The sequence below is a fragment of the Nerophis ophidion genome, linkage group LG27 (assembly GCF_033978795.1).
Source record: "Nerophis ophidion isolate RoL-2023_Sa linkage group LG27, RoL_Noph_v1.0, whole genome shotgun sequence".
Lineage (NCBI taxonomy): Eukaryota > Metazoa > Chordata > Actinopteri > Syngnathiformes > Syngnathidae > Nerophis > Nerophis ophidion.
In genome coordinates, this window is record NC_084637.1 from 15,987,854 (window position 1) to 16,059,942 (window position 72,089).

Below are 72,089 nucleotides of genomic sequence, written 5' to 3' on the forward strand. Positions count from 1 at the left end.
GATGTTGATCATAATTGTTCTTCTTTGTACTTTGTGAACACTTGTAGTTGGAACAGTCACTTAAACGGAATCAAATCGGTGCTTTGTTTGGTTTCTTTGGTTAATCCACTCCATAATTTAATTACACACATGAATATGCTAAGGGTTTTAAGTGTTGTTTGGCAGGTAGAGAAATGCAAAACGGTGCTGATGGCACGGAAGGCTACGATAAAACATTAGCCAAAAACAGGAACCAGAAGCGGGTAAAACCAACATAAATTAATAGCCAGGCAGAGGGTGGCGAGAGGCAGGAATAAGTAGCTCTCTGATTAGTGACCGGGAGCAGGTGAGAGTCCCGACCACTAATCAGAGGCAGGTGATAATAATCGGCAACCATGGCAAAAAAGAAACCAACCAGAGTTCTGAAACCGAACTAAATCAAGGACGAAGGAAATACTAAAACTAAGCAAAACATGATCCGGGCAATGGGTCATAATAGTTAACCCCTATGTTTTCCCCAATAAACTCACATATTTTGCCCTTCTTTCCTGGGGCCCTCCTGTTATTATATATTTGCTGTGAATTTTCTATTTAAAAAAGTTTTTCATCATTTTCCCCCTTATCTTTAAAGGAATGATGAAGTATGATGCGAGCCAATAAGTAGTATTTTCAATTTTGTTTTTGTTTGTGTTTTGCACTATTGTCTTTATTTTGCCTAATTGTAAGTAAGCGCCCCGACCACTAATCAGAGGCAGGTGATAATAGTCAGCTACCATGGTAACAAAGAAACCAACCAGTGTGCTGAAACCGAAGTAAATCAATGGATGGCCATGATCATGACATGAATGGCAGTTATAATAGTTAACCCTATGTTTTCCCCAATAAACTCCCATATTTTCTCCTTTTTTTCCTACCGCTCTCCCGTTATAAAATATTTGCTGTAAATTTTTTATTTAAAAAAAAGTTTTTCATCATTTTCCCCTTATCTTTAAAGGAATGATGAGGTATGGTGAGAGCCAATAGCATTTTCAATGTTGTTGTTGTTTGTGTTTTGCACTGTTGTCTTTATTTTGCCTAATTTTAAGTAAGAGTCCCAACCACTAATCAGAGGCTGGTGATTATAATCAGCAGCCCTGGCAAGAAAGAAACCAACCAGGGTGCTGAAACTGAACTAAATCACTAACTAAGGAAATACTAAAACTAAGCAAAACATGATTCAGGCAATGGGTGATAATAGGTAACCCAATGTTTTCCCCAATAAACTCACATATTTTGCCCTTCTTTCCTGGCGCCCTCCCATTATATTATATTTACTGTAAATTTTCTATTTAAAAACTTTTTTATTTCATCATTTCCCCCTTATCTTTAAAGGAACAATGAGGTATGATGAGAGCTAATAGTATTTTTTAATTTTGTTGTGGTTTGTGTTTTGCACTATTGTCTTTATTTTGCCTAATTGTAAGTAAGCGCCCCGACCCCTAATCAGAGGCAGGTGATAATAATCAGCAACCATGGCAACAAAGAAACCAACCAGGGTGCTGAAAGCGAACTAAATCACGAACTAAGGAAATACTAAAACTAAACAAAACATGATCCAGGCAATGGGTCATAATGTCCGTCCTTGGTTGTCAGCAGGCATGGTCTGGAAACAAACTGCTGACACGAGACAACTCGCAAAGCAAGATTACCCGTTGTGTGCCTTTGCACAGATAGAAAAGTACAACTTCAGCACGATTGATGATAACTATAGCAAGGGCCTTTATCTATCTATCTATACATCTATCCATCTATCTATCTATCTATCTATACTGTGGGACATCTTTTAGAGGAAATCTTTTCATGTACTATTTGCACCAAATCTTCTGCAAACATTCCGTGAGAGAAGATCACACGTTAACACATCAAACCTTATCCGCCCACAAAGACGCCTACACTCCTGAAAGATTGCAAGTCAGGACCTGTGGGTTAAAGCAATCTTTGGTTTTGTCATGGACAACCTGTTTTTTTACTATGGTTGACGATATATTAGGTTAGGACAAAACTATGTTGAGCCAGAACACTGCTGCGTAAACATTTTGGCATTGTTGAAAAAGTTGTATTGACACTGGAACAATTTGTTGTGTTTTTAGTGTTTTCCTGCCTTCCCCTTTGTCTGCACCTGTGCTTTTAGTGATTCGTCCTCGGCCAGGAGCGGACCTTGAGGCACACCTGCATGCAATTAGCACACCGGTTTTTAGGCTCGTCACTGTCAGCTTGGCCTCGCCGGTTATTGTCTCCAGTACTCCTGCCGTGCATGCACCTGCTTCACCAGACCGGCTATGTTTTTGCTCCTTTGTCCTGAATTCCCTAACCTCCTGTGTGTTTAAATCTCTTAGTCCCCCTGAAGTAAAAAGGATAACTTTTGTTGGACTCTTGCCCTGCTCAGTGTGCCCTGGCCCTTTCTCCTGCCGACCGCTGAGGAAGCTTTTTTGTCCAGATTTCATGGTGTGCGTTTCTGTCCCATCGCGCTTAGTTATCCCTTTTTGTCTAATTACATTTTTTTATTTTTGTAATTCTTGCACCTGGGGATAGGTTGATTGGCAACACTAAATTGGCCCTAGTGTGTGAATGTGAGTGTGAATGTTGTCTGTCTATCTGTGTTGGCCCTGCGGTGAGGTGGCGACTTGTCCAGGGTGTACCCCGCCTTCCGCCCGATTGTAGCTGAGATAGGCGCCAGCGCCCCCCGCGACCCCAAAAGGGAATAAGCGGTAGGAAATGGATGGATGGATAATTCCACCCTGTCTCCCATCTCTGCATCCCGGGGTCGCCCCCACTTTACCAAGACCTTAACACAATCATTGGTATAGTCCAATGTTAAACTGGAAAATAACACACACACGTTCAAAAAACTATATTTTTTGTGAATATTTTTTTTGTGCAATACGTTTTTTGTTTTTTTTTCAATGCAAATAGTCAAATTTTTTTTTACACTGTTATTCTTTCCATTTGTTTCAGGTTCAGTTGTCTTCTGTGGATTAGTAAAGGCAGATCTTCCTGTTGACTAATCCGAGGAAATGAAAGTGCCCTATTTTGTTTTTATATTCAGTTGTTCAATATATAAAAAAAAACAAAACAATGCCAGGAAATGAAAGTTGCTTATTCTTTTTTTATATTAAGTTGCTCAATAAAAAAACTTTTGACGAAACTTTATAAAGTCATTTATGCACACACACACGCTCATATTTGGGATACAAATATGCATAACTATTGGCGTCTAGACATATATTGGTTCTGTCCAATAATTAAAAAAGAAAAAAAAAAAAGATTAATCCCACCTTAGTGATGATTAATCACATGTTATTAGTCGCTTGCATAATCTAAACTAACTTTAAAAAAGTGCTCAACATTCAGACACAAATGCACTGTTATCATCAGAATGTCACAAAGGAAAATGTTTTAAAAATGCTTCATTTTAAGGCTTGTTTTTTATTTGCTCAAAACTTGGCAACCGTTTATTCCAAGTCCGGTCAGGGCGTATTTTGAAAGGAAATGAAATGAAAGTCTCTTTGACTTATGCAATGACCCGATTACTGATAGTATGACAAGCCGTGCCAACATAACCTTCCGTGGTTAAGATAACGGAGCATGTACAGTCAAAATAAACTGTGTATATTCATGATTAATGCCATATTTTTTGGGGATCAGCAGCATGGCTCAGGTGCTAGAGTGGTTTGCCCCCAATCCTCAGTTCACCTGTGACCGTGTCGAAGATACATAAACCCCCCAGTTGGTCCTGATGCTGTGTCATCAGTAGGTAAATGTGGTAATAAGGTGATACAAGTATCATCAATTAGTCACATGACTTAACGCCACGGTCCTAAAATAATACAAATAAAACATAATATGCAGTATTATTTATATTGGGTTGAAAAAATATTTTTCCTGTGTTTTTATTCTGGTCACAATCATCGCTCATTTATTATGAGAAAGTGAATGGTTTTTAATACAAACCCTGTTTCCATATGAGTTGGGAAATTGTGTTAGATATAAATATAAACGGAATACAATGATTTGCAAATCATTTTCAACCCAAATTCAATTGAATGCGCTACAAAGACAACATATTTGATGTTCAATCTGATAAACTTTTTTTTTTTGTTTCAAATAATCTGTTACGGCTACTCTGTCAATCCAAAAAGGTTTCGAAAACATAAAAATAAAGTTTGCAGAGTAGCCTTGAGGAGGAGGTTTTATGACGCACTAAATTCCTAATAAGCACTCGCGGAGATACTTCCAGATTCAAAATGTTAACTTATTTTCACAAACAAAAAATATTCACCGTGGTTGACTTTCTATATAATAGAAATGAACTTATTTAGTGGTAAACAAACAATATCACTCCTCACTCCTTCAATATGACAGACAGACAAAGGCAGTGCCCAGCTGTGCTGAGGAGGAAGTTGCCCACCAGGAGGAGCGTGAGCAGCTGAAAACAATCAGTCAATCAATCATAGTTCATTTAAAACATCCAATAAATAATCAACAACTTCATTGGCATTATTGAATTAGATTGTCAAAAACAATTAATAAATAAATAATATAAATAGGCTCCAACATAATCATTAAGTTTACAATTTGATGCCAGCAACACGTGACACAGAAGTTGGGAAAGGGGGCAATAAATACTGATAAAGTTGAGGAATGCTCATCAAACACTTATTTAGAACATCCCACAGGTGTGCAGGCTAATTGGGAACAGGTGGGTGCCATAATTGGGTATAAAAGCAGCTTCCATGAAACTCTAAGTAATTCACAAACAAGGATGGGGCGAGGGTCACCACTTTGTAAGCAAATTGTCAAACAGTTTTAGAACAACATTTCTCAACGAACTATTGCAAGGAATTTCGGTATTTTACCATCTACGGTCCGTAAAATCATCAAAAGGTTCAGAGAATCTGGAGAAATCACTGCACGTAAGTGATGATATTACGGACCTTCAATCCCTCAGGCGGTACTGCATCAAAAACCGACATCAGTGTGTAAAGGATATCACCACATGGGCTCAGGAACACTTCATAAAACCACTGTCAGTAACTACAGTTGGTCGCTAGATCTGTAAGTGCAAGTTAAGACTCTACTATGCAAAGCCAAACCCATTTATCAACAAAATCCTGAAACGCCGCCGGCTTCGCTGGGCCCAAGCTAATCTGAAATGGACTGATGTAAAGTGGAAAATTGTTCTGTAGTCTGACGAGTCCACATTTCAAATTATATTTGGAAACAGAGGACGTGGTGTCCTCCAGAACAAACAGGAAAATAACCATTCAGATTGTTATAGGCGCAAAGTTCAAAAGCCAGTATCTGGGATGGTATGGGGGTGTATTAGTGCCCAAAGCATGGGTAACTTACACATCTGTGAAGGCACCATTAATGCTGAAAGGTCCATCCAGGTTTTGGAGCAACATATGTTGTCATCCAAGCAACGTTATCATGGACGCCCCTGTTTATTTTAGCGTGGCTTCATAGTAAAAGAGTGCGGGTACTTTCCTGGCTCGCCTGCAGTCCAGACCTGTCTCCCGTCGAAAATGCGTGGCGCATTATGAAGCGTAAAATACGACAGCGGAGACCCCGGACTGTTGAACGACTGAAGCTCTACATAAAACAAGAATGGGAAAGAATTCCACTTTCAAAGCTTCAACAATTATTTTCCTTTAGTTCCCAATCGTTTGAGTGTTGTTAAAAGAAAAGGTGATGTAACACAGTGGTGAACATGCCCTTTCCCAACTACTTTGGCACGTGTTGCAGCAATGAAATTCTAAGTTAATTATTATTTTTGAGTTTGAGTTTGAACATCGAATATCTTGTCTCTGTAGTGCATTCAACTGAATATGGGTTGAAAAGTATTTGCAAATCATTGTATTCCGTTTATATTTACATCTAACACAATTTCCCAACTCATATGGAAACAGAGTTTGTACAATCAAGGCATACAACAGGGGAGGGATATATAAATATAAATCAAGCGTGCATTCAGCGAAATAAATATTTTTGTACATGTTCATTGAAATATTATACATGCACCTTTATTTGCATTTATTGACATTTGGTTGTTTATTTAACCAAAAACCATCATAAAAATAACCTTGAGAAATGTCAAGCAAAAATCTGCATCAGTACTGGCAAATGCTGGAGTTAAGTCTCTCCCTTTCTTCAAAAACTAGTGATGCCTTTGTTTTTAACTTTAATGGAGGGTCCTTGAACGCATCACTGTTATGGCCAATGAGATGCAAAAGTGAAACTTGCACATAACTTTCTCCTATGTGATCATGGATTCGTTATATTTTTACCTTTAGTCCGTCACTTCATCCTTCTTCCAAAATGCTGGTGCTGTGTGTGAATGCTTTAAAGGTGAACTTTGATGACATTACGATGTCTGTGCTGAGTGAAGAGCTTGAAGTCAGGTCCGCCTGTTCAAATGGAACAAATAATTTTGCACTTTTGATAGGTGATACAGAAGTGTTAGACCAGGGGTCAGCAACCCACCGCTCAAGAGCCGCATGCGACTCTTTAGAGACGCCCTAGTGGCTCCCTGGACCCTTTTCAGAAATGTGTGAAATTAGAAAAAGATGAAGAAAAAATATACCTCTCAAGGCCCAAGCTGTTTGTTTACATGCGTTTTTATATCCCTTTGCTATTTGGGCTTATTAGAATAAAAACTAAGCATCATCTTTTGATATGATGTACTTAGTCCATAAGTAACAAACATATACTTCATGCTAATTCTTATTTTTACACTTTTTCCCCCCAAAATTCCATTGTATGTTATACTCTTCTGAAACCACCAGATGGCAGTATAAGTTTCCACAAAAGCGGCCATAAGACCCCAATTCAGTAGTGTACACAATTTTGGAAATAAGAACTATAAGGGGCTGTCCACGTATGTGGCCACTAAGCCTTTAGATGTTTTAAAATACTTTTTGTAGGAGAACCAACATGACACAAACCTTTCTAATTGTTAGAAATCCCAATGTTTGTATTAAACATACTTCACTGATGAGAGTATTTGACAAGCATGGTTTTGTCCTACCAAATTCAGCGATCCTTGAACTCATCGTAGTTTGTTTAGATATACAACTTTCTCCGATGCTGCCACAAAATGACATGTTTTATGCCACTTCTACTTTGTCCACCAAACAATGTATGCTGTGTGTTAATGCATAAACGTCAGCTTCGTTGATTGTATTGATTTGCTGGAGTGCTTATCAGGCATATTTGGTCAATCCATGACTGCAGGCTAATCGATGCTAACATGCTATTTAGGCGATTGCACCATTATGCCTCTTTTGTAGGTATATTTGAGCTCATTTAATTTCCTTTACTTATGTCTTCTTTATATTGGTATATTTGTATGACATGTTATCTATGTAATGTTGGATGGATTTCTCATAGTTGTTTGTGTGCCATGTTGTTCCAGACCACAGCAAACGTTACCCAGCTTGCAAAGATTGTAATAAATCCATTAGAAGTGTCAGGGGGTGTGGTTGACGGACCCCAAGATACAGAGAAGGCGGGAGGCATTGTGCGGGAAAACAGGATTTAATTTAACACTAAAACAAGAACAAACTAAAGGGTACAAACAAACGGCGCGCACAAGGCGGAGAACAAACTTGGCTATGAACAAAAACTAGCAAAAAGGCTAACTGTGGACTAGAAACAAAAACACTTACTGTGACACGAAGGAACTATGGCATGAGCAGAGTGAACAAGAGTAGACACAGCTTCAACGATAAGTATTAATGACATTGACAGGTAGTGGTGACAACAATGCAGCACTGACTGGAGGGAAAGGCAGCTTTAAATAGTATCTGGTTGATTGACACCAGGTGTGGCCAGGTGCCAATCAGCCACAGCTGGGGAGACACAGCACTCAGGGAGACAAACAGGAAACGGACAAAATAAGAGCGCTGACAGGAAACAAAGACAAACACAGAGGAAAAACTAAAACATGGCCAAACTGTCAGGGACAAGCCTGACAAGAAGAAGACAGCCTGCCCTTTCCTTTAACACGGACACACACATCTATACCTTTGGCCATACTGTGTAGTAGCCTTCATTATAACACTTACATAAGGCTTTTAATTTTTTGCGGCTACAGACAGATTTTTATTTTTTTTGTATTTTTGGTCCAATATGACTCTTTCAACATTTTGGGTTGCCGACTCCTGTGTTAGACTAAACCCGAGTCAGAGGTATTCTGGGAAGTTTTACAAGCATTAATTAAAACAGGTCACAGGTAAATGTTAAAGCGTTGGTCTCACTCCCACAAAAGTATTGACAACTGTGTCCATAAGCGCCGCGAGTGGGTGCCTTCACAAGCAAGCTTCTGCACTTTACAGAAAAAGAGCCAATAAGTCCAATTGGTCAACGAGTCCAGGATCAACAAGTATTTGAGTGTGGGGGCCAGTCCAAGGAAAAAGAGATGATGAAGAGGGAGACGCTTGAATGGTCCTGTCCATCAAAAAGGGGATTATTTTCTTTTGTTATAAAAATATATGTAGCAAATTAAAATCATTATAATCTAAAAATATCAAAATTGTAACCTTTGTACCATTCTTTAGCTATTGAAGACAGCTTGAAGTTGAGGTTAAATTCTGAGACATATTATCTTTACAAGAGAGTATACCTACCAAAACACACATCAATGTCTCCAAAACAACAGTTGGGCAGGCCAAAAGGTCAAATAGATCTTATAATTAATTAATAATTATAATTTTTAGGGTAGAACATGGTCCCGAGATGAGGAGACAGGAACCAACGTGCAGGTAAGAAGAGTATGCGATACACAAATAAACACAAACAAGAGTGCAGCAGGGAGTGCACAGAAAGCACGGGGAAAGCTGTACACAAAGAGCAAGTGTTTAACAAAGCACGAAACAACGCCGCAACATATTGATGCACAGGAACTACCGATACATCAGCAAGAGGCAAGTAAAGCTGGCGTATAAACCCACTTGATTATCGATCAGGGACAGGTGAGTCCACTGATCACCAATCGAGAGCAGGTGAGGGAACACAGCGCTCCGAGGCAGGGAGTAAAGGCACAGCAAGGCAACACACACAAAAAAGGAAATCAAAACTAGAATAAAAGCGCAAGACAGGAACTAAAACACCAAAATACGTAACAAAACCAAAATAATTTATTACCTGTGTGAACAGGTTATTACAATAACAACATTTATGACATTGTTTCCCCTCCACTGGTGCTGGTCCACTCATGTCAGCTTACAAACAATGTATTCTATTCTATTCTATTCTATTCTATTCTATTCTAAATACTACATAAAATCTGCTATTGTGTGTTGGTGGAGAACCAACAACCTGGTCCAGAATGCCGAGAAGACCAAGGAGACGATCATCGACTTCAGGAGTGGAGATCATAAGCAGCACCAACTTCCTGGGGGTTCAGATAACTGAACAATATGACTTGGTACGTACACACCGGAGCTCTTGCAAAAAGAGCTCAGCAGCGCATGCACTTTTTGCGCCGGATGAAAAGAGCACAGCTCCCTGCCACCATTCTCACCACATTCTACAGAGGCACTGTAGAGAGCTTACTGACCAACTGCATCTCTGTCTGGACTGGACCCTGCAGTGCCTCAGACTGCAAGTCTCTGCAGAGAGTGGTGAGGACGGCGGAAAAGATCATGAGGACTCCTCTTCCTCCTATCCAGGAGATCGCAAAAAAAGCCGCTGCCTGACCAGGGCTCAGAAAGTCTGCAGAGACTCCTCCCACCCCCACCAAGGACTGTTTTCACTGCTGGACTCTGGAAAGATGTTCTGCCGTCTCCGTAGCAGAACCTCCAGGTTTTGTAACAGCTTCTTCCCTCAGGCCGTAAGACTCTTGAACGCATCATAGTTATCCCCTCAATTACCCCCCCAAAATTGATTAACTCGCTGGAATATAAAGAGAATATAACATACATCCATAAACCTGGATACATATGCAAAAGTGCAATATTTTTTATCTGTACAGTAATCTTTTTAATTATATCTGCACCTGATTGCTCTTTTGTCCTGCACCACAACGAGCTAATGCAACGAAATGTTGTTCTTATCTGTTGGCAGGCCTGCTCAAAAATGGTACTCAGGCGCAGAGTAGGGAACAATCTGGCAGGCTTTTATTTTGAAAGTTTCTTTTCACCTCCAAAGTCAGGGAAAATCAACATAGGCTATAACCTGACTAGTCGGCGAAAAAAGGTTCCACAAAAAGGAACAACAAAAATCACTCCGAAAGGAGAAAACACAAAAACAATAACGGACTAAACTTATTGTTTATCTATGAAACTTATCATAAACAAAAAACACTCCAAAAGGAGGAAGAAATAATGGCTATAAAACTTCTACGCTGTGTCTTATCTATAAAAGGTTAACAAAAAGGTGTCACTCAAAAAAATTAAGAAAAAGGAAGAACTGTAAGAAAAATCTGAAAACCCACCACTTCGGCTGCAAAACTAATTTACAAAAGTCACCCTGCTGAGGAAGAGAAAAAGAAAACTCAAAATATCAACAAGGGGAATTCAGGATCAAAAGATTTTCAAACTAGAGACGAGGCAAGGCTTGAACAGGAAGCTAGATGGGCACGAACAAACGAGACAATCTGGCACAGAACAAAGGGAGGCATGGGCTTATAAGACACATGAGGAAAACAGGGAACAGGTTGAAACAATCAGGGATCAGGGATGACGACACAAAAGGTGTCAGGCTTGCCTCTGACAGTTTGACTATGTTTTATTTTTTTCCTATGCATTTGTCTTTGTTTCCTCTGTGTGTCTAGTGTTTCCTGTCAGCGCTCTATTTTGTTGGTTTCCTGTCTTTCTCCCTGAGTGCTGTGTTCCCCCTCAGCTGCGGCTGATTGGCACCTGGCCACACCTGGTGTCAATCAGTCCGCTCCTATTTAGACCTGTCCTTCCATCCAGTCACGGCTGGATTATTGTATTGCATGTCGCTTCTGTATTGTGGCTCCTGATGTGTCGTTGCAGCGTAGCGGTAAGCTATCTTTGGTGGCTTTGTGTAGCTTACTGCTTTTTGATCCCTGCTTACAGTTTTTGTTTGTTCATAGCCTAGTTTGTTATCCGCCCACGTGCGGCCTTTTTGTTTGTACCCTTTATTTGTTTTTGTTCTAGTATTTTATATTAAAACCATGTTTCCTTATTCAATGCCTGCCTCCGTCTCTGCATCTTGGGGTTCATCAACAACAAACCTTGACAAAAGGAAGGGCAAGTGACCTGAAAAGAGGGGAGGGTTTCTTTCCAAACTAAAACATGCAATTCACAAGACAGAAAAAAACCAAGACAAGACATCCCTCACCGCGGTGTGACAGCTGTAAAGTTCAAATTTGAATGACAATAAAAGGAAGTCTGAGCATACTTGCCAACCCTCCCGGATTTTCTGGGAGACTCCCGAAATTCAGCGCCTCTCCTGAAATTCAGGCAGAGCTGGAGGCCACGCCCCCTCCAGCTCCATACGGACCTGAGTGAAGACAGCCTGTTTTCACGTCCGCTTTCCCACATTATAAACAGTGTGTCTGCCCAAAGACGTTTTGACTGTGGAATGATCGAGGGCGAGTTCTTGGTTTCTTATGTGGGTTGATTGTTAGGCAGTTTCATTAATGTCCTCCCAGCGCAGTAACAACACACAACAACAGCAGTCACGTTTACGTCTACCGTAAGGCACTTCATCTGCCGTAAACAGCATGTGACACTCTTAAACAGGACAATACTGCCATCTACTGTACATGACGTACCACAACACCTCCAGGCAACTTCAACCCTTTAATCCTCCTCCATTCACATCCCATCTCCCCAGATTGTAAATAACATAATGTAAATAATCGAATGTATTTCTAATGTATATACTTGATCTTATGCTATCTGAACTCACTATGTTCTCTGCTGGCTGTACATATCCTACTAAGTAAGACCTACACTGTTTCAATGTCCATTTCTCTGTTGATGCAAATGTTGATGACTGAAGTACTGATATCAACCAAAGCCCCTCATCCCACCCCCCAAATTGTAAATAATTCAATGTATATACTATGATGATTAACTTGTGTGATGACTGTCTTATGCTGATAATATATATTTGTACTGTAAATATACTCCTCCCCTCTTAACCACGCCCCCAACCACGTCCAGATCCACCCACGACCACGCCCCCCCCACCCGCCACCTCCCGAAATCGGAGGTCTCAAGGTTGGCAAGTATGAGTCTGAGTCTAATTGAATAACTTCCAAGCATTGTTTTTGTTTATTGGATTTTATTGGGTCTTGCTACAGTAGCGCAAGCCTCTTACATCAGTGCCCTCACAAGCATCTGCTTGAACTTCTCCAAGTCCACTGTTTTCATGATGACGACCTTGTGTTTCTTCTTCAGGTGTTCCATGTAGTCCAGCACCATCATGCCCCGGGTATAGGCCCCTTGCAACTCCACCGTCACTGCCACCTGAGGGGCCGGCCCCACATTATATAAAAAAACCCCAAAAAAACCAACAACCACGTTTGCCTCGAATGAACAAATCAGGGGGTTACCAACCTTTTTGAAACCAAGAGCTACTTCTTGGGTACTGATTAATGCGAAGGGCTACCAGTTTGATACACACTTAAATAAATTGCCAGAAATAGCCAATTTGCTCAATTTACCTTTAATGAATAAATCTATATATATAAAAAATTGGGTATTTCTGTCTGTCATTCCGTCGTAGATTTTTTTTCCTTTTACGGAAGGTTTTTTGAAGAGAATAAATGATGAAAAAGTACTTAATTGAACGATTTAAAAGAGGAGAAAAAACGAAAAAAATGAATTTGATTTTGAAACATGGTTTATCTTCAATTTCGACTCTTTAGAATTCGAAATTCAACCGAAAAAAAATGAAAAGAAAAACTAGCTAATTGTAATCTTTTTGAAAAAAATAAAAAAAGAATTTGTGGGAAATCATTAGTCATTTTTCCTGTTTAAGATTTTAGAATTTTGATGACATGTTTTAAATAGGTTAAAATCCAATCTGCAGATTCTAAATTTGATTCTACAGATTTTCTAGATTTGCCAGAAATTTTTGGGGGAATTTTAATCATAATAAGTTTGAAGAAATATTTAACAAATATTGTTAGTCGAAAAAACAGAAGCTAAAATGAAGAATTAAAAATAAAATGCATTTATTATTCTTTACAATAAAAATTTAAAAAATTATGAGCATTGATTTTAATTTTTTGAATAGAATAAATGTTGGAAAAAACACTTAATTGAACGATTTAAAAGAGGAAAAAAAATAAATAAATACAAATTAAATTTTGAAACAGTTTGTCTTCAATTTCTACTCTTTAAAATTTGAAATTCAACCGAAAAAAAATGAAAAGAAAAACTAACTAATTGGAATCTTTTTGAAAGAAAGAAAAAAAAATATGGAAAATCATTAGTCTTTTTTCCTGATTAAGATTAATTTTAGATTTTTTTTAGGTTAAAATCCAATCTGCACTTTGTTAAAATATATAACAAATTGGACCAAGCTATATGTCTAACAAAGACAAATAATTTCTTCTAGATTTTCCAGAATAAAAATTTTAAAAGAAATTCAAAAGACTTTGAAATAAGATTCTAAATGTGATTCTACAGATTTTCTAGATTTGCCAGAAATTTTGGGGGGAATTTTAATCATAATAAGTTTGAAGAAATATTTAACAAATATTGTTCGTCGAAAAAACAGAAGCTAAAATGAAGAATTAAAATAAAATGCATTTATTATTCTTTACAATAAAAATTAAAAAAAATATGAGCATTGATTTACATTTTTTGGAATAGAATAAATGATGGAAAAAACACTTAATTGAACAATTTAAAAGAGGGAAAAGAATAAATAAATAAAAATTAAATTTTGAAACAGTTTATCTTCAATTTCGACTCTTTAAAATTTGAAATTCAACTGAAAAAAAATGAAAAGAAAAACTAGCTAATTGGAATCTTTTTGAAAAAAAAATAAAATTATGGAACATCATTAGTCATTTTTCCTGATTAAGATTAATTTTAGATTTTTTTTAGGTTAAAATCCAATCTGCACTTTGTTAGAATATATAACAAATTGGACCAAACTATATGTCTAACAAAGACAAATCATTATTTCTTCTAGATTTTCCAGAACAAAAATGTTAAAAGAAATTCAAAAGACTTTGAAATAAGATTTAAATTTGATTCTACAGATTTTCTAGATTTGCCAGAATATATATTTTTTAATTTTAATCATAATAAGTTTGAAGAAATATTTTACAAATATTCTATGTCGTAAAAACAGAAGCTAAAATGAAGAATTAAGTTAAAATGTATTTATTATTCTTTACAATAAAAAAATAAATACTTGATTATTGATTTAAATTGTCAGGAAAGAAGAGGAAGGAATTTAAAAGGTAAAAAGGTATGTGTTTAAAAATCCTAAAATCTTTTTTAAGGTTGTATTTTTTCTCTAAAATTGTCTTTCTGAAAGTTATAAGAAGCAAAGTAAAAAAAAAAAAAGAATTTATTTAAACAAGTGAAGACCAAGTCTTTAAAATATTTTCTTGGATTTTCAAATTCTATTTGAGTTTCGTCTCTCTTGGAATTAAAAATGTCGAGCAAAGTGAGACCAGCTTGCCAGTAAATAAATACAATTTAAAAAATAGAGGCAGCTCACTGGTAAGTGCTGCTATTTGAGCTATTTTTAGAACAGGCCAGCGGGCGACTCATCTGGTCCTTACGGGCTACCTGGTGCCCGCGGGCACCGCGTTGGTGACCCCTGGAACAAATGAACCTCCGTGGTTTACCTCCTCGCTGTCTGTGATGTACGTGTCATCGATGGCGGCGGCCAAAGCGTAGGCGTCGCAAGCATTGAACCCTTTTCCCGTGGTGATTTCTTTCTGGTAGTCTGCCGACTTGGCTTTCTGTGATTGCAGGGGGAGACATTTTTGTTACGTGTTGGGACATACCTTAGACACTTAAAGTTCAAAGCAAATTATAACCACGTGTTAGGAAACGGCCCTCTGGCGACGCTTACCTCCATTGACAAGCTTGAAATACTTCTCATGAAGGCAGCTTTCGGAGTCTGAGCGGCCAGCCACTCGTCACAAAAAGCCTGGAGGAGGAAAGATAGAGATCATGAGACATGAGAAAAAAAATTTAGTCCAAGTTTAGTTTAGTTTATTAAGGATCCCCATTAGTCTACAAACCCTGTTGCCATATGAGTTGGGAAATCGTGTTAGATGTAAATATAAACGGAATACAATGATTTGCAAATCATTTTCAAACCATATTCAATTGAATGCACTACAAAGACAAGATATTTGATGTTCAAACTCATAATTTTCTATTTTTTTTTGCTAATAATAATTAACTTAACAAAGTAGTTGGGAAAGGGCATATTCACCACTGTGTTACATCACTTTTTCTTTTAACAACACTCAGAGGTGGGTAGTAACGCGCTACATTTACTACGTTACATCTACTTGAGTAACTTTTGGGATAAATTGTACTTCTAAGAGTAGTTTTTATACAATATACTTTTACTTTTACTTGAGTATATTTATAGAGAAGAAACGCTACTTTTACTCCGCTCCATTTATCTACATTCAGCTCGCTACTCGCTACTTTTTTTTTTATCGTTATGTTAATGTTTGTTTTGGTTTATGACAGAGCTTCAAAGTAGGAACTACGCATGCCTGCGTTTCACCAATCACATGCACTCACTGGTGACGTTGGACCAATCAAACAGAGCCAGGTGGTCACATGACCGTCAAAAATGGAGCCCAACTTTAAACAAGTTGAAAAACTTATTGGGGTGTTACCATTTAGTGGTCAATTGTACAGAATATGTACTGTACTGTGCAATCCACTAATAAAAGTTTCAATCAATCAATCAAAAGTGTAAAGGAAAAAAGACACTTGTTATTTCAACAGTACTTCCCGTCAAAAGCCAAAAGACTGATCGCACAGTTCCTGTTTTCACAATAAAAGGGCCGCTCCATCGCACCTGCGTTAACAAAATAAGAGTCTCCAAAAGCCAGCGCAAACAAGCTAGCAAACTATGGGGTTTGCCGCCAACGTATTTCTTGTAAAGTGTATAAAAACGAAAGTGGAAGCTGGAAAAATAAGATGCCAAAAATCAACGACTTTCATGGAGGACTTTTTTTCTCCTCCATTTGAAACCGTGGACGTTATCAGCACTATACTGTCTGATTCCAATCAATCAAGTCATCAGAATCAGGTAATACACCAACTTATATTCTTGTCTTCATGAAAGATAGGAATCTTTATCTTAAACATGCATGTATATTCATTAAAACACCTTTAACATGTCAACAAAAATGGCAAAATAAAGAAATATAAATGATATACTGTATGTATGTATACATATATATATATATATATATATATATGTATATATATATATATATATATATATATATATGTGTGTGTGTGTGTGTATGTATACGTATATGTATATGTATATATGAGGTAGATCACCTCGACTTGGTCATTTATTAAGTAATTGATTAACGTTGAAAAACTTATTGGGGTGTTACCATTTAGTGGTCAATTGTACAGAATATGTACTGTACTGTGCAATCTACTAATACAAGTTTCAATCAATCAATCAATCAATCAATCAATTAATGCCTACTGAGTCTATGGTGCTGTTATTGTGGCTCAATTTGCCTTATTTTTTTTTATTGTAATGTATTATTATTTAATATATATTATTGTTTTAGTTGCTTAAGAGATATTCCTGGCTCTGAATTTGCTCATTGATATTTTTATGTTTTTGTGCATTATTTGTCGCCGCAATCAGGTTACTCATCAGTTACTCAGTACTTGAGTAGTTTTTTCACAACATACTTTTTACTTTTACTCAAGTAAATATTTGGGTGACTACTCCTTACTTTTACTTGAGTAACAAATCTCTAAAGTAACAGTACTCTTACTTGAGTACAATTTCTGGCTACTCTACCCACCTCTGACAACACTCAATAAACATTTGGGAACTGAGGAAATTAATTGTTGAAGCTTTGAAAGTGGAATTTTCCCATGCCTTGGGCACTAATGCACCCCCATACCATCACAGATGCTGGCTTTTGAACTTTGCGTCGATAACAGTCTGGATGGTTCGCTTCCCCTTTGGTCCGGATGACACAATGTCGAATATTTCCCCCCAAAATTTGAAATGTGGACTCGTCAGACCCACAGAACACTTTTCCACTTTGCATCAGTCCATCTTAGATGATCTCGGTCCCAGAGAAGCCGGCGGCGTTTCTGGATGTTGTTGATAAATGGCTTTCTCTTTGCATAGTAGAGCTTTAACTTGCACTTACAGATGTAGCCATCCATCCATCCATCCATTTTCTACCGCCTATTCCCTTTTGGGGTCGCGGGGGGTCCTGGCGCCTATCTCAGCTACAATCGGGCGGAAGGCGGGGTACACCCTGGACAAGTCGCCACCTCATCGCAGGGCCAACACAGATAGACAGACAACATTCACACTCACATTCACACACTAGGGCCAATTTAGTGTTGCCAATCAACCTATCCCCAGGTGCATGTCTTTGGAAGTGGGAGGAAGCCGGAGTACCCGGAGGGAACCCACGCATTCATGGGGAGAACATGCAAACTCCACACAGAAAGATCCTGAGCCTGGATTTGAACCCAGGACTGCAGGAACTTCGTATTGTGAGGCAGATGCACTAACCCCTCTGCCACCGTGAAGCCCAGATGTAGCGACAAACTGTATTTAGTGACAGTGGTTTTCTGAAGTGTTCCTGAGCCCATGTGGTGGTATCCTTTAGAGATTGATGTCAGTTTTTGATACAGTGCCGTCTGAAGGATAGAAGGTCACGGTCATTTAATGTTGGTTTCCGGCCATGCAGCTTACGTGGGGGGATTTCTCCAGATTCTCTGAACCTTTTGATGATATTATGGACCGTAGATGTTGAAATCCCTAAATTTCTTGCAATTGCACTTTGAGAAATGTTGTTCTTAAACGGTTTGACTATTTGCTCACGCAGTTGTGGGTCATTTTATATTCAGATTACTTTTAAATTCAGGTTAGTCTTATATTCAGTGTCGCGTCTTGTATTTGAGGTTATCTTATATGCAAGGTTGCGTTTTATTATCCAGGTCATCTTTTATATGAGGTTGTGTTATATTTTAGTTTAGCTTGAATTCACAGTCACATTTTTATATTCAAGGTTGTCTTATATGAAGGGTGGCATCTTATATTCCAGGGTGCCTTTTAATAGGCTTATTGTCTATCTTCCTGCTCATCGTAGCACGACACAGCACAGCTGCCCGAGAAGCGTGATTTAAAAAGGAAGTAAGATGAAGTAAAGATGACTTTAATTCACACTCGCTATAATCACGTTTTTACCATTTAGCTCACAATAAAGACATATTCTATTGCAGGGGTCACCAACACGGTGCCCGTGGGCACCAGGTAGCCCGTAAGGACCAGATGAGTCGGCCACTGGCCTGTTCTAAAAATAGCTCAAATAGCAGCACTTACCAGTGAGCTGCCTCTATTTTTTAAAATTGTATTTATTTACTAGCAAGCTGGTCTCACTTTGCTCGACATTTTTAATTCTAAGAGAGACAAAACTCAAATAGAATTTGAAAATCCAAGAAAATATTTTAAAGACTTGGTCCTCACTTGTTTAAATAAATTAATTTGTTTTTTTTCTTTGCTTCTTATAACTTTCAGAAAGACAATTTTAGAGAAAAAATACAACCTTCTGAAGTGTTCCTGAGCCCATGTGGTGATATCCTTTAGAGATTGATGTCAGTTTTTGATACAGTGCCGTCTGAATGATCAAAAGTCACGGTCATTCAATATTGGTTTCCGGCCATGCCGCTTACGTGGAGTGATTTCTCCAGATTTTCTGAAACCTTTTGATGATATTATGGACCGTAGATGTTGAAATCCCTAAATTTCTTGCAATTGCACTTTGAGAAATGTTGTTCTTAAACTGTTTGACTATTTGCTCACGCAGTTGTGGACAAAGGGGTGTACCTCGCCCCATCCTTTCTTGTGAAACACTGAGCATTTTTTGGGAAGCTGTTTTTATACATATTATAAAAAAAATTTAAAAATGAATTTTACCTTTGCAACCTCATTATACTATTGGCTAAGTTTTATATTCATAAATGTAAGTTTCTCAATTCCCGACCTGTTTTTTGTGCCTTTAAAAAGATTTAGAACTCTACATTAAAACACTCGACCTCTAACAACAAAAAAGCTGTGAAAACGATGATGCTGTGTTCCAAATTTAAGTTATTTACTGAGATTGAGTGAGCCTATGGCTTTGCACTTTGTTTATTTTATATATATATATTTTTTGCATTCTATTTTAGTTTCTTTGAATTTACAAACCCCCTGGCGCTGGTTTGTACGGTTTTTATACTGTTTTGTACTTTTTTTGTACTTACTTTGATAATTATTTTCAACTGTTTGTAAATGTTGAAAATAGTAAATAAAGGTTTATAAAATTTTTTTTAAAAAGTGCGCAGTTAATCATTTAACCGCCTGGCTCTGTTTGATTGGTGAAATGGAGTCAAACGTCACCAGTGACTGCATTTGATTGGTGAAACGCAGGCATGTGCTAGATCCTACTTTGAGGGTCTGTCTGTAAAAACCAAAACAGACAAAGCGTGCATTAACAGATCGATAAAAATTAGTAGCGAGTAGCCAGCTGAATGTAGATAAATGGAGCGGAGTAAAAGTAGCGTTTCTTCTCTATAAATATACTCAAGTAAAAGTAAAAGTATGTTGTATTAAAACTACTCTTAAAAGTAGATGTAACTGAGTAAATGTAGCGCGTTACTACCCACCTCTGAGAATGACAAACACATTTCGGGAGAACCTCCGCACCGTAACACAACAGAACAAATACCCAGAAACCCTTGCAGCACTATCTCTTCCGGGATGCTAAAATATATAACCCCCGCAACTCCCTAACCCACCGGCCTCGACTCAACCTCGCCCACCTCAACCTCTTTATGCTCTCTCGGGGAGAGAGCATGTCCCAAATTCCAAGCTGCTGTTTTGAGGCATGCTAAAAAAAATAATGCACTTTGTGACTTCAATAAAAAATATGGCAGTAACAACTAGCAAGTGACTCTTGCCAGAACGCAAATGGCAGAACAAAGGTTACTGAAATAGTCAAAGGTAAGTGTTGTTTTTTTAGTAACCAGCAAGCACAATACAGTTAGTAGAACAACTGTGTTTTTATTACTGTGTATTTGCCGTCTGAAATTCAACTATTTATTTTATTTATATATATGATAAAATAAATATATAACTAGAATTCACTGAAAGTCAAGTATTTCATACACACACACATACACATACACATATACATATACATATACATATACATATACATATACATATACATATACGTATATGTATGGTATTTTTTTCCATAACTTGAGTTGATTTATTTTGGAAAACCTTGTTACATTGTTTAATGCACCCAGTGGGGCATCACAACAATATTAGGCATAAAAATGTGTTAATTCCACAACTTTGTATATCGGTATCGGTTGCTATCGGTATCGGTAATTAAGAGTCGGATAATATCGGAATATCGGATATCGGTAAAAAAAAAAGCCATTATCGGACATCTCTAGAAAATACCGCTTCGCCACTTTAGTCATCATTTTTGCGCTTCAGAAACGTCTCTGTGACTTCTTCTGTTTGTTTGCTATTGTCATTACTGCCACAAGTGGTGGAAAGGTGTATTACAAGTGAGTAATACGGACCACAGCTCAGAAACAGATATTTTTGGGGCTCGTGGCCCAACAATGGGATTAGAACATTAATTCTCAGACCATGGTGGTACGCAGGCTCCATCAGGTAGTATGTCAAAAAAATCTCTTGATTAAAGTACAGTGTTTTGTTTTCCTATACTCAAACACAGTGTTACTGTTCAAACTTTGTGTAATGCTACAGTGGCCAACAATATTAAATATATTAGTTTTTATTGAATACTTAGGCCTACTACGCTACTGAATTTTAAAGTTGGTCATCATGGTGGCATTTGGAGGGTCCAGTACATTCTGAGGTGGTACTTGGTGAAAACAGTCTGAGAACCACCGGATTAGAGGTTCTGGATACTCTTTGGAGTCGTCTGGACAGACGTGAGGCAGGAAGTGGACGGAGGACTCACCCACGGCAGGCTGTTCCTGCAGCTGAACTCCCAGGAGGCGATGTAGGTGGGGCAGGTGTAGCGCTCCAGCACGATGTGGGCGGCCTCAGGGTCGGCCGCAAAGTTGAACTCCCCGCATATGGTGGTGTTCCCCCTGGCTGCACAAGTCGCTTATTGAATCGGGGGACGCCAAGAACCTAAAGAGCGTGGGCATGCTTACACTCGACGTTGCCTCCCATGATGTAGAGAGCCTTGAGCTTCTGGGGAAGGCCAGGGTCCTGCTGCACGGCCACGGCGAGGTTGGTCAGTGGCGCCGTGGCCACCAGAGTCACCTGAAACCACCAGACGGCCGTGTTGGATTAATTGTAAATAAGTTATCTCATTTTTATCCAAATATGATTGTTTGCTTACGCATTGTGTTAGACAAGCTGAAGAGAAACGAAACTTGGCGTTAGATTGAACTTAGGATGACCTGCCAACTTCAAAGAGGAGTTTGCAGATGAGACACAGCAACAACGGAAGTTACTGTATCTTTTGTATTCATACTTGCCAACCCTCCCGGATTTTCCGGGAGACTCCCGAAATTCAGCGCCTCTCCTGAAAACCTCCCGAAATTCAGCGGAGCTGGAGGACACGCCCCCTCCAGCTCCATGCGGACCTGAGTGGGGACAGCCTGTTTTCACCCCCGCTTTCCCACAATATAAACAGCTTGCCTGACCAATCACGTTACAACATCTACGGATTGTAATAAAAAAATACACACACAAGGAGACGAATCACTCTGTAATAGTGTGATTCTAAGTTGTCTGTCGCCATCTCCTGGTGAATGTTGGCTATTGCGTTATGAGGTTGCTTTTTGATTGGCTAACGATTTATGTGGTGTTGCGCACCTGACGGCAAGTGACTCTCGCCAGTACGCAAATGGCAGAACAAAGGTTACTCAAATAGTCAAAGGTAAGTGTTTTTTTTTTTTTTAGTAACCAGCAAGCACAGTACAGTTAGTAGAACAACTGTGTTTTTATTACTGTGTATTTGCCGTCTGAAATTCAACTATTTATTTTATTTATATATATATATATATAATAAAATAAATATATAGCTAGAATTCTCTGAAAGTCAAGTATTTCATACACACACACACACACACATATATATATATGTATATATATATATATATATATATGAAATACTTGAGTTGGTGAATTATACTCCTTGTTAACCACGCCTCCGCCCCACCCCCGACCACGCCCCCCACCCTCCACCTCCTGAAATCGGAGGTCTCAAGGTTGGCAAGTATGTTAGTATTTCCATGTGTTATGTTCTCGACATAGGTGTTAGGTTGCAAAAACACAGCTGGAAATCCTCCTCCTCCCTTAGTGCAGCTGTGTGTGTGTGTGTGTGTGTGTGTGTGTGTGTGTGTGTGTGTGTGTGTGTGTGTGTGTGTGTGTGTGTGTGTGTGTGTGTAATGCAGGGCATCCCGAATTAATTAAAAGGCGAGGGGAGTGGGAGAAAGGTTTCAAAGTGAACTGGAACTTGTAACTGACAACTCTTTCTCCAGGTCACTCTCCTCGTACGAGAAAAGCAATCACTGGTTTGTCTACTATTCACTGTTTCTGTGTCTATATACCGTATTTTCGTACTATAAGTTTGGCCGGGGGTGCGACATATACTCCGGAGCGACTTATGGGTGAAATGATTAACACATTACCGTAAAATATCAAATAATATTATTTATCTCATTCGCGGAAGAGACGAAGAAAATGTTAATAATCGTCACATTCACGTCAACCAATAAGAATTCGGCGGGGGAGGGTCAGTGCAGAAGTGCATTGTGGGTCATGGAATGCTAACTGCTATATGCTACTGCCGTAGCTATTAAAATGGATCATTTCATCGTTGGCGGTAATTTACAAAAACTGAGAAGGGCTGAGCTAAAATGGCACCGAAAAGGAAATCATGTACTGCAGATTACAAGCTGGATGTAGTGAAATATGCAGCAGAAAACGACAAAAGGAAGCAGAGCATACCTTTGGAGTTGGCAGAGTTGTTTAGAAGCGACATCGAGGAAGAAGATTTCATGGGATTTATCGATTAGGAGTGACAGATTGTTGGGTAAACGTATAGCATGTTCTATACCAAGGGTCACCAACGCGGTGCCCGCGGGCACCAGGTCGCCCGCAGGTCTGTTCTAAAAATAGCTCAATTAGCAGCACTTACCAGTGAGCTGCCTCTATTTTTTAAATTGTATTTATTTACTAGCAAGCTGGTCTCACTTTGCTTGACATTTTTAATTCTAAGAGAGACAAAACTGAAATAGAATTTTAAAATCCAAGAAAATATTTTAAAGACTTGGTTTTTTTTTACTTTTCTTCTTATAACTTTCAGAAAGACAATTTTAGAGAAAAGAATACAACCTTAAAAATGATTTTAGGGTTTTTAAACACATATACATTTTTACCTTTTAATTTCTTTCCTCTTCTTTCCTGACAATTTAAATCAATGTTCAGGTATTTTTTTTTTATTGTAAAGAATAATAAATACATTGTAATTTAATTCTTCATTTTAGCTTCTGTGTTTTCGACAAAGAATATTTGTGAAATATTTCTTTAAACGTGTTATTATAAAAATTCAAAAAAAATATTCTGGCAAATCTAAAAAAAACCTGTACAATCAAATTTAAATCTTATTTCAAAGTCTTTTGAATTTCTTTTAAAATTTTTGTTCTGGAAAATCTAGAAGAAATAATTATTTGTCTTTGTAAGACATATAGCTTGGTCCAATTTGTTATGTATTCTAACAAAGTGCAGATTGGATTTTAACCTATTTAAAACATGTCATCAAAATTCTAAAATTAATCTTAATCAGGAAAAATTACTAATGATGTTCCACAATTTTTTTTATTATTTTTTTCAAAAAGATTACAATCACCTAGTTTTTCTTTTCATTTTTTTCGGTTGAATTTTGAATTTTAAAGAGTCAAAATTGAAGATAAACTATTTTTCAAAATTTAATTTTCATTTTTTTTTGTTTTCTCCTCTTTTAAATCGTTCAATTAAGTGTTTTTTTCATCATTTATTATCTACAAAAAAACTTCCGTAAAAGGAAAAAAAATGTACGACGGAAAGACAGACAGAAATACCCATTTTTTATACATATAGATTTATTCATTAAAGGTAAATTGAGCAAATTGGCTATTTCTGGCAACTTATTTAAGTGTGTATCAAACTGGTAGCCCTTCACATTAACCAGTACCCAAGAAGTAGCTCTTGGTTTCAAAAAGGTTGGTGACCCCTGTTCTATATGTTATAGTTATTTGAATGACTCTTACCATAATATGTTACGTTCTCAGTTGGTTATTTATGCGTCATACAACGTACACTTACTCCGCCTGTTGTTCACTATTCTTTATTTTAAATTGCCTTTCAAATGTTTATTCTTGGTGTTGGATTTTATCAAATAAATTTCCCCCCAAAATGCGACTTATACTCCAGTGCAAAGTATCTACAGTGGGGCAAAAAAGTATTTAGTCAGCCACCGATTGTGCAAGTTCTCCCACTTAAATGATGACAGAGGTCTGTAATTTTCATCATAGGTACACTTCAACTGTGAGAGACAGAATGTGAAAAAAAATCCAGGAAATCACATTGTAGGAATTTTAAAGAATTTATTTGTAAATTATGGTGGAAAACAATTATTAGGTCAACCATTCAAAGCTCTCACTGATGGAAGGAGGTTTTGGCTCAAAATCTCACGATACATGGCCCCATTCATTCTTTCCTTAACACGGATCAATCGTCCTGTCCCCTTAGCAGAAAAACAGCCCCAAAGCATGATGTTTCCAACCCCATGCTTCACAGTAGGTATGGTGTTCTTGGGATGCAACTCAGTATTCTTCTTCCTCCAGACACGACGAGTTGAGTTTATACCAAAAAGTTATATTTTGGTTTCATCTGACCACATGACATTCTCCCAATCCTCTGCTGTATCATCCATGTATCCATTTTGGTATAAACTTGTCGTGTTTAGAGGAAGAAGAATACTGAGTTGCATCCCAAGAACACCATACCTACTGTGACGCATGGGGGTGGAAACATCATGCTTTGGGGCTGTTTTTCTGCTAAGGGGACAGGACGATTGATCCGTGTTAAGGAAAGAATGAATGGGGCCATGTATCGTGAGATTTTGAGCCACAACCTCCTTCCATCAGTGAGAGCTTTGAATGGTTGACCAAGTACTTATTTTCCACCATAATTTACAAATAAATTCTTAATGTGAATTCCTGGATTTTCTTTTCACATTCTGTCTCTCACAGTTGAAGTGTACATATGATGAAAATTACAGACCTCTGTCATCATTTTAAGTGGGAGAACTCGCACAATCGGTGGCTGACTAAATACTTTTTTGCCCCACTGTATGTTTTTTGCCTTCGTTATTATGCATTTTCGGCCGGTTTGCGACGTATACTCCAGAACGATTTATAATCCGAAAAATACGGTAATGCCTAATGGTTTTTGACCCAGACAGGCCGTGAGAACTTTTCCAAATTCAAAAGCATCAACGCTTGTCTTACCTCGCCTTGGTTTTTATCGATCATTTCCACCAAAGCCAGGACACCTTTTTTTTCCTGCAACAGATCCAGTCCCGGACCATTTGGATCAGGCACGTCCCCCAGCCCGTCTTTTCCGTGGTAATCGCTGGCGTGTTTCATGTCGGACAGCAACGGCTTGGCGCATCCAGGGTACACTGGAATCTGCACAATTTGGGATGGTCAGGAAACCCTTGGAAGCAGTTCCCTCCTGCAAAGATACTCACATCCATCCTGTTGCAGACTTTCAGAACCCGGAGCGTGTTCTTCAGGACGTTCTCCAGGGGGGTGTTGCCATGGCAGCAGGTTATCCCCAATATCTCCACATTGGGTGCGGCCAGGGCTATCATGATGGCCTGGGCATCATCCACCCCCGTGTCCACATCCAGAATCAGCTTCTTTTTCATCCTGCGTCCAAGCAACAAAAACCGCCGACTCAGCACTAACACATGTATTTTATACAGAATAATTAAAGGCCTACTGAAACCCACTACTACCGACCACGCAGTCTGATAGTTTATATATCAATGATGAAATATTAACATTGCAACACATGCCAATACGGCCTTTTTAGTTTATCCATCCATCCATCCATCATCTTCCGCTTACCCGAGGTCGGGTCGCGGGGGCAACAGCCTAAGCAGGGAACCCCAGACTTCCCTCTCCCCAGCCACTTCGTCTAGCTCTTCCCGGGGGATCCCGAGGCGTTCCCAGGCCAGCCGGGAGACATAGTCTTCCCAACGTGTCCTGGGTCTTCCCCGTGGCCTCCTACCGGTTGGACGTGCCCTAAACACCTCCCTAAGGAGGCGTTCGGGTGGCATCCTGACCAGATGCCCGAACCACCTCATCTGGCTCCTCTCGATGTGAAGGAGCAGCGGCTTTACTTTGAGTCCCTCCCGGATGGCAGAGCTTCTCACCCTATCTCTAAGGGAGAGCCCCGCCACACGGCGGAGGAAACTCGTTTCGGCCGCTTGTACCCGTGATCTTATCCTTTCGGTCATGACCCAAAGCTCACGACCATAGGTGAGGATGGGAACGTAGATCGACTGGTAAATTGAGAGCTTTGCCTTCCGGCTCAGCTCCTTCTTCACCACAACGGATCGGTACAACGTCCGCATTACTGAAGACACCGCACCGATCAGCCTGTCGATCTCACGATCCACTCTTCACCCACTCGTGAACAAGACTCCTAGGTACTTGAACTCCTCCACTTGGGGCAGGGTGTCCTCCCCAACCTGGAGATGGCACTCCACCCTTTTCCGGGCGAGAACCATGGACTCGGACTTGGAGGTGCTGATTCTCATTCCGGTCGCTTCACACCCGGCTGCGAACCGATCCAGCGAGAGCTGAAGATCCCGGTCAGATGAAGCCATCAGGACCACATCATCTGCAAAAAACAGAGACCTAATCCTGCGGTTACCAAACCGGAACCCCTCAACGCCTTGACTGCGCCTAGAAATTCTGTCCATAAAAGTTATGAACAGAATCGGTGACAAAGGATAGCCTTGGCGGAGTCCAACCCTCACTGGAAATGTGTTCGACTTACTGCTGGCAATGCGGACCAAGCTCTGGCACTGATCATACAGGGAGCGGACCGCCACAATAAGACAGTCCGATACCCCATATTCTCTGAGCACTCCCCACAGGACTTCCCGAGGGACACGGTCGAATGCCTTCTCCAAGTCCACAAAGCACATGTAGACTGGTTGGGCAAACTCCCATGCACCCTCAAGAACCCTGCCGAGTGTATAGAGCTGGTCCACAGTTCCACGACCAGGACGAAAACCACACTGTTCCTCCTGAATCCGAGGTTCGACTATCCGACGTAGCCTCCTCTCCATTACACCTGAATAAACCTTACCGGGAAGGCTGAGGAGTGTGATCCCACGATAGTTGGAACACACCCTCCTGTCCCCCTTCTTAAAGAAAGGAACCACCACCCCGGTCTGCCAATCCAGAGGTATTGCCCCCGATGTCCAATTGAAATTTTGTAACGGACTGTAAGGAAATATTAGCGCTTCACGACACACAGCTAAAAGTCGTCTCTGTTCATGGCGTAATTACACAGTATTTTGGACATCTGTGTTGCTGAATCTTTTGCAATTTGTTCATTTAATAATGGAGACTATAAAGAAGAATGCCGTTGGTGGAAAGCGGGGGATTGCAGCTGTCTTTAGCACCGAGATACAGCCGGTGTTTCTTTGTTTGTTGTGAAGCAGCGAACATGTTTTCTCTACGTCAAGCAGCATGTTTTTGGATGGAGAAATTGTGATATATATATCTTACCGGAGACATCAGTGGATTATTCGTCGTCCCACAGCAGCTGTGAGCTTGGCTCCTCGGCTTCTCTCTGAGACACTGTGTTTTCACCGCAGCCATCCGACCTCGAGGTATGTCTTTACAATCTTTACTTTACAATATTTAAAATCTCACTAAAACACTATTAAATAAATAAATAAATGGGTTGTACTTGTATAGCGCTTTTCTACCTTCAAAGTACTCAAAGCGCTTTGACACTACTTCCACATCTACCCATTCACACACACATTCACACACTGATGGAGGGAGCTGCCATGCAAGGCACCAACCAGCACCCATCAGGAGCAAGGGTGAAGTGTCTTGCTCAGGACACAACGGACGTGACGAGGTTGGTACTAGGTGGGATTTGAACCAGGGACCCTCGGGTTGCGCACGGCAACTCTCCCACTGCGCCACGCCGTCCCTCCTATTAAAACAATAAGCAGAGAAGGGATCTTCCAGAATAAGCCGAGTAAATGTGTCTAATTACATCTGAAACGCAAACACGGCCGTCGCCCGGGGCCGTCGCTTTTTTTTTCTTTCTTCTACTCCTTCACTATCAATATCTTAATTCACAAATATTTCATCCTCGCTCAAATTAATGGGGAAATTGTCGCTTTCTCGGTCCGAATTGCTCTTACTGCTGGTGGCTCCCATTATAAACAATGTGAATATGTGTGGAGCCCTGCAACTTGTGACTGTCACACCTGGACATGGATTATTTTTGCTTCTTCGATGCAGAGAGGATACGGGACAAGTCAGACGAGAGTGTAAGTACATGGTTGTTTATTTGAATGCTAAATACAAAAATAAACGAACTAAGGGCGCTCACAAAGAGGTACAAAACTTGGTTACAAAAATACAAACAGGAAAACAAAACACCTGCTCGATGGCATGAAAGACGATAAACTATAAACTTAAACTTGCACTGTGGCAGAACTATGAACAACTAAAACAAAAACTCTTACTGTGACCGAAACAAGGGGCATGGATAGCAGGGTGCGTAGCAGGTAATCGTGAAGGCATGAAGGCATGAAGGCAAGCATATGCAAAGTACCCAGAAAGATGAACAGAAAGCAAGTGACATAAATAGTGGCCGTGGTAACTAGAACCAGGTGTGAGAGGCTGAGGACCGGGGCGTGACTAGGGGAACCAGGTGGAAACTAATGAGTAGCTATGGTGACCAAGAAAACAAGGACGTGCAAACGCAAAAAGAGTCCAGAAACCAAAACAAAACATGATCAAACATAAACCCAGATAGGGCTTTTCTATTAGCGACCAAAAGTTGCTAACTTTATCGTCGATGTTCTCTACTAAACCCTTTCAGCAAAAATATGGCAATATCGCGAAATGATCAAGTATGACACATAGAATGGACCTGCTATCCCCGTTTAAATAAGAAAATCTCATTTCAGTAGGCCTTTAACAGCAAAAGAACAAGAAGATCAATAATTAATTTTCTACCTCTTGTCCTTAATACCGTTGACAAAATATTAGAATTGAAAATGACAAAATATGTTACTGCGTATGTCAGCAGACTAAATTAGGAGCCTTTGTTTGTTAAATACAAGTTGTATAGTATGTTCACTATTTTATTTATTTTAAGGCCTTTAACTAATTAATTAGATGCCCGAAATAAATCTGTGCCAAATGACAGCGTTAAATCAAGAAGTGGTGCAATGGAAATAAAGAAGTTTTAAAACAACGGACAAATGAAACGATGCAAAAATCCTCACCTGCGGCCCTGCAGCTTGCAAATGAGCGAGATACTCACAATTCAAACATGCAGAGCTTCTTTTTAAAGAGCAAGATGTTCTTACGCAACAGGCAACGCCCCTGCCTGCAAGGCCATTAAATGTTTTTTTATTTTTTTTTTGCCTGAAGTATGTTTCCACTTTAAACATAACACTTCCCCCTTGCGAGGTAGAAGATCGTTTTGAAAATACAGTACCGCTTCCTTAATCCTCCGTCAAAATGTTCAGAGAGGAAAAAGCTCCTGGTAAACTTCCCTTTGAGGGATAATACTTTTTGTTGCCGTTCTGAGAACTTTCAAATGAACACAAGCGGCCATTGGATTAGGGACGACTAATACGTTCTTAACAACAACAACAATTAGTAAAGAGTCAATGTAGTGTTGTCCCGATACCAGTATTTTGGTAGCGGTACCAAAATTATTTTGATATTCTTCGGTACTTTTCCATATAAAGGCGAACACAAAAAAAATTACATTATTGGCTTTATAACAAAAAAATATTAGGGTACATTAAACACATGTTTCTTATTGCAGGTTTGTCCTTAAATAAAATAGTGAACATACTAGACAACTTGTCTTTTACTAGTAAGTAAACAAACAAAGGCTCCTAATTTATTCTGCTAACATACGCAGTAACATATTGTGTCATTTTCATTTCTAATATTTTGTCAACGTTATTAAGGACAAGTAGTAGAAAATTCATTATTAATCTACTTGTTTATTTGCTGTTAAAGGCCTACTGAAATGAGATTTTCTTATTTAAACGGGGATAGCAGGTCCATTCTATGTGTCATACTTGATCATTTTGCGATATTGCCATATTTTTGCTGAAAGGATTTAGTTGAGAACATCCACGATAAAGTTCGCAACTTTTGGTCGCTAATAAAAAAGCCTTGCCTTTACCGGAAGTAGCAGACGATGTGCGCGTGACGTCACGGATTGTAGGGCTCCTCACATCCTCACAATGTTTACAATCATAGCCAGCAGCAGCTAGAGCTATTCGGACCGGGAAAAATACAATTTCCCCATTAATTTGAGCAAGGATGAAAGATTCGTGGATGAGGAAATTTAGAGTGAAGGAATAGAAGAAAAAAAAGGCGATTGCAGTGGGAGCGATTCAGCTGTTATTAGACACATTTACAAGGATAATTCTGGAAAATCCCTTATTTGCCTATTGTGTTGCTTGTGTTTCAGTGAGATTAAATAGTACCTGAAAGTCGGAGGGGTGTGGCCACGGGTGTGTTGACGCCAGAGTCTCTGAGGGAAGTCACGAAGCTGCAGCAGGACGTAAGCTCGACAGATGTCTCTGGTAAGAGGCGACTTATTACCACAATTTTCTCACCGAAAACTGCCGGTTGACATGTAGTCAGGATCCATGTTCGCTTGACCGCTCTGATCCATAGTTAAGCTTTACCTTCGGGAATTTTAAACAAGGAAACACCGTGTGTTTGTGTGGCTAAAGGCTAAAAGCTTCCCACCTCCATCTTTCTACTTTGACTTCTCCATTATTATTTGAACAAATTGCAAAAGATTCAGCAACACAGATGTACAGAAAACTCTGTAATTATGCGATTAAAGCAGACTACTTATATCTTGGATCGGGCTGGAAAATAATGTCCGCTACAATCCGTGACGTCACGCGCACGCGTCATCATACCGCGATGTTTTCAACAGGATACTTCGCTTGAAATTCAAAATTGCAATTTAGTAAACTAAAAAGGCCGTATTGGCATGTGTTGCAATGTTAATATTTCATCATTGATATATAAACTATCAGACTGCGTGGTCGGTAGTAGTGGGTTTCAGTAGGCCTTTAATATCTGCTTACTTTCTATTTTAACGTGTTCTGTCTACACTTCTGTCAAGATGTATTTACAAACGTTTGTCTTGTTCTGTATATTGTACAGTATTTTGTATTTCTATAGTGTTTTGTATATTGTACAGGATTGCTTATTATTTTTTATTGGATAGTAGTCTGTTTATTTCAATTGTTGGTTTTTCCTTTATTACCTCTTGTGTTATTTATTTTTACCCCATATTTGTTCCCACTACCGCACCTTAAGCTGGAGTCCTTAATCTCGTTATATGCAAATATCCATCCATTTCCTACCGCTTATTCCCTTTCGGGGTCGCGGGGGGCGCTGGCGCCTATCTCAGCTACAATCGGGCGGACGGCGGGGTACACCAAATATAATGACAATAAATTAATTTCTATTCTATTGTATTGTATTCTATTATATTTGAATATGCATACAAATTTGTCTTCTTTTTATATTTTTTCTTTTAATGAATTAAGTAACCTGCGATGAGGTGGCGACTTGTCCAGGGTGTACGACGCCTTCTGCCCGAAAGCAGCTGACCTAAAAGGGACAAGCAGTAACGTTTTCTAAAACACAATAAATAATGTGAGATATAACAGGACAATGCATACGTTCAATATTTGTTTCCAAAACACTTACAAAAAAGTGGAACCCCAAAAATTTGCTGGCGGACCCCATCTTTATGACTTTGATGGGAACCTATTTTGACAATTCCTAGCGCCAACACTGATGTCAACAGAGGAGAAAAATGCTTTATTATATATATATATATATATATATATATATATATATATATATATATATATATATATAATGTTAATGATAAATGGGTTGTACTTGTATAGCGCTTTTCTACCTTCAAGGTACTCAAAGCGCTTTGACACTACTTCCACATTTACCCATTCACACACTGATGGAGGGAGCTGCCATGCAAGGCGCTAACCAGCACCCATCAGGAGCAAGGGTGAAGTGTCTTGCTCAGGACACAACGGACGTGACGAGGTTGGTACTAGGTGGGAATTGAACCAGGGACGCTCGGGTTGCGCACGGCCACTCTCCCCACTGCGCCACGCCGTTCAAGTATCATTGGCAAATTTTCACCTAGTCCCGGCTTTGGCACGCACATATGTGTCCTCTTTTTGGGATTTCAGAATATGGTCAGCCTAAGTTGAGTTATATTTTGGTATTTCCTCTGTCTGTATTTACTTTCAGTGCTCTTATTTTGATCGCTTCCAGCTTTTCTTTCCCCTCAGCTACGGCTGATTGGCATGGTGGAGGGGTGTAACGGTACGGAAAAATTTCGGTTCGGTACGTAGCTCGGTTTAGAGGCCACGGTTCGGTTCATTTTCAGTACAGTAAGAAAACAAAAAATATATACATTTTTTGGTTATTTATTTACCAAATTTTTAACCACTGGCTTTATCCTTTTAACATTGGGAACACTATAATAATTCTGCCCACGTTAATCCACATTAAACTGCCTCAAATTGTTGCTCAGATTAAATAAAATGACATAACTTTTCCTCTACATATAAAAAGTGCAACATTAAACAGTTTCAACTCAACTCATCATGCTTAATTTGCCACAGCATTTGGGAAGCCTGTTGTTGATTTTTATTATGTAAATGTTATATTTGTCACATGTTGTTGTTGACGGACCCCAAGGTTCAGAGAAGGCGGCAGGGATTGTGCAGGTAAACATGATTCAATTCAACACTAAAACAAGAACAAACAAAAGGGTACAAACAAAAGGCGCGCACAAGGCGGAGAACAAACTTGGCTATGAAAAAAAACTAGCCCAAAGGCTAACTGTGGACTAGAAACGAAAACACTTACTGTGACACGAAGGAACTATGACATGAGCAGAGTGAACAGAAGTAGACACGGCTACAACGATAAGTATTAATGACATTGACAGGTAGTGGTGACATCGACACAACATGACAATACTCCAACACCGAGTAGAGGACAAAGCAGGTTTAAATAGTACCTGGCTGATTGACACCAGGTGTGCCCAAGTGCCAATCAGCCACTGCTGAGGGGACACAGCACTCAGGGAAACAAACAAGAAACAGAACCAAAACAAGAACGCTGACAGGAAATACAACCAACACAGAGGAAAAACTAAAACACAACCAAACTGTCAGGGGCAAGCCTGACAATATTTTTATCAACATGTGATAGCAGGGACCCTGCCATTCAAAGTTTTTCTGTCCGTTACACACACACACACACACACACACGCAAACGCTCACACACACACAACGCAAAATGAGCTAACATTACGCTAAAAGCTAATTAGCCTTCACCTCAAGCCAGAACTGCGGGTGAGCTGAGCTGCAGTTTAAGTTTCTAGAAGGTCAACGGATACATAGTGATGTTACTAGTAGTTGACTGGGAGGTGTTTATTATCATTTGGGGAGAGTACGCTGCCTTATGCTCACCTGCTAAACACCTATCTGCTCGACGCTGAGGCATTCACTACATGCGCTCTGAATACACACTGCTGATTGGCTGTTACCGCTCTAAATATGCACTGCTGATTGGCTGTTACCGCTATATATGTAACCAGTCAGATGGTTGTGTGGGTGGGACAATGCCGGGTGCTGAGACAGAGGCAAAATTAGCAATGCAACTTGTCAAGACTTTAGCTGAGAAACTCGTTCAGTACACCCCCGTACGGAACCGAAACGTTTCTTTACAAATACACGCAACGTTACACCCCTAGCATGGTGTCAATCAGCCGCCAGCTATTTAAACTTGCTTTGCCCTCCAGCCAGTGCTGGAGTATTGTTGATGTCATTGTTGTAACACCGGTTCGGCATCGTGGTACCGGGTTCGATTCCCTCAACAAAGGTAGGATCTAACAAATGTATTAACAAAAAGTGAGCTCTGAACAAAAACACTGGAGCTAATAAAAAGGTAAACAAAAGACGCTAGCGTGAAAGCTAGGAAGTATAAAGAACAAAAACTAAAAACAAATATGATTAGCATGTGAGCTAAAGATGGCAATAAGGTGGCATAGCTAATGAGCTAGTGAGAAAACATACGTGACGTTACTTGTTGCTTGTGAGCAAATTAGAGTCCCAGAAGGAATAAACACAAGAGGCTGGCTTATGAAGGGTGGTGATTACAAGAACAGGTGTGCGAGAACCGAGACTAGCAGGTGGAAATAATAAGTGACCATGGAAACGAACAAAACAGGAAGTAAACGGGTCAGAACGGAGAATGAAAACACAGATGGAAAAATAAACAACAACATGCGAAGATCAGAGTAACGGATCGTAAGAATTGTCTCTGTTTGCAGTTTGCTGTCTCCTAGCTCCTTGTTTCTTGTTTTCCTGTTACCTATCTTGTTAGCTTCTAGCTGTTTCCAGTTTTTCTGTTTGCTGGTTCCCGTTTGCAGTTTTTCTCTTTGCTGGTTCCCGTTTCCAGTTTTTCTCTTTGCTGGTTCCCGTTTCCAGTTTTTCTGTTTGCTGATTCCCGTTTCCAGTTTTTCTGTTTGCTGATTCTCGTTTGCAGTTTTTCTGTTTGCTGGTTCCCGTTTGCAGTTTTTCTGTTTGCTGGTTCTCGTTTCCAGTTTTTCTGTTTGCTGGTTCCCGTTTCCAGTTTTTCTGTTTGCTGATTCCCGTTTCCAGTTTTTCTGTTTGCTGATTCCCGTTTGCAGTTTTTCTGTTTGCTGGATCCCGTTTCCAGGTTTTCTGTTTGCTGGTTCCCGTTTCCAGTTTTTCTGTTTGCTGGTTCCCGTTTGCAGTTTTTCTGTTTGCTGGTTCCCGTTTGCAGTTTTTCTGTTAGCTGGTTCCCGTTTGCAGTTTTTCTGTTTGCTGGTTCCCGTTTGCAGTTTTTCTGTTTGCTGGTTCCCGTTTGCAGTTTTTCTGTTTGCTGGTTCCCGTTTGCAGTTTTTCTGTTTGCTGGTTCCCGTTTCCAGTTTTTCTGTTTGCTGATTCCCGTTTGCAGTTTTTCTGTTTGCTGGTTCCCGTTTCCAGTTTTTCAGTTTGCTGGTTCCCGTTTGCAGTTTTTCTCTTTGCTGGTTCCCGTTTCCAGGTTTTCTGTTTGCTGGTTCCCGTTTCCAGTTTTTCTGTTTGCTGGTTCCCGTTTGCAGTTTTTCTGTTTGCTGATTCCCGTTTGCAGTTTTTCTGTTTGCTGATTCCCGTTTGCAGTTTTTCTGTTTGCTGGTTCCCGTTTGCAGTTTTTCTGTTTGCTGGTTCTCGTTTCCAGTTTTTCTGTTTGCTGGTTCCCGTTTCCAGTTTTTCTGTTTGCTGGTTCCCGTTTGCAGTTTTTCTGTTTGCTGGTTCCCGTTTGCAGTTTTTCTGTTTGCTGGTTCCCGTTTCCAGTTTTTCTGTTTGCTGATTCCCGTTTGCAGTTTTTCTGTTTGCTGGTTCCCGTTTGCAGTTTTTCTGTTTGCTGGTTCCCTTTTCCAGTTTTTCTGTTTGCTGATTCCCGTTTGCAGTTTTTCTGTTTGCTGGTTCCCGTTTGCAGTTTTTCTGTTTGCTGGTTCTCGTTTCCAGTTTTTCTGTTTGCTGGTTCCCGTTTGCAGTTTTTCTGTTTGCTGGTTCCCGTTTGCAGTTTTTCTGTTTGCTGGTTCCCGTTTCCAGTTTTTCTGTTTGCTGATTCCCGTTTGCAGTTTTTCTGTTTGCTGGTTCCCGTTTGCAGTTTTTCTGTTTGCTGGTTCCCTTTTCCAGTTTTTCTGTTTGCTGATTCCCGTTTGCAGTTTTTCTGTTTGCTGGATCCCGTTTCCAGTTTTTCTGTTTGCTGGTTCCCGTTTCCAGTTTTTCTGTTTGCTGGTTCCCGTTTGCAGTTTTTCTGTTTGCTGGTTCCCGTTTCCAGTTTTTCTGTTTGCTGATTCCCGTTTGCAGTTTTTCTGTTTGCTGGTTCCCGTTTGCAGTTTTTCTGTTTGCTGGTTCCCGTTTCCAGTTTTTCTGTTTGCTGATTCCCGTTTGCAGTTTTTCTGTTTGCTGGATCCCGTTTGCAGTTTTTCTGTTTGATGGTTCCCGTTTGAAGTTTTTCTGTTTGCTGGTTCCCGTTTGCAGTTTTTCTGTTTGCTGGTTCCCGTTTGCAGTTTTTCTGTTTGCTAATTCCCGTTTCCAGTTTTTCTGTTTGCTGATTCCCGTTTGCAGTTTTTCTGTTTGCTGGATCCCGTTTCCAGTTTTTCTGTTTGCTGGTTCCCGTTTCCAGTTTTTCTGTTTGCTGGTTCCCGTTTCCAGTTTTTCTGTTTGCTGGTTCCCGTTTCCAGTTTTTCTGTTTGCTGATTCCCGTTTGCAGTTTTTCTGTTTGCTGGTTCCCGGTTCCAGTTTTTCTGTTTGCTGGTTCCCGTTTCCAGTTTGGCTGCTCCTGGTTTCTGGTTTGTGATTTTTTTTTATTTTTTATTTTGGACATTAAATCATGTTTTCTTGCACAAAGCCTGCCGTCTCTGCATCTTGGGGAGAGACTTTTTTTTCACATGACTCTGTTTCACCAATCAAAGAGGGCCTGGCAGTCACATCACCAGGCTTAAACGACACACTGTTAAAAGTACACAAGGCAGAGTCAATGTTAACTTACACACTAGTAAAAAGAACAATGACATCATGCGGTGTCAGTAGAAATGTTTACATTTCAGCCTACAAGGATTCCACTTCCAACGAAAGCAAACATGTTGCGGTAATTTGTAGATGTTTTTTTTAAATGTTTTTTGATTGATTGATTGATTGATTGATTGATTGAAACATTTATTAGTAGATTGCACAGTACATATTCTGTAAAATTGACCACTGAATGGTAACACCCGAATACATTTTTCAACTTGTTTAAGTCGGGGTCCACGTTAATCAATTCATGGTAGAAGCTAACCACGGACTAGAGCACAGCTGGGGGCCACATGGAAAAAAAAAAAATGTGTCGGGGGGGTCAATGTGTAAGTGTGTAGAAATGATATTTACACATTTATCTGTAAAAACCTGCTGTACAGTATGTGTTCGGGTCCCTTTTTTGTCAGGAACACTAATACCAAAAATCACAATGTCCGGTAGAATTCTAAAAACGTTATGACAGACCACCTTAAAAAACGGAATGGAATTTTACAGTTTTTTACTGAATGGTACACCCAAAATGGACATTAAAATGAAGAAAGTGGGATTTACAATATTAACTATGAACAATAAAACACTGAATATTGACAACAAATGAACATCGCTGTGACGATCTGTCACTTCATTTCTGTTTGTTTCCTTGGACTTTTTGTATTTACTTATCAGTGCTCTTATTTTGTTCCATTTCCTGTTCGTCTCTGAGCGCTGATCACTCACCTGTTGATTGGCAAGCCGGCCACACCTGCTGCAATCAGCAAATCCTATACATGCCTTGTCTCGAGCACTACTCAGGGCTCGGAGATCGCCTTATGTTTGGAACGCTTACATGCAAGACTGCTTCATTTCCTTCTCTGTTTTGAGTAATAAAACTCATCTTACCTTCTCATCGTCTCCTGGTTCTTGCATCTCGGGGTCTCAAGAACTGCAGCCATGCGAGTTCATTACAATCGCTCCTCTTTGACGTGGGATTTACAAAATTAACTATGAACAATAAAACACTGAATTTTAACAGCATATGAACGTCGCTCCTATTATACTTCTCTGATCGGCTCCTCGATAGACATCTTTTACATTTAAGCAAAACACAACAATAATGTAACAAACAGCAACATTTAAACGCAAAGGGTAATAAACACCTACATCAGGGGTCACCAACCTTTTTGAAACCAAGAGCTACTTCTTGGGTACTGATTAATGCAAAGGGCTATCAGTTTGATACACACTTAAATAAATAGCCAGAAATAGCCAATTCGCTCAATTTACCTTCAATAAATAAATCTATATATATAGAAAAGAATGGGTATTTCTGTCTGTCATTGCGTCATACTTTTTTTTCCTTGTACGGAAGGTTTTTTGTAGAGAATAAATGATGAACAAACACTTAATTGAACAGTTTAAAAGAGGAGAACACTCAAAAAAAATATTAAATTAAATTTTGAAACATAGTTTATCTTCAATTTTGACTCTTTAAAATTCAAAATTCAACCGAAAAAAATGAAAAGAAGAACTAGCTAATTTGAATCTTTTTAGAAAAATTTAAAAAATAATTTATGGAACATCATTAGTAATTTTTCCTGATTAAGATTAATTTTAGAATTTTGATGACATGTTTTAAATAGGTTAGAATCCAATCTGCACTTTGTTATAATATATAACAAATTGGACCAAGCTATATTTCTAACAAAGACAAATCATTATTTATTCTAGATTTTCCAGAACAAAATTTTTAAAAGAAATTCAAAAGACTTTGAAATAACATTTTAATTCTATTCTACAGATTTTCTAGATTTGCCACAATATTTTTATTTTATTTTAATCATAATAAGTTTGAAGAAATATTTCAAAAATATTCTTCGTCAAAAAAAACAGAAGCTAACATGAGGAATTAAATTAAAATGTATTTATTATTCTTTACAAAAAAAAAGAAAAAAATTACTTGAACATTGATTTAAATTGTGAGGAAAGAAGAAGGAATTTAAAAGGTAAAAATCCTAAAATCATTTTTAAGGTTGTATTTTTTCTCTAAAATTGTCTTTCTGAAAGTCATAAGAAGCAAAGTAAAAAAAATAAATATATATTTTTTTAAACAAGTAAAGACCAAGTCTTTAAAATATTTTCAAATTCTATTTGAGTTTTGTCTCTCTTAGAATTAAAAATGTCGAGCAAAGCGAGACCAGCTTGCTAGTAAATAAATACAATTTAAAAAATAAAGGAAGCTCACTGGTAAGTGCTGCTATTTGAGCTATTTTTAGAACAGGCCAGCGGGTGACTCATCTGGTCCTTACGGGCTACCTGGTGCCCGCGGGCACCGCGTTGGTAACCCCTGCCCTACAATATAACAAATCACTTTTATGCAGACATTTTTTGTAAACATTTGTTTCCGCATCTGTTTCTGACACACGCGTTTCGGGCTGGCTGCTCTGACGTAGATTACCGTAATAACTGGTACAACACCCAAAAGTGCAAATTTCAACCATTGATATACTTTATATAAGTCAAGACTTACAATCATTTAAAAACAGCACTGCGCATCATAAAGGCGGCGACTTTTGATGGTAAAGGTCTAAAATAATTACCGTGTTTTCTGGACTATAAGACGCACTTTAAATCCTTTTTTCCCCCTCAAATCTCGACAGTGCGCTTTATAACCTGGTGCGCCTAATGTAAGGAATACGTTTGGTTGAGCTTACCCACCTTGAAGCTATTTTATTTGGAACATGGTGTAATGATAAGTGTGACCACTAGATGGCAGTAAAACATAAGAGATAAGTGTAGTCTGCACTATGATGGGTCTCAAGTAAACAACACAAACATTTTAAATGTTCCATTGAAAATATAGAACATTACACACGGCGCTCAAAAATCTATCAAAATGTTTTAGTACGACTTTGGTAAGCCATGAAGCCGCATGTTGTGCTGCGACATAAGAGTATTATAATGGTGTGTGTATAAGGTAAGACATTATCTGGTGTTCTGTTTCGCAATATTGTGCAAAATAAACTTCTCTTACCTTGTGGTACCTGCTGATGTGTATTTGGGATCTGCATAAATCCAGAAAATTTGCGCGCCTCCGCCTTTGTAGTTTGTGGCGACCCCGTTATTGATAAGCTTCTTCTTTTTCTCTATGTTCTTGTTATGTGACATTCATCCTCCGCTGTCGGCATTTGTAACATAAAGTAGTGTAAAGTTCTTACTTATATCCGTCAGTAAACTCGCCATGAAAACGCTAAAACATACCAGTGTAGTGAGGTGACATTATTCACCCAGTGACTTTAGTTACTAGAGAATTCCGGTCGGACGGTTTGTTACAGTGCCACAGTCTTGTCTTGGTTTTTTCTGTCTTGTGATTTGCATGTTTTATTTTGAAAAGCAACTCCTCTTGTTTCAGATCACGGACCCTTCCTCTTGTGTCACCAGTCTGACGTCATTCCTGACCATTGATTGTTTCCACCTGTTTCTCATTACCATCATGTTCCATTTAAGCCCATGCCTCCCCTTGTTCTGTGCCATATCGTCTCGAGCCTTCGTGTCAGTCTAGCGTTCAAGTCCATGTCCATGTTTGTATCCATGCCTTGTCAATTCCTAACGTATACTTCCTTGGAACAAAGAACTCATGCTTAATTTTGAATTTCCACTTTTTCTCTTCCTTAGAGTGACCTTTGTTATACTAGCCTTTGTCCTACCAATGTGGTGAGTTTTTGTATTTTTCTAAATTCCTTTTCTTCCTCAATAATTGAGTGATTTTTTGTTTATCTTTATAGAGTATACATTTATAGCCCCTTTTTGTTCTTCCTCCTATTGGAGCGCTTTGTTTTATTTTTTATAGTTGATACGACACAAATTGTAGTTCGTCCTTTTGTTAGTTTATTCCTCCTTTTTTTTGGAGTGATTTTCGGTTTACTCTTTTTCGGAATTATTTCAGCTAACGTTTTTTGTCAATCATTAAATGCGTATTATTCTGGCTCTGGAGGTTGAAAATTTGTTTCAAAATAAAAGCTTTATTAGAACCTCATCTCTGCGTCCTAGTCCACTCTTTATTCCAAGCTTTGACACACGGAACAGATTTGCGGTGTTATTGTTGCGTTAGTGAGCCTCGGATGAGGAGATGCTGCGCCGTTATTGATGGAAGTAAAATCTGAATGTCATTAAAACAGTTAGCTCCATCTTTTGACACTTTTTCCACTCTCGTCCTTGCACGCTACACCGCTACAACAACGATGCAGGGAGAAGACGCTGCCGAAGGTGAGCCACGTAAATAAGACCGCCCACAAAACGGCACATCCGGAAGCGACTGTCAGAAAGCGGCTTAAAGATGGTCTGTAAAACATAATCTATGCAACATTTTGACCAAAGAATTACCATTGCATGTTATGTAGACCACAAATAAGTGTTTTACATTTAGATTTTTTAAATGACTCCTTTAAACCTCTAAAGGCCTTTTGGCCACATGCGTGGACAGCTCCTTTTCGCTCTTATTTCCAAACTTGTGTACACTACTGAATTGGGGTCTTATGCTGAAACAGGGAAAGGGTGCACCCAGGAAACAGACTAAAACAGAAAAACTAACAAGCCCAAATCATGCCATGACCCGGATGACAGATCATGATGACTTAATATTCTAAATACAACATTCTGGGTTTTTTCAACTGCATTCTGACTGTCCTTATTCAGTAAATAATTCCTTCCCAAAAATTTAAACGCATGAAATTCAGTTCCCAAAATTTTAACGTAAAAAAAATCAGTTCCCAAAATCAAGACTTAAAAAGTTCAGTTAGTGTCCAAATATTTGACAAATATTTCGGGACTAAATTTTTCTGGACTGAGTGTTTTCACACTGAATTTTTACAAACTGTATTTTAACAAGTTTTAATCAAACATTTTGCGCACACATTTTTATTCAATGAAATTGTCAGCAAAATTTCATAAAAAAATTCAGTTTCCAAAATGTACATGTCATTCAGTTTTTTTCATCATAACGTTTTTAGTAGGACCAGGAATAATAATAATAATAATACAAATAATAATAATAAAAAACAATAATGGATTAGATTTTGTACCATTCGATTCTTGGGGGTAACTATTTGATTCAGATTTAAAATCAATACTTTTCAATAAAATTGGGTGCCATTTATGTGATTAACTAAATCCGTACATTAAACAGACAAACGGCACTGATAAATGCTTAAATTATTTAAAAGAAAAAATGGTTTTGTTTGATAAAATTCTACCCAAACATTTAAGAAAGTCAAATACAAATAAAGCAACAAGGGAATTTTCCAACATTTTCTTTTTTCTAAAGTAAATCTGTCTAACAGATGTTGGCATTTACATCAACAATATGATTTGTCTGAGTGGACACATTAAAAAAAAAAAAAAATGTAATCGATTTTTTTTTTTTTTTTTTTTGGGGATGGAATAAAAATCGGCATACATAAGAATCATGATTAATTCAAAAAGCAATTTTTTGATGTCCCTAGTGTTTAGTATCAGTCATTATTGTCTGTGTCTGAACCATCATGGGATCAGTTTTCATCCTTTTTTTATGGAACTTTGGGATTTTTTTCACCAATGCACAGCAAACCCCTCTGTTTGAAGTGCTCATAAAAAAGATCCAAGCACATACAGCAGCAGATTTTGTGGTCTGTAACACGTGGTGAGGCGTAAATGCCTATTTTGAAGACCCGTGTTACGTGACTGCAAAGCTGGCTGGTTCTGAGACAAGCTCCATAGCTTCGGCGGAAGTGGTTTTTGACAAATACTTATGCACTGAAATTTTTCCGCACGGACTTTTTTCACGCTGAATTTTAAAACACTCTCGACAAACTTAATATTCCTCACAATTGTTGTATTCAATATAATTGTTAGCAAAATTTGATTAAAAAAATTCAGTTCCCAAAATTAAAACGCAAAAAGTTCAGTTAGTGTCCAAACATTTGAAAAATATTTCGGCACAAAATTTTTCAGCACTGAATTTTTTCACACTGAGTTGTTACAAACTGTATTTTTACAAGTTTTAAACATACACATTTTGCTCACACATTATTCAATGAAATTGTCAGCAGAATTTCACAAAAAAAATTCTCTTCCCAACATTTAAACGCATAAAATTCATTTCCCAAAATTTAAATGTAAAAAAATCAGTTCCCAAAATTTTGACGCAAAAAAATCAGTTCACAAAATCAAAACACAAAAAGTTCAGTTAGTGTCCGAATATTTGGCAAATATTTCCGCAGTAAATTTTTCTGCACTGAATTTTTTCACACTGAATTTTTACAAACTGTATTTTAACAAGTTTTAAACACACATATTTTGTTCACACATGTGTATTCAATTAAATTGTCAGCAAAATGTAATAAAAAAATTCAGTTCCCAAAATTTTAACGCACAAAACTCAGTTTCCAAAATTCAAACGCAAAAAATTCAGTAAGTGTCCAAACATTTGACAAATGTTTCAGCACAAAATCTTTCTTCACTGAATTTTTTCACACTGAATTTTTACAAACTGTATTTTGACAAGTTTTGAACACATTTTGCTCACACATTTTTTATTCAATGAAATTGTCAACAAAATTTCATTAAAAATTCAGTTCCCAATGTTTATACGCATAAAACTCAGATCCAAAAATTTGAATGCAAAAAATTCAGTTCCCAAAATTTTTACGCAAAAAAATCAGTTCACAAAATCAAAACGCAAAAAGTTCAGTTAGTGTCCAAATATTTGACAAATATTTCCGCACAAAATTTTTCTCCACTGAATTTTTTTACACTGAGTTTTTACAAACTGCATTTAAAAAAGTTTTAAACACACACATTTTGCTCACACATTTTTATTCAATGAAATTGTCAGCAAAATGTCATTAAGAAATTCAGTTCCCAAAATTTAAACACACAAAATTCAGTTCCCAAAATATTTACGTAAAAATATCAATTCCCAAAATCAAGACTTAAAAAGTTCAGTTAGTGTCCAAATAATGGACAAATATTTCGGGACTAAATTTTTCTGCACTGAATTTTTTCACACTGAGTTTTTACAAACTGCATTTAAACAAGTTTTAAACACACACATTTTGCTCACACGTTTTTATTCAATGAAATTGTCAGCAAAATTTCATTACAAAATTCAGTTCCCAAAATTTAAACGCATACAATTCAGTTCCCAAAATTTTTACGCAAAAATATCAGTTCCCAAAATAAAGACTTAAAAAGTTCAGTTAGTGTCCAAATAATGGACAAATATTTCGGGACTACATTTTTCTGCACTGAATTTTTCACACTAAGTTTTTACAAACTGCATTTAAACAAGTTTTAAACACACATTTTGCTCACACATTTTTACTCAATGAAATTGTCAGCAAAATTTCATTAAAAAATTCAGTTCCCAAAATTTAAACGCATAAAATTCAGTTCCCAAAATTTTTAAGTAAAAAAATCAGTTCCCAAAAAACAAGACTTAAAAAGTTCAGTTAGTGTCCAAATATTTGACAAATATTTCGGGACTAAATTTTTCTGGACTGAGTTTTTTCACACTGAATTTTTTACAAACTGTATTTTAACAAGTTTTAAACACACACATTTTGCTCACACATTTTTATTCAATGAAATTGTCAGCTCCCAAAATTTAAACGCATAAAATTCAGTTCCCAAAATTTAAACGCAAAAAATTCAGTTCCCAAAATTGAAACGTAAAAAACTCAGTTACGTAAATTCAGTGTCCAAAAAAGTTTTTGTAATTAGACGCAAATTAACCTCTTGACAAATATTTATGCACTGAATTTTTCTGCACCTCCTTTTTTCACACTCAATTTTAAAACACTGTATTGACAAACTTAATTTTTAGACACACAAATTTTGCTCACACATTTTTTATTCAATAAAATTGTCAGCAAAATTTGATTCAAGAAAAATTCAGTCCGCAAAAATCAAACGCAATAAGTTCAGTTACGTAAATTCAGTGTCTGAAAAAGGCTTTCGTAGTTGGATGCAAATTAACGTCTTGATGATCATTTTAGCACTGAATTTTTACACATTGTATTTTAACACACAAACATTGCTCCCAAAGTTTTATTCAATGGAATTGTCAGCAAAAACTTGATTTAAAAAAATTCAGTTACCAAAATTGAAACGCAAAAAGTTCAGTTAGTGTCCAAAAAAGCTTTCGTAATAAGACGCAAATTAACCTCTTGACCAGTATTTTGGCACTTCATTTTTCTGCACTGAATGTTTTCAAAATGAATTTTTACACCCTGTATTTTAACAAATTTTAAACACACACATTTTGCTCCAAATTTTTTATTCAATAAAATTATCAGCAAAATTTGATTAAAAAATTCAGTCCCCAAAATTCAAACACAAAAAGTATACTTACGTTGTCATGATCCACTACTTGGATCATGGCATGTTCGGGTTTTGTTCTGTTTTGTTATCACATCTGTTTAGTATACGACTTCCTTAGTTCCCGGTGGCACTTTCTGTTTGGTTCCATTTCCATGGTTACGCATTTAGTATCACCTGTCTCTTGTTTGTCGTCCCAATTTCCCTCCCTATTTAAGCCTGCCTTTGTTTGCCTTTCGGTCTCGCAGTGTAATTTGCTTTTGATGCAACAGGTGACGTCGCTAACCCGCATTGTGGTAAATATCTTTTTGATCCCGATTAGCTTCCATGCTATTTAGTTCATTTGTACCTAGTTCACATGCTAGCGCTTTCTGTTCTTTCTAGCTCCCATGCTAGTTCAGTTGGTTTTGTTTATAGTGCCTATGTGCCAGTCTTTTTGTTCCTAGTATGTTTTTGTAGTCACAAAAAAATATTTTCTTACCTTTACGCTGTGTCCCTTCCGCATTGCATCATTGAGAGAACGCAACTTCCCCACGATGCCAGCTAAGCGTCACATACGTAAATTCAGCGTACAAAAAAGCTTTCGAAATAAGATGGTGTGGAGGGGGGCGTGGCCTGCGGACCTGCAGCAAAGCGGGGTGGGCCATGGCCGTAGATAACCTGGCCCAGGTGGGCTATCTAATCACTTGTCTCTCTGTTAAAAGGCAGCAGCCGGCAGGAGAGAGGGTGTGGAGCTGGAGCGAGAGCAAGAGAGTGAGAGACAGACACAAAAAGACAATTGTTGTAAAGCAACCCGCTGAACTATTTGGAAAAATAAAACAGTGTTGTAAACCTGATCCGGGCTCTTGTGGCGATGTTTGTGTGGTCCGACGAACCCACTGGAGGGCAACCTCCACAGACGCAAATTAACCTCTTGATAAATATTTCGGCACTGAATTTTTACAAACTGTATTTTAACATATTTTAAAGACACAGAGTTTGCTCACAATTGTTTTTATTAATGAATTGTCAGAAAAATTTGGTTTGAACAAAATTGAGTCCCCAAAATGTATTCGTCAAAAATTCAGGTACATAAATTCGGTGGTGATCCTTTGGCGTGAGTGATGTCAAAAGACAAAACGCACCAGTACTTAATGCTAACAACACAGCAAATGCTGTAGCTGCAACTGCAAAGTTGACCACCTGGTTGATCCTTTGGGCTACCCGTAGGTGTTGTACTTTACAGCAGAACACACTCAAGGTCATTATATCAGGGCAGGCCTGGGCAATTATTTTGACCCAATGTGTCTGGGGGCCGGTACATCTCTTTTTAGGAAAACTAATAACAAACCTCTCAATAATGTCTGATTGGATGCTAAAAACGTTATGGACAGACCGCCTTAAAAAACTGAATTAAATTTTAAGTTTGTTTACTGAATGAGACACCCAGAATGTACATGAAAATAGAGAATGTGGGATTTACAATATTAACTATGAACGATAAAACGCTGAATATTGACAACATGCGAATGTCACCTACCCTCTCCATCGAGCGAAACGCAACAAAAATGCAGCAAACACAGCAAAATATCAACGCGAAGGTTAAAAAATAAACCCCACCTACTATCTGTCATGTCTTTGTGATCATGTTCTGTTTAGTTATGTTCTGTTTTCTTTTTGACTCCATTAGTTGCTGTTTTTGCGCACCCTGGTTTCCATGACAACCGATTAGTTTTCACCTGTCATGTTCATTTGGACTCGCACACCTGTTTTCGAGCACCACAGCACCATTTAAGCCTGTAGTTGCCAGGCAGTCAGCCTGGCGACATCACACCCTCTATCACCTTCTACTCACCCTCGACACACCCTTGTTATCCATGCCGATGATCCATGTTCCTTTCTCGTTCCAAGTAAGTTTTTTGTTATTCATTCCATAGTGCAAGTTTTGTTTTATGTCCATAGTTTTGCCTTAGTGCAAGTTTTTGTTTTCAGAGCCAAGTTTTTGTACCTCCTCTGTGAGCGCCTTTCGTTCGTACCTTTTTTTGAGTTATTAATTAAAAGATGTCCTTACCTTCACGCCATGTCCTTTCCAATCGCTTTGCACCTCGGGAAAACAAACCACACCACTATCTGATATATCACTAAGCTTTAGAACTTTGTTATAAAAATCTCCTTCCGCGTCTGTCCCTGACACCCGCATTTCAGGCTGAAACTCTATGGAAACGCTCCCCACCCACACTGCTTGGTGCCTCGTCTGAGCTGCTGTGACTTAGATGACCAGAGTAACTAATTAGATTAACATAGTAACTTTTATATCATGCAAAAGTGTAGATTCCAACCATTGTAATACTTTGTATAGTTCAAGACTTCAATCAATCAATCAATCAATGTTTACTTATATAGCCCTAAATCACTAGTGTCTCAAAGGGCTGCACAAACCACTACGACATCCTCGGTAGGCCCACATAAGGGCAAGGAAAACTCACACCCAGTGGGACGTCGGTGACAATGATGACTATGAGAACCTTGGAGAGGAGGAAAGCAATGGATGTCGAGCGGGTCTAACATGATACTGTGAAAGTTCAATCCATAAAGGATCCAACACAGTCGCGAGAGTCCAGTCCAAAGCGGATCCAACATAGCAGCGAGAGTCCCGTTCACAGCGGAGCCAGCAGGAAACCATCCCAAGCGGAGGCGGATCAGCAGCGCAGAGATGTACAATGCAACATGATTTTAATTTACATTTAAAACACTTCCTTGTGGTCCAAAAACTTTTGCAGCACAAACGATTGAACTGGTTTAGGAAGATTTTGACATGGATGGAGGGCTGATTATGACTACTAACAAGCTAATACCATTAAAAAAAACATAACATTTTAATGATTTTAAAACCACAACGACACAAATGAAAATTTTGCGGCACAAATGTATGGGGCGCCAAATGTAAAACTTTTTTTTAGTAGATATATTTCTCAGATTTAACTCACTTCTCAGATTGAGCTAATTTTCATCACATTTAAATTTAAATTAAATGTTGACTCTCTGTGTTTTATCCAAATGTTAATCCAAACCTAAATCTTAAATATAAATGTAAATGTTAGTCAAAAACTACATTTCAACCTAAATGTTCAATCGAAAGCTAAATCTAGATGTGAGCGCTAAATGTTAAATCCAAATCTAAATGTGAGCGCTCTATGTTAAATCCTAACCCAAATCTTAAATCTAAACATAACTCTAAATATGAGCGCTAAATGTTATATGTAAACCTAAATGTTCAATTTAAATCTAAATGTTAAATTTGTATCTAAATGTGAGTGCTAAATGTGATACCTAAACCTAAATGTTAAATCTAAACCAAAATGTTAAATTAAAATGTAAATGTGAGCGTTAAAATTTAGATGTATACCTAAATGTTCAATTTAAATCTAAATCAATCAATCAATCAATCAATGTTTACTTATATAGCCCTAAATCACTAGTGTCTCAAAGGGCTGCACAGACCACCACGACATCCTCGGTAGGCCCACATAAGGGCAAGGAAAACTCACACCCAGTGGGACATCGGTGACAATAATGACCCAGTGGGACATCGGTGACAATGATGACTATGAGAACCTTGGAGAGGAGGAAAGCAATGGATTTCGAGCGTCTCTAACATGATACTGTGAAAGTTCAATCCACAATGGATCCAACACAGTCGCGAGAGTCCAGTCCAAAGCGGATCCAACACAGCAGCGAGAGTCCCGTTCACAGCAGAGCCAGCAGGAAACCATCCCAAGCGGAGGCGGATCAGCAGCGCAGAGATGTCCCCAGCCGATACACAGGCGAGCAGTACATGGCCACCGGATCGGACCGGACCCCCTCCACAAGGGAGAGTGGGACATAGAAGAAAAAGAAAAGAAACGGCAGATCAACTGGTCTAAAAAGGGAGTCTATTTAAAGGCTAGACTATACAAATGAGTTTTAAGGTAAGACTTAAATGCTTCTACTGAGGTGGCATCTCGAACTGTTACCGGGAGGGCATTCCAGAGTACTGGAGCCCGAACGGAAAACGTTATATAGCCCGCAGACTTTTTTTGGGCTTTGGGAATCACTAATAAGCCGGAGTCCTTTGAACGCAGATTTCTTGCCGGGACATACGGTACAATACAATCGGCAAGATAGGATGGAGCTAGACCGTGTAGTATTTTATACGTAAGTAGTAAAACCTTAAAGTCACATCTTAAGTGCACAGGAAGCCAGTGCAGGTGAGCCAGTACAGGCGTAATGTGATCAAACTTTCTTGTTCTTGTCAAAAGTCTAGCAGCCGCATTTTGTACCAACTGTAATCTTTTAATGCTAGACATGGGGAGACCCGAAAATAATACGTTACAGTAATCGAGGCGAGACGTAACCAACGCATGGATAGACTTGCGGTCATTAGAAAACATGAGTGCACATCATAATGGCAGCAACAGTTTCCATCGTAAAGATCTAAATAATATTTTTGGGGAATGTCCGGCAGGAGAGATTGAAAAGCTCAACGGGCCCCATGTGGCCCCAGGGCCTTGATTTCCCCAGGTCTGTATTAGGGGAAACAATTGTTAAGGTGACTATATGGTAAGGTTACACGAATAATCAACATTAATCAGCTCTGAGTTTTTTTGTTTTTTTTGTAGTGACAGACGTGTTCGCCAATCAGAATTGTTCAGCCTCGCGTTTCAAACCGGGAGAAAGACGTCTCGCTCTGGTCATCGCTCTCAGCACCTGAGCGCCTTTTATTTAAGAGTACAATTAACAGAACAAAATGAGCCGTCGTTTCAGTCATTCACAATCTCTGTCTCTGTGGGTGGAGAGCGACTCGGCGAGGCCGCACAGACCAAGCACGGACATAGAGCCTCGCGACTAGTCAGTCAAAAGTGCCGCAAATAAATAGAAATTAGGAGGGGACGAAATGTGATTTCAAAGCCAAGTGTCCTGTTGTAGTAAAATTTTAGCTTCAAGTTAGGGATGTACGATAATAACTAGGGGTGTGGGAAAAAATGAATTCGAATTTGAATCGCGATTCTCATGTTGTGCGATTCAGAATGGATTCGCGTTTTTAAAAAAATCTATTTATTTTTATTTTAATCAATCCAACCAAACGATACACAGCAATACCATAACAATGCAATCCAATTCCAAAACCAAACCTGACCCAGCAACACTCAGAACTGCAATAAACAGAGCAATTGAGAGGAGACACAAACACGACACAGAACAAACCAAAAGTAGTGAAACAAAAATGAATATTATCAACAACAGTATCAATATTAGTTATAATTTCAGCATAGCAGTGATTAAAAATCACTCATTGACATTATCATTAGACATTTATAAAAATATTAAAAAAAAGAACAATAGTGTCACAGTGGCTTACACTTGCATCGCATCTCATAAGCTTGACAACACACTGTGTCCAATGTTTTCACAAAGATAAAAAAGGTCATATTTTTGGTTCGTTTAATAGTTAAAACAAATTTACATTATTGCAATCAGTTGATAAAACATTGTCCTTTAAGATCATAAAAGCTTTTTACAAAAATCTACTACTCTGTTTGCATGTCAGCAGACTGGGGTAGATCCTGCTGAAATCCTACGTATTGAATGAACACAGAATCCTTTTAAATCGGGAAGAAAATCGCTTTTGAATCGAGAATCATGTTGAATTGAAAAAAAAAATCGATTTTGAATCGAATCGTGACTCCAAGAATCGTTATTGAATCGAAACGTGGGACACTCAAGGATTCGCAGCCCTAATAACAACGGTCTGCCGATATTATCGGCCGATAAATGCTTTAAACCAGGGGTCTCAAACTCAATTTACCTGGGGGCCACTGGATGCAGAAACTGGGTGAGGCTGGGCCGCAAAGAAAATATTTCTTAAAAAAATCTAACATGCACTTTTTAATGACTTCACCTTCTTTGAATGGCTTTCCCGCCCTAGCAACATACTTGAACTCTTGCGATCTTTCCAGGAAACACCCGAATATCCGTGCCCCTCCCGACAATTTCCCGGGTTTTCACCAGCAGAACAATATTAAGGGCGTGCCATGATGGCACTGCCTTTGGCGTCCTCTACAACCTGCCGCCTCATCCACCTTTCCACCATACAAACAAAGTGCCGGCCCAGTCACATATTGTATGAGGCTTCTGCAGACCCACGGAAGTAACTGCAAGACATACTTGATCAACAGCCATACAGGTGACACTGAGGGTGGCCGTATAAACAACTTTATCACTGTTACAAATATGCGCCACACTGTGAACCCACACCAAACAAGATTGACAAACACATTTTGGGAGAACATCTGCACCGTAACACAACATAAACACAACAAAACAAATACCCATAATCCAATGCAGCCTTAACTCTTCTGGGCTACAATAGGAAGGGGTGGGGGTGTATATTGTAGCCCGGAAGAGTTAGGGCTGCATTGGATTATGGGTATTTGTTCTGTTGTGTTTATGTTGTGTTACGGTGCAGATGTTTTCCCAAAATGTGTTTGTCATTCTTGTTTGGTGTGGGTTCACAGTGTGGCGCATATTTGTAACGGTGTTAAAGTTGTTAATACGGCCACCCTCAATGTGACCTGTGTGGCTGTTGATCAAGTATGTCTTGCAGTCGCTTACTGCGTCTCCGAAAACTAAATATGACATGTGACTGGACTGTTTGTACAGTTTGTAGTGGACGCAAAAGGCAGTTCTTCCACGGGGCCCCCTTATTATGGTTATTTGGGTGAAATTCGGGACAATGATTACCCCTGGAGGGGCACTGAAAACTGTGATTCCCCCGTAAAAATCGAGGGTATGCAAGTATGACGCTGTAAAGCGCCATTCATATAAAACTCGCGGGCCGTACCAACATAAAACTTTCACTTCAAGGTGCAGGCCGCAAAATAACGCCTCGTGGGCCGCGTTTGAGACCCCGGCCTTAAAATGTAATATCGAAAATTGTCGGTATTGTTTTCTAAATTATCGGTATCGGTTTCAAAAAGTAAAAGTTTTGACTTTTTAAAACGCCGCTGTGTACATGGACGTAGAAAGGAGTACAGAGCGCCAATAAACCTTAAAGCAGTGGTTCTTAACCTGGGTTCGATTGAACTCTAGGGGTTCGGTTAGTCGGCCTCATGGGTTTGGTGAAGCCTCTGCCGTTGAGTTCAAGACACACCCAACTCATCGTGTAAATAAAAACTTCTCCCTATCGGCGTATTATGGACACAATTTTCCCTCTAATTTTCCCTCCGATTTGCAGGTGTGTAATTTGTTGTGAGTTCATGCACTGTGTTTGTGTTGTTCTTTGAACAAGGTGATATTCATGCACGGTTGATTTAGTGCACCAGTAAAAAAAACATAAAAAACAAACATAACTTTGTGTTGAATAAAAAAAAAAAAAAACATTTAATTTTTTACTAAAGAAGGGTTCGGTGAAGGCGCATATGAAACTGGTGGGGTTCGGTACCTCCAACAAGGTTAAGAACCACTGCCTTAAAATACACTGCATTTGCGTGCCGGCCCAGTCACATAATATCTAGAGCTTTTCACGCACACAAGTGAATGCAAGGCATACTTGGTCAACAGTCATACAGGTAACACTGTGGGTGGCCTTATAAAAAAAACTTTAACACTGTTACAAATATGCACCCCACTGTGAACCCACACCAAACAAGAATGACAAACACATTTTGGGAGAACATCCGCACCTTAACACAACATAAACACAACAAAACAAATTCCCAGAATCCCTTGCAGCCCTAACTCTTCCGGGATGCTATAATATACACCCCCCGCTACCCGCTACCTAATCCCATTGTTGGACTCGCGGCCCAACAATGGGATTAGAGTAGTGATTTTCAGACTGCGGTGGTACGCAGGCTCCATCAAGTGGTACGTCAAAACAAATCCCGTGATTAAAGTACAGTGTTTTGTTTTCCTATACTCAAACACAGTGTTACTGTTCAATATCGGTATCGGATGATATCAGAATCGGTAAGTAAGAGTTGGCAAATATCGGGATATCGGCAAAAAAGCCATTATCGGACATCTCTACTTCAAATCGGATGTGCAATATGAGCCCATCATCACGGACGAACTTGCGAGATCATCACATAATGGCGATAAACAAAAAGATAAAGTCTAAGCTAGTTTTTCCAACTGGGAAATGTTCAATATTTAACAATACTTAATTATATTTAACAAATATATTTACAACTCACATTTTTGCATACAGAAATGAGTTGGTTTTTTTTAATAATTGTTTATTTATTTAGGATACATTTATTTACCTTCCAATTCTAGTACAATTGTAAACATTCTACAGTAATGAGGCATACACGTTTAAATCCTTTTAAATGGTTACTTGCATTATTGTTATATATCATACATTACACTATAATCACTGTGTAGTTTTTATTGATTATTTATTCAGTTTAAGACAAAAGCTTTGAGTCTGTCTTAGCCCTATACTATTACTCTAATTATGTATATAAAAAAAAGTTTTTAAAACATTAAAAACATTTTTTCACTGTTCTTACAATATTTAATTTGACAAAAACCTGCACTGACTTAGGAGTCGTTAGCATGTCAAAATGGAAAATGCCAATTGAAAAACCAAACAAGGAAGACCTATATTACAAAAAACGAAAGCCAACCAAACTGAAACAAACATCCGGAATGAAGTGTGATCGGAAGAAATTGCTAAATATTGTGAAATACTGCACAAAAATTAAGGAAGTGGGAAAGCTCAAATTCGAAAGTACTTACACAATCTTATTTGACCCCAAGTCAGTCTAAATGTTGAATTTAGACCTTAATCTCAAATACGTTTGCACAAATCTAAATGTTGAGTCTGAACCTAGATTTTCAATCTAAACCTAAATGTTAAACATAAACCCAAATGTCAAATATAAATCTGAAACCTAAATGTGGGCGCTAAATGTTAAATCTCAACTTAAATGTTAAACATTATGTAACGACATGGTGGCATCGTGATGCGGGAGGTGCTCTTCCAATATGCAGATCGGGCTCGAACACAGCGTACAGGTAAAAAATAATGGTTCATTTAAACTATAAACAGGCTAAGAACAGAAACACTGGTGCTAGGCAGAAAAGGCAACCCAAAAGCGCTAGCATGGGAGCTTGGGAAACAAACAGAAACACTTACACTAGGCACAAAGGGGAAAACGAAACTACTAGCATGTGAGCTAGAGAAACAACAAGATTAGCGAAAAAACTAGCAAGTCCAAAACTGTATATTACCCGAGAAGTGAGTCCACAAAGTCATCGATTGCGTGTAACACAAGTTTAACGAGGCGAGGCCGAGTAAATGAAAAAGGCAGGCTTAAATAGAGTCTCGGATGACAAACAGGTGTGCGTACAAGGCAGCTGAAAATCAAGTTACCATGGTGACAAAACAAACAAGGAAGTGCACAAACAAACTCCGCACCGGAAGAGTCCAAAACCCTCAGAAAACCCAAACGGACTAAAACACAAAATAAGAAAGTGATCCGGGAAGCGGATCACAACACATTAAACCTAGATTTTAAATCAAAACCTAAATGTTAAACATAAACTTAGATGTTAAATATAAATCTGAAATCTTTAAATGTGAGTGCTAAATGTTAAATCTCCACCCAAATTTTAACATCAAACCTAAATTTTAAATATAAATCTTGAATCTTAATGTGCACACTAAATGTTATATCTAAAACTAAATGTTGAATCTAAAACTAAATGTAAAATCTAGACCTAAATATTAAATCAAAATCTAAATTTGAGCGCTAACTCTCATGACAAATAATGTCAAAGCTGCATAACTAAATACTTTGTTTTTATCTTCAAAAGTGTGAGTGTGCATGGTGTGCATAAAGTCAATTAGACACTCAACACACCTGTTTCTGCACTTCAATGAATTAATAAAATTGCTTTGAATTACACGGAGACATGCAGTCTGCATGACTACACATATTTATTTTTTGTAAGTGTCTTTCAGCATTTTTGCCGCGCTCTTACTTCGTGATTGTGTTACGTATGAACACAACATTGCTGTACACTACACGGTCACTGTCATATACGTTTTAATGCAAGCAGTCAGCTGAACGAATCGCTTTGGATCGGTTCTATAGAACAGGCTTCACCAACCTTTTTGAAACCAAGAGCTACTTCTTGGGTACTGATTAATGCGAAGGGCTACCAGTTTGATACACACTTGAATAAATAGCCAGAAATAGCCAATTTGCTCAATTTACCTTTAATAAATGAATGTATATATATTAAAACATGGGTATTTCTGTCTGTCATTCCGTCGTACATTTTTTTTTTCCTTTTACGGAAGGTTTTTTGTAGAGAATAAATGATGACAAAAACACTTAATTGAACGATTTAAAAGAGGAGAAAAGACCAAACAAATTTAAATTAAAACTATGAAACATAGTTTATCTTCAATTTCGACTCTTTAAAATTCAAAATTCAACCGAAAAAAATGAAGAGAAAAACTAGCTAATACGAATCTTTTTGAAAAAATTAAAAATAGAATTTATGGAACCTCATTAGTAAATTTTCCTGATTTAGATTAATTTTAGAATTTTGATAAATAGGTTAAAATCCAATCTGCACTTTGTTAGAATATATAACAAATTGGACCAAGCTATATTTCTAACAAAGACGAATCATCATTTCTTCTAGATTTTTCAGAACAAAAATTTTAAAAGAAATTCAAAACATTTTGAAATAAGATTTCAAATTGATATTACAGATTTTCTAGATTTGCCATAATATTTTTTTTTTTAAATTTTAATCAGAATAAGTTTGAAGAAATATTTCACAAATATTTTTCGTCAAAAAAACAGAAGCTAAAATGAAGAATTAAATCAAAATATATTTATTATTCTTTACAATAAATAAATACATTTACTTGAACATTGATTTAAATTGTCAGGAAAGAAGAGGAAGGAATTTAAAAGGTAAAAAGGTCTATGTGTTTAAAAATCCTAAAATCATTTTTAAGGTTGTATTTTTTCTCTAAAATTGTCTTTCTGAAAGTTATAAGAAGCAAAGAAAAAAAACAAATTAATTTATTTAAACAAGTGAGGACCAAGTCTTTAAAATATTTTCTTGGATTTTCAAATTCTATTTGAGTTTTGTCTCTCTTAGAATTAAAAATGTCGAGCAAAGTGAGACCAGCTTGCTAGTAAATAAATACAATTTTAAAAAATAGAGGCAGCTCACTGGTAAGTGCTGCTATTTGAGCTATTTTTAGAACAGGCCAGTGGCCGACTCATCTGGTCCTTACGGGCTACCTGGTGCCCGCGGGCAACGTGTTGGTGACCCCTGCAATAGAATATGTCTTTATTTGTGAGCTAAATGGTAAAAACGTGATTATAGCGAGTGTGAATTAATGTCATCTTTACTTCATCTTACTTCCTTTTTAAATCACGCTTCTCGGGCAGCTGTGCTGTGTCGTGCTACGATGAGCAGGAAGATAGACAATAAGCCTATTAAAAGGCACCATGGAATATAAGATGCCACCCTTCATATAAGACAACCTTGAATATAAAAATGTGACTGTGAATTCAAGCTAAACTAAAATATAACACAACCTCATATAAAAGATGACCTGGATAATAAAACGCAACCTTGCATATAAGATAACCTCAAATACAAGACGCGACACTGAATATAAGACTAACCTGAATATAAAAGTAATCTGAATATAAAATGACCCACAACTGCGTGAGCAAATAGTCAAACCGTTTAAGAACAACATTTCTCAAAGTGCAATTGCAAGAAATTTAGGGATTTCAACATCTACGGTCCATAATATCATCAAAAGGTTCAGAGAATCTGGAGAAATCCCCCCACGTAAGCAGCATGGCCGGAAACCAACATTAAATGACCGTGACCTTCGATCCCTCAGACGGCACTGTATCAAAAACCGACATCAATCTCTAAAGGATTTCACCACATGGGCTCAGGAACACTTCAGAAAACCACTGTCACTAAATACAGTTTGTCGCTACATCTGTAAGTGCAAGTTAAAGCTCTACTAGGCAAAGCAAAAGCCATTTATCAACAACATCCAGAAACGCCGCCGGCTTCTCTGAGCACGAGATCATCTAAGATGGACTGATGGAAAGTGGAAAAGTGTTCTGTGCGTGATGAGTCCACATTTCAAAATTTTTAGGGAAATATTCGACATTGTGTCATCCGGACCAAAGGGGAAGCGAACCATTCAGACTGTTATCTAAGCAAAGTTCAAAAGCCAGCATCTGTGATGGTATGGGGGTGCATTAGTGCCCAAGGCATGGGTAATTTACACATCTGTGAAGGCACCATTAATGCTGAAAGGTACATACAGGTTTTGGAAAAACATATGTTGCCATTAAAGCGCCGTCTTTTTCATGGATGCCCCTGCTTATTTCAGCAAGACAATGCCAAGCCACATTCAGCACGTGTTACAACAGCGTGGCTTCGTAAAAAAAGAGTGCGGGTACTTTCCTGGCCGCCTGCAGACCAGAGCTGTCTCCCATCGAAAATGTGTAGTGCATTATGAAGCGTAAAATACGACAGCGGAGAAGCTCTACATAAAATAAGAATGGGAAAGAATTCCACTTTCAAAGCTTCAACAATTAGTTTCCTCAGTTCCCAAATGTTTATTGAGTGTTGTTAAAAGAAAAGTTGATGTAACACAGTGGTGAACATGCCCTTTCCCAACTACAAACCCCTTTTCCATATGAGTTGGGAAATTGTGTTAGATGTAAATATAAACGGAATACATCCATCCATCCATCCATTTTCTACCGCTTATTCCCTTTCGGGGTCGCGGGGGGCGCTGGCGCCTATCTCAGCTACAATCGGGCGGAAGGCAGGGTACACCCTGGACAAGTCGCCACCTCATCGCAGGGCCAACACAGATAGACAGACAACATTCACACTCACATTCACACACTAGGGCCAATTTAGTGTTGCCAATCAACCTATCCCCAGGTGCATGTCTTTGGAAGTGGGAGGAAGCCGGAGTACCCGGAGGGAACCCACGCATTCACGGGGAGAACATGCAAACTCCACACAGAAAGATCCCGAGCCTGGATTTGAACCCAGGACTGCAGGACCTTCGTATTGTGAGGCAGACGCACTAACCCCTCTGCCACCGTGAAGCCCAAACGAATACAATGATTTGCAAATCCTTTTCAACCCATATTCAGTTGAATGCACTACAAAGACAAGATATTTGATGTTCAAACTCATAAACTTTATTTTTTTCTGCAAATAATAATTAACTTAGAATTTCATTGCTGCAACACGTGCCAGAATAGTTGGGAAAGGGCATGTTCACCACTGTGTTACATCACCTTTTCTTTTAACAACACTCAATTAACGTTTGGGAACTGAGGAAACTAATTGTTGAAGCTTTGAAAGGGGAATTCTTTCCCATTCTTGTTTTATGTAGAGCTTCAGTCGTTCAACAGTCCGGGATCTCCGCTGTCGTATTTTAGGCTTCATAATGCGCCACACATTTTTGATGGGAGACAGGTCTGGACTGCAGGCGGCCCAGGAAAGTACCAGCACTCTTTTACTACAAAGCCATGCTGCTGTAACACGTGGCTTGGCATTGTTTTGCTGAAATAAGCAGGGGCGTCCATGATAACGTTGCTTGGATGACAACATATGTTGCTCCAAAACCTGTATGTACCTTTCAGCATTAATGGTGCCTTCACAGATGTGTAAGTTACCCATGCCTTGGGCACTAATACACCCCCATACCATCACAGATGCTGGCTTTTGAACTTTGCCTCGATAACAGTCTGGATGGTTCGCTTCCCCTTTGGTCCGGATGACACAATGTTGAATATTTCCAAACACAATTCAAAATGTGGACTCGTCAGACGACAGAACACTTTTCCACTTTGCATCAATCCATCTTAGATGAGCTCGGGCCCAGCGAAGCCGGCGGCGTTTCATGGTGTTGTTGGTAAATGGGTTTGGCTTTGCATAGCAGAGTTTTAACTTGCACTTACAGATGTAGCGACCAACTGTAGTTACTGACAGTTGTTTTATGAAGTGTTCCTGAGCCCACGTGGTGATATCCTTTACACGCTGATGTCGGTTTTTGATGCAGTACCGCCTGAGGGATCAAAGGTCCGTAAAATCATCGCTTACGTGCAGTGATTTCTCCAGATTCTCTGAACCTTTTGATGATTTTACGTTCGTAGATGGTAAAATCCCTAAATTCCTTGCAATAGCTCGTTGAGAAATGTCGTTCTAAAACTGTTCGACAATTTGCTTATAAAGCGGTGACCCTCGCCCCATCCTTGAATTACTTAGCATTTCATGGAAGCTGCTTTTATACCCAATCATGGCACCCACCTGTTCTCAATTAGCCTGCACACCTGCGGAATGTTCCAAATAAGTGTTTGATGAGCATTCCTCAACTTTATCAGTATTTATTGCCACCTTTCCCAACTTTTTCGTCATGTGTTGCTGGCATTCAATTCTAAAGGTAATGATTATTTGCAAAAATAAAAAGGTTTATCAGTTTGAACATCAAAAATGTTGTCTTTGTAGCATATTCAACTGAATATGGGTTGAAAATGATTTGCAAATCATTGTATTCCGTTTATATTTACATCTGACACAATTTCCCAACTTATATGGAAACGGGGTTCGTACAAACTGTAGTTTACAACAATGTCATGTTCATATGTGACACGATAAATGAGTAAGAGCGCAGTGAAAATGATGAAAGACACATCCAAATACAAAGATGTGTAATCACGCACACTGCATGTCTCCGAGTAATTAGAAGCAATTCTATTGTCAAAGGCGAAAGTGCCGCGTCGACATGTTTGAAGGTCTAATTGTCCTTATGCGCACTCACACATTTGGAAATACCACTTTTCAGAATTGTGCAACTTCATTGGTATTGTTAGTCATCGACCATCTGTTATGTTTTCTTTTTCCGCAGTGAAAAAGGGGTGGGAGTGCCGTGCGCTGCCGGGCATGTGATTTGACCACATTGAAAAAGACTGAAAACATTTCCGGGGGTCTGGGGGACGAAGGCCCCCAGCCAGGTCCAGGGCGGTGTCCTGGTTGGGGGGGTCAAGGGGAGCAACGCCCCCCCCCCCCCGAAGCTCCTGGTTTTTCACCAATATAACATGCTAAAATTAACAAAGACAGCACCATTTGACGAAAATATTTTAGTGTTTAAAGACATGAAAACATCATTAATAGAACATACATACCCTAATTATCCTAATGAATCACTGTGTATGGTTCAGTCCCAACAGTATTTAGTCACTAATATTTACATCTTGTGTTCATTTCACATCCACAGGTGTCACATTGATCAGTGTTATTATCCACAGCAGGGGTCACCAACACGGTGCCCGCGGGCACCAGGTAGCCCGTAAGGACCAGATGAGTCGCCCGCTGGCCTGTTCTTAAAATAGTTCAAATAGCAGCACTTACCAGTGAGCTCCCTCTATTTTTTAAATTGTATTTATTTACTAGCAAGCTGGTCTCGCTATGCTTAACGTTTTTAATTCTGAGAGAGACAAAACTCAAATAGAATTTGAAAATCCAAGAAAATATTTTAAAGACTTGGTCTTCACTTGTTTGAATTATTATTATTTTTTTTTTTACTTTGCTTCTTATAACTTTCAGAACGACAATTTTAGAGAAAAAATACAACCTTAAAAACGATTATAGGATATTTAAACACATACACCTTTTTACCTTTTAAATTCCTTCCTCTTCTTTCCTGGCAATTTAAATCAATGTTCAAGTAATTTTTTTTTTTATATTGTAAAGAATAATAAATACATTTTAATTTAATTCTTAATTTTTAGCTTCTGTTTTTTCGACGAAGAATATTTGTGAAATATTTCTTCAAACTTATTATGATTAAAATAAAATAAATATATATTCTGGAAAATCTAGAAAATCTGTAGAATAAAATTTAAATCTTATTTCAAAGACTTTTGAATTTCTTGTAAAATTTTTGTTCTGGAAAATCTAGAAGAAATAATGATTTGTCTTTGTTAGAAATATAGCTTGGTCCAATTTGTAATATATTCTAACAAAGTTCAGACTGGATTTTAACCTATTTAAAACATGTCATCAAAATTCAAAAATGAATCTTAATCAGGAAAAATTACTAATGATGTTACATAAGTAATTTTTTTAATTGACTCAAAAAGATTCAAATTAGCTAGTTTTTCTCTTCATTTTTTTTCGGTTGAATTTAGAATTTTAAAGAGTCGAAACTGAAGATAAACTATGTTTCAAAATTTAATTTTCATTTTTTTCCCTGTTTTCTCCTCTTTTAAACCGTTCAATTAAGTGTTTTTTTCATCATTTATTCTCTAACAAAAAACCTTCCGTAAAAGGGAAAAAAATGTACGACGGAATGACAGACAGAAATACCCATTTATATATATATATATCCATCCATCCATTTTCTACCGCTTATTCCCTTTTTGGGGTCGCTGGCGCCTATCTCAGCTACAATCGGGCGGAAGGCGGGGTACACCCTGGACAAGTCGCCACCTCATCGCAGGGCCAACACAGAAAGACAGACAACATTCACACACTAGGGCCAATTCAGTGTTGCCAATCAACCTATCCCCAGTTGCATGTCTTTGGAAGTGGGAGGAAGCCGGAATACCCGGAGGGAACCCACGCATTCACGGGGAGAACATGCAAACTCCACACAGAAAGATCCCGAGCCTGGATTTGAACCCAGGACTGCAGGAACTTCGTATTGTGAGGCAGACGCACTAACCCTTCTGCCACCGTGAAGCCCATATATATATATATATATATATATATATATATATATATATATATATATATATATATATATATATATATATATATATATATATATATATATATATATATATATATATATATATATATATATATATATATATATATATATATATATATATACATATATATATATATATATATACATATATATATATATATATATATATATATATATATATATATATTTATTTATTTATTTATTAAAGGTAAATTGAGCGAATTTTTTTAGCAATTTATTTAAGTGTGTATCAAACTGGTAGCCCTTCACATTAATCATTACCAGAGAAGTAGCTCTTGGTTTCAAAAAGGTTGGTGACCCCTGGTCTACAGTTTATTTACAGAATTACCACATTACTTCAGCTCGCTTCACACATTTACTTGCTCGCCAAAATAGGATATAGATTTATAAAAATAATTAAACATGTTTAGTATTGTTTACTCGTGTTTGAAAATAGGAAATAATAATAATGTGAGGACACTGACATATTGCATGAAACAAGTGTGAAAATATTTACCTTCAAGATTGTTACACCACTGACAATATTGTTTCGAGAGACTACATAAGAACTTAATATTACAAAATAGTATTATATGCACATTTATTTCAAATCAATTGTTAACTGGAATCAATAATGCGACTCTTTGAATTTCTGTAATTTCATAATATATTTTCACCTGGCTTTTTATTTTTAGAAAAAAACGTTTATATTTCGCAAAGCGATACTTGGTTAATATTTAAAACAAACATGCGTATTTCGCAAGCAAATATTTTTTTGCCTACCTCATTCTTAACTACCCTGGGTGGATATTTCCCCTCGATGTCTACGGCAGTTGTCGATGTAAACAAAGGATGAAGTCCGTCAGGTTTGCTCACTTTCGGTTGACATCCAAAAGTACCAGCTAGTGAAAAGTTTGTTTTCCTTGCTTCAAGTTGTTTCATGTTTTTGGCGTTTCGCATGTACTTCCACAGCCTTGAAACCTCGTGATCCGTAGTCAATATTATCATGACACCACCTGCACAAAACTTTTCCGAAACGATCGATTTTCTGAATAAAATCGGCGAACAAAGTTGTAACGTGATTTCCCTTTCCATCCAGTCCCATCAAAACTTATTTTTGACATGTTTATCAATTTCTTTTACTCCATCCATCCATCCATTTTCTACCGCTTATTCCCTTTCGGGGTCGCGGGGGGCGCTGGCGCCTATCTCAGCTACAAGCCGGCGGAAGGCGGGGTACACCCTAGACAAGTCGCCACCTCATCGCAGGCCCAACACAGATAGACACTCACATTCACACGCTAGGGCCAATTTAGTGTTGCCAATCAACCTATCCCCAGGTGCATGTCTTTGGAAGTGGGAGGAAGCCGGAGTACCCGGAGGGAACCCACGCATTCACGGGGAGAACATGCAAACTCCACACAGAGAGAGCCTGGATTTGAACCCAGGACTGCAGGACCTTCGTATTGTGAGGCAGACGCACTAACCCCTTTGCCACCGTGAAGCCCTATTTCTTTTACCCGTGAAGCATCATTTCTCTCGAGAACCGACATCGTTTACATTTGGAAAATGGCGGTGATGACGTCATCATTCATAACAGATGTCCTGATTGGTCACAAGGAACATATCGACCAATCAACTACGGCGTAATATAAGCTACGTCTCGAATAGAAAAGACGGAATTCCGACTTTAGACGGAAAAATCACATGCCTGCTGAGAGGCGTCGGATTGGTGGAACATTGACATTCTATAAATGTTCATATTTACACTTGGCGAGAGATTTGGCGCTCACATTTAGATTCAGATTTAAGAATTAGGTTCAAATTAAAGATTTAGGTTTGGATTTAAGATTTAGGTTTAGGTTTAAAATTTAGCGCTTAGATTTAGTTTGAAATTGAACATTTAGGTTTGGATTTGAATTCAAACCTTCACATTTAGATTAAAATTTAACATTTGGGTTTAGATTTAACATTTAGGTTTAACATTGAGCACTCACATTTAGATTAAAATTTTACATTTTTTAGGTTTACATTTAAAATGTAGGTTCAAATTGAACATTTAGGTTTACTTTTTAATTTTAACGCTCACATTTAGATTTAGATTTAACATTCAGGTTTAGATTTAACATTTGGGTATAGATTTAACATTTAGGTGTAGGTTTAACATTTACGCTCACATTTAGATTAAAATTTTACATTTAGATTTAAATTTAACATTTAGGTTTATATTTAACATTTAGCACTCATTTTTAGATTTAGATTTAACATTTAGCACTCACATGTAGATCTAGATTTAAGATTCAGGTTTACATTAAAGATTTAGATTTAACATTTATTTTAGGTTTAAAACTTAGCGCTTAGATTTAGTGTGAAATTGAACATTCAGGTTTATATTTAAATTTGAAATGTTCACATTTAGATTAAAATTTAAAATTGTGGTTTCAATTTACATTTAAAATGTAGGTTTACATTTAACATTTAGGTTCAGGTTTAACATTTAGCGCTTATATTTAAATTTAAATTTAACATTTAGGTTTACTTTTAAATTTTAACGCTCACATTTAGAATTAAATTTAACATATAGGTTTAGATTTAACATTTGGGTTTAGATTTAACATTTGGGTTTAGGTATAACATTTAGCGCTCACATTTAGATTAAAATTTAACATTTAGATTTAAATTGAACATTTAGGTTTACTTTTACATTTTAACGCTCACATTTAGAATCAAATTGAACATTTAGGTTCAGATTTAACATTTGGGTTTACATTTAATATTTAGGTTTAGATATAGCATTTAGCGCTCACATTTAGCGCTCACATTTAGCTTAAAATTCAACATTTAGAGTTAATTCGAACATTTAGGTTTACATTCAACATTTAGCGCTCACATTTAGGTTTATGTTCTGGTTCAACATTTGGGATAAGATTTAACATGTAGTGCTCACTTTTAGATTTAGATTTAAGGTTTAGGTTTAGATTAAAGATTTAGGTTTAGATTTAACATTTAGGTTTAGGTTTGAAATTTAGCGCTTAGATTTTTGGTTTAGACTTAAATTTTAACGCTCACATTAAGATTAAAATTTAACATTTGGGTTTAGATTTAACTTTTAGGTTTAACATTTAGCGCTCACATTTAGATTAAAATTTAACATTTAGGTTTACATTTAAAATGTAGGTTTACATTCAACATTTAGGTTTAGGTTGATCATTTAGCGCTTATATTTAAATTCAAATTGAACATTTAGGTATACATTTCAATTTTAACGCTCACATTTGGATTTAAATTTAACATTTAGGTTCAGATTTAACATTTGGGTTTACATTTAACATTTAGGTTCACATTCAACATTTAGCGCTCACATTTAGGTTTATGTTCTGATTCAACATTTGGGATAAGATTTAACATGTAGCGCTCACTTTTAGATTTAGATTTAAGGTTTAGGTTTGGATTAAAGATTTAGGTTTGGATTTAACATTTAGGATTAGGTTTGAAATTTAGCGCTTAGATTTTTGGTTTAGACTTAAATTTTAACGCTCACATTAAGATTAAAATTTTACATTTGGGTTTAGATTTAACATTTAGCGCTCACATTTAGATTAAAATGTTACATTTAGGTTTACATTTAAAATGTAGGTTTAGGTTGATCATTTAGCGCTTATATTTAAATTCAAATTGAACATTTAGGTATACATTTCAATTTTAACGCTCACATTTGGATTTAAATTTAACATTTTGGTTTAGATTTAACATTTAAGTTTAGGTATCACATTTAGCGCTCACATTTAGATAAAAATTTAACATTTAGATTTAAATTGAACATTTAGGTATACATTTAAATTTTAACGCTCACATTTACATTTTAATTTAACATTTTGGTTTAGATTTAACATTTAGGTTTAGGTATCACATTTAGCGCTCACATTTAGATAAAAATTTAACATTTAGATTTAAATTGAACATTTAGGTTTACATATAACATTTAGCGCTCATATTTAGAAGTAGGTTTAGATTCAAGATTTGGGTTAGGATTTAACATAGAGCGCTCACATTTAGATTTGGATTTAACATTTAGCGCTCACATTTAGATTTAGCTTTCGATTGAACATTTAGGTTGAAATGTAGTTTTTGATTTAACATTTAGATTTATATTTAAGATTTAGGTTTGGATTAACATTTGGATAAAAGACAGAGAGTCAACATTTCATTTAAATTTAAATGTGATGAAAATTAGCTCAATCTGAGAAATATATCTACTAAAAAAAAGTTTTACATTTGGCGCCCCATACATTTGTGCTGCAAAATTTTCATTTGTGTTGTGGTTTTAAAATATTAAAATTTTATGTTTTTTTTAATGGTATTAGCTTGTTAGTAGTCATAATCAGCCCTCCATCCATGTCAAAATCTTCCTAAACCAGTTCAATCGTTTGTGCTGCAAAAGTTTTTGGACCACAAGGAAGTGTTTTAAATGTAAATTAAAATCATGTTGCATTGTATTGTTTTTTTTAATTTTTTATTTATCATTAAAGGCCTACTGAAACCCACTACTACCGACCACACAGTCTGATAGTTTATATATCAATGATGAAATATTAACATTGCAACACATGCCAATACGGCCTTTTTAGTTTACTAAATTGCAATTTTAAATTTCCCGCGGAGTTTCTTGTTGAAAACGCAGCGGAATGATGACGCGTGCAACGTCCCGGGTTGCAGAGGACATATTAGCCCAGCACCATTTGCGGCTAAAAGTCGTCTCTTTTCATCGCATAATTACACAGTATTCTGGACATCTGTAATGCTGAATCTTTTGCAATTTGTTCAATTAATAATGGAGAAGTCAAAGTAGAAAGATGGAGGTGGGAAGCTTTAGTCTTTAGTAACACAAACACACGACGTCTCCTTGTGTAAAATTCCCGGAGGTGAAGCTTTACTATGGATCAGAGCGGTCAAGCGAACATGGATCCCGACTACATGTCAACCGGCAGTTTTCGGTGAGAAAATTGTGGAAATAAGTCGCCTCTTACCGGAGATCAACGGAGCTTCTGTCGTGCTGCAGCTGTTGTGACTTCCCTCAGAGACTGTGCGTCAACACACCCGTGGACACACCCCTCCGACTATCAGGTACTATTTAATCTCACTAAAACACTAGCAACACAATAGAAAGATAAGGGATTCCCCAGAATTATCCTAGTAAATGTGTCTAAAAATATCTGAATCCGTCCCAATGCAATCGCCTTTTTTTTTTTTACTTTTTTTTTTTTTCTAGTCCTTCGCTATCAATATCATCATCCACGAATCTTTCATCCTCGCTCAAATTAATGGGGAAATTGTCTTTTTCTCGGTCCGAATAGCTCTTGCTGCTGGAGGCTCACATTATAAACAATGTGAGGATGTGAGGAGCCCTCACACCGGTGACGTCATCGTCTTCTACTTCCGGTAAAGACAAGGTTTTTTTATCACCACCAAAAGTTGCGAACTTTATTGTCGATGTTCTCTACTAAGTCCTTTCAGCAAAAATATGGCAATATCGCGAAATGATCGAGTATGACACATAGAATGGACCTGCGATCCCCGTTTAAATAAGAAAATCTCATTTCAGTAGGCCTTTAAAAATGCAGCTGGCTGTTTTTTTGCTGTATTTGCCGAGCACTGATCGAATGTAGTCGGAGAAACTGACGAGCTTGTATGGCAGAAGAGCACTGACCAGAAACACAGGAATTGGCAAATAGATTAACTCACATCAGCAGATATCATCAATATTTTATTGGAAATAACTCTCGCCCACATTCCTTTTGTGGTGCACATTATCCTTGGAGGGTGCAGCTGCAAATATATTCACTCCGGGTGCTGTGAATACTTTCTGTGTACATTCATGGCGTAACAGCAATTTATTTGATGCTTTTTCATGTACAGATATGAAATCCCTTTTTTTTTTTTTAAACATTTTCTTTTTTTCAACTTTTGATACGTATTTAAAGGGGAACATTATCACAATTTCAGAAGGGTTAAAACCAATAAAAATCAGTTCCCAGTGGCTTATTTTATTTTTCAAAGTTTTTTTCAAAATTTTACCCATCACGCAAGCCGAAAAACGGCTTCAAAGAGCCTGATTTTCACCATCGCTTTATCCACCCGTCCATTTTCCTGTGACGTCACTGCGAGATGCCAATACAAACAAACATGGCGGATAGAACAGCAAGATATAGCGACATTAGCTCGGATCCAGACTCGGATTTTAGCGGTTTAAGCGATTCAACAGATTACGCATGTATTGAAACGGATGGTTGGAGTGTGGAGGCAAATAGCGAAAACGAAATTGAAGAAGAAATGGAAGCTATTGAGCCATATCACGACAGACAGCGGCAAAAAGGACGAATTCGGCGATCGCCTTCTAACCAACGATTGCATCTTTTGACCACTGGAGCAACTTAAATCCGTCGATTGGTATGTGTTTGTTTGGCATTAAATGTGGGTGGAGGGAAAGGCTGGATGCAAATATAGCTACAAATGAGGCATAATGATGCAATATGTACATACAGCTAGCTAAATAGCATGTTAGCATCGATTAGCTTGCAGTCATGCCATGAGCAAATATGTCTGATTAGCACATAAGTCATAAACATAAACAAAACTCACCTTTGTGATTTTGTTGACTTTATCATTGGAAATGCATCTGCTTTGAGTGTCGCAAGATATCCACACATCTCTGTGCCATCTCTGTCGTAGTATCGCTATCGTCGGTAAAGTGTGCAGAACAAACGAGGGACTTTCGCATCTTTTGACCACTGTTGCTTGAATCCGTCGATTGGTATGTGTTTGTTAGGCATTAAATGTGGGTGGAGGGGAAGGCTGGATGTAAATATAGCTACAAATGAGGCATAATGATGCAATATGTACATACAGCTAGCCTAAATGGCACGTAAGCATCGATTAGCATGCCGTGACCATTGATATGTCTGATTAGCACACTCCACGTAAGTCAACTTGAATCCGTCTCTGTTCGAGTTGTTACACCCTCCGACAACACACCGACGAGGCATGATGTCTCCAAGGTACGGAAAACAGTCGAAAAAACGCGAAATAACAGACCTGATTTGACTTGGTGTGAGTAATGTGTTTGAGAAAATGGCGGATTGCTTCCTGTCGTGACATCACGGGTGAAAAGTCATTGCCCCGACAGCGAACAATTGAAAGGCGTTTCAATCGCCGAATTCACCCTTTAATAGAGTTCGGAAATCGGTTTAAAAAAAACATATGGTCTTTTTTCTGCAACATCAAGGTATATATTGACGCTTACATAGGTCTGCTGATAATGTTCCCCTTTAAAGTCCAAAAATGAATGAGTTCCCAACACTAACTTCATTCATCCTGTGTCTCCCTGACCCTCGCCTGGTCCACTGCGTCCAGCAGGTTCTTGGAGTCTAGTGCCAGAGTGTGTGCTGCCGCCAACATCTGTCTCTGGCACTCCTCCTTTAGTGTCGTTACCCAGTTCTGCTGGGCCAGTCTCATCTTATTGACCAGCTCCTCTAGGTCCTTGTTCAGGAGCTTCATTGTGCCCGTGATCTGAGACAAGTTGGCCAAATGCACCACAATTCAAAACCATATCCAACAACTTGCATGAATCAGCTGGTGTTCCAGAAGTGTGATGTGATACCTCGCTGGCACATGACTTGTGCAGAACGGGCAGGACTTCCTCAACGCTTTGGATCAGGCTCCGCAGAGTGGCGCCAATCGCCTGGATGGAAAGCAGGAGAGAGTCACGGTTGGTGGAACTAACCACTCCACTGACACATGCCTTCTCTATCTGACCGACCACATCAAACATGAGGTGGACGCGGGCAAATACTGCGGCATGGTCATGCTGGACCTTCAGAAGGCCTTTGACACCGTTAACCACGCTATACTGTTGGATAAGCTCAGAGCAATCGGATTCAATATTACTTCATCGAGCTGGATGCAATCTTACTTGGAGGGGAGGAAACAGGTGGTAGAGGTGAACTGCACCGTGTCCCCTCCCCTCTCAGTAAGCTGTGGAGTCCCCCAAGGCAGTATACTAGGACCTTTACTGTTCCTAATATACGTAAATGACATGCCATCAGCATGCCACTGTGAATTGTTCCTGTTTGCGGATGACTCGGCCCTGCTGGTATCCGGCAAAGACAAGTCACAGGTGGAACAAATCCTCAGTGCTGAACTCCTCAATATTTGCACCTGGCTCGCTGACAACAAGCTATCCATACACTTAGGTAAAACGGAATCCATCCTATTTGGGTCCCATATCAATCTCAAGAAAGTCAGGGACTTCACTTTAAAAGTGGGTGACATTGTTATCACCAGGAAAGATGAGATCACCTACCTAGGTTCCATTCTAGAGGCTAATCTTTCCTGTGATAAAATGGCAACCAAGGTAATCAAAAAGTTCAACCAAGGAACGAGATTCATCTACAGAATCTCCTCTCTGGTCAACAAAAGCACCTTGAAGATTCCAGCGGGAGCTCTCATTCAAGCCTTTTTCGATTACGCTTGCACCTCCTGGTACCCCAGCACCTCCAAAACCCTCAAAACATCCCAGAACAAGCTAGTCCGGTTACTTTTAGACCTCCACCCCAGATCCCACCTCACTCCAACCCACTTCTCCAAAGTGGGCTGGCTCAGGGTGGAGGACAAAGTAAAACAACTTGCACTGAGCCTAGTCTATAAAATCCGCTACACATCCTTGATACCGAAGTACATGTCAAACTACTTCCTTGACCACCATAACCACAACATCGGGGGGAGCTCCACAAACCACGTTAAACCCAGATTCCGATCTAACAAAGGTCTTAACTCATTCTCCTTCTATGCCACATCAATGTGGAATGCACTCCCAACAAGTGTAAAAGTAAGTGCATCTCTATATTCCTTCAAAAACGCTCTAAAATAACACCTCCAGGCAACTTCAAGCCTTTACTAATACCCTCCTCCATTCACATCCCATCTCCCCGGATTGTAAATAACCTAATGTAAATAATCAAATGTACTTCTAATGTATATACTTGTTCTTATGCTATCTGAACTCACTATGTTCTCTACTGGCTGTACATATCCTACTAAGTAAGACCTACACTGTTTCAATGTCCATTTCTCTGCTGATGCAATTGTTGATGACTGAAGTACTGATATCAACCAAAGCTTCTCATCCCACCCCCCGGATTGTAAATAATTCAATCTATATACTATGATGATTAACTTGTGTGATGACTGTATTATGCTGATAGTATATATTTGTACCATGAATTGATTAACGTGGACCCCGACTTATACAAGTTGACAAACATATTCGGGTGTTACCATTTACTGGTCAATTGTACGGAATATGTACTGAACTTTGCAATCTACTAATAAAAGTATCAATCAATCAATCAAAGTGAGAAGACACAAAGCTTACTTTGACAGCGTTGGGATACTCGGAGGCTGGAAGCGTGTTGACCTCATTCTTCAGCTGGACCACCTGTCTGACCACCGCCATGACCCCAGAGTACACCTGATCTCCTGATCGGTCCAGCTCAGCTGTGGGACGAGACTGGAACACAGCATTGCTATTTTAATTGTCTGCGTGGTCATTAAAATCAGGGGGTGTCTAAACATCTTACATTCAGGGCTGCATAGTGTAAATTTACAGAAGTTTTGAACATTCTAATTTCGTCTAAAACCAACCCATGTTATGCAGTGGCGTGCACTAACGGGACGGTT

At 38.3% G+C, this 72,089-nt stretch overlaps 2 protein-coding genes and 1 long non-coding RNA gene across 5 annotated transcripts in view; all 3 read right to left on the reverse strand.

Moving 5' to 3' along the window:
* LOC133544293 (uncharacterized) overlaps window positions 1–8,029 on the reverse strand; it is an 8,614-nt gene extending 585 nt beyond the window's left edge. Inside the window, exons 1-2 of the long non-coding RNA XR_009804622.1 lie at window positions 7,686–8,029; window positions 6,306–6,425 (exon numbers count right to left, since the gene is read on the reverse strand). This is a non-coding gene — a long non-coding RNA (uncharacterized LOC133544293). The remainder of the gene's footprint in view (window positions 1–6,305; window positions 6,426–7,685) is intronic.
* A 4,214-nt stretch (window positions 8,030–12,243) lies between these two features.
* LOC133544453 (inosine-uridine preferring nucleoside hydrolase-like) lies at window positions 12,244–29,952 on the reverse strand. Of its 2 annotated transcripts, none has more exons than XM_061889776.1 (8): window positions 29,795–29,952; window positions 25,988–26,168; window positions 25,746–25,925; window positions 21,396–21,507; window positions 21,197–21,333; window positions 15,037–15,114; window positions 14,807–14,923; window positions 12,244–12,461 (listed from the first exon to the last, which is right to left on the reverse strand). In XM_061889776.1, the coding sequence occupies exons 2-8, from the start codon at window positions 26,165–26,167 to the stop codon at window positions 12,309–12,311; spliced, it is 957 nt and encodes a 318-aa protein (XP_061745760.1). In that variant the 5' UTR covers window position 26,168; window positions 29,795–29,952; the 3' UTR covers window positions 12,244–12,308. The 2 variants fall into 2 exon arrangements, with proteins under 2 accessions (XP_061745760.1, XP_061745761.1); XM_061889777.1 differs by lacking the exon at window positions 29,795–29,952 and adding an exon at window positions 28,047–28,173.
* A 38,153-nt stretch (window positions 29,953–68,105) lies between these two features.
* The window catches only part of LOC133544378 (protein-tyrosine kinase 2-beta-like), a 67,465-nt gene continuing 63,481 nt past the window's right edge, over window positions 68,106–72,089 (reverse strand). For both annotated transcript variants that reach the window (XM_061889625.1, XM_061889624.1), the window contains exons 28-30: window positions 71,785–71,919; window positions 70,012–70,092; window positions 68,106–69,920 (exon numbers count right to left, since the gene is read on the reverse strand). In XM_061889625.1, coding sequence (XP_061745609.1) covers window positions 69,717–69,920; window positions 70,012–70,092; window positions 71,785–71,919 — 420 coding nt within the window. In that variant the 3' untranslated portion in view covers window positions 68,106–69,716. The remainder of the gene's footprint in view (window positions 69,921–70,011; window positions 70,093–71,784; window positions 71,920–72,089) is intronic.

Excerpts from the sequence above, each read along its gene's own strand:
- LOC133544453 (XM_061889776.1), bottom strand. The coding sequence starts at position 26,167 with ATGAAAAAGAAGCTGATTCTGGATGTGGACACGGGGGTGGATGATGCC. Across the intron at positions 15,115-21,196 it reads GCAGGAACAGCCTGCCGTGG|GCTTTTTGTGACGAGTGGCT; the intron begins GTGAGTCCTCCG and ends TTCCTCCTCCAG. Across the intron at positions 12,462-14,806 it reads ACATCACAGACAGCGAGGAG|GTGGCAGTGACGGTGGAGTT; the intron begins GTAAACCACGGA and ends CCGGCCCCTCAG.